This window comes from Camellia sinensis, chromosome 5, assembly GCF_055761805.1.
Source record: "Camellia sinensis isolate YWXY chromosome 5, ASM5576180v1, whole genome shotgun sequence".
Classification (NCBI taxonomy): Eukaryota; Viridiplantae; Streptophyta; class Magnoliopsida; order Ericales; family Theaceae; genus Camellia; species Camellia sinensis.
Window position 1 is genome coordinate 12898680 of NC_138965.1, and position 72089 is coordinate 12970768.

General features: G+C 31.7%; 1 protein-coding gene, 1 long non-coding RNA gene, 1 other non-coding gene and 1 pseudogene across 5 annotated transcripts; 1 reads left to right on the plus strand and 3 right to left on the minus strand.

The window, feature by feature from the left end:
• Positions 1–1417: 1417 nt before the first annotated feature.
• On the plus strand, positions 1418–36822 carry LOC145790433 (uncharacterized). 2 transcript variants are annotated; one of them, XR_014329123.1, is made up of 4 exons: positions 1418–1552; positions 13153–13200; positions 35753–36024; positions 36273–36822. It is a non-coding gene; the product is annotated as an uncharacterized LOC145790433 (long non-coding RNA). The 2 variants fall into 2 exon arrangements; XR_014329122.1 differs by having other exon boundaries at positions 36248–36821.
• On the minus strand, positions 9057–10188 carry LOC145790432 (cold shock domain-containing protein 4 pseudogene; annotated as a pseudogene). The gene has a single exon (XR_014329121.1). The product of XR_014329121.1 is annotated as a cold shock domain-containing protein 4 pseudogene (transcript).
• LOC114308795 (small nucleolar RNA U49) lies at positions 14421–14486 on the minus strand. The gene has a single exon (XR_003645599.2). It is a non-coding gene; the product is annotated as a small nucleolar RNA U49 (small nucleolar RNA).
• A 5532-nt stretch (positions 36823–42354) lies between the features above and the next one.
• Positions 42355–45063, minus strand: LOC114279559 (uncharacterized). Its single transcript, XM_028221809.2, has one exon. It carries the CDS (start codon positions 44520–44522, stop codon positions 42555–42557), a length of 1968 nt encoding a protein of 655 aa, XP_028077610.1. The 5' UTR covers positions 44523–45063; the 3' UTR covers positions 42355–42554.
• Positions 45064–72089: the final 27026 nt, after the last annotated feature.

A 72089-nucleotide genomic window follows, 5' to 3' on the forward strand; every position in this document is an offset into this window, starting at 1 on the left:
GAGAGCACAAAAATTTTGCTTAACAAGCTATTTTCAAAAATTATTTTGAAAAATGTTTGTAACAATAATTCATTTATAAACATTAAAAAAAAAAAAAAAAAAAGAAGAAGAAGAAGAAATTATACTACACAAACGTTGTTGTTTTCAGAATTTCATATAAATTTTTTTTTTTCAAATTTTCATATTTTTTTTTTCCAAAACACAAAAATGAAACCACAACAAAACAGGGGAAAAAATTTAATAACAAACATATTTATCATTTTTGAGAAAAAATAATTTTAAACAATATTTTGATTTTTTTATAAATAAATTATTTTTCAAAATTTTCAAAAATAATTCAGCAACAAGTTTGATTTTTCTAAAAGCAGCAATTATGATTTTAAGGGGCAGCCAAGAGCTTTAGAAGAGTGGAAATAATTCTTCTTCTAGACCGCTAATTAACGAAAACACTTCAAATTTATTTGTTTGAAACATAAATTTAGATAGATTTCTTTTTTGAAAAAAAATAAAAGAAATAAATAAAAATTCTAACTTATATTTCATCAACGGGTCTAGATGTTGGTCAGGCTCATAAGGTCTATTACTGGTTCCGTTTTGATAATTCAAACCGTTTATTTTGTAAGATCTCTTTTGTATATCGTTCACACAAAAAATTAAGTCAATTCAACTATCGTAATTTATTGAATTTATCTTGTTTGAGACCACACAAAAAAAAAAAAAAAAAGAAGAAGTGTGGATAGTCTATTTTTTAGAAACAAATATGATAAATTAAATAAGTTACGATTATCAGATCAACACAATTTTTTGTATGAATAATATATACAAAAGGCCCAATAAAATGAACGGTTTAAATAATCAAAACATGATCTGTGATGGGCTCCACAAGCCCGCACAACACCCTTCAGTCTAGATCTTGGTCTAGAGAGAAGTCTAACCCTTCATCAACATTGTTCTCACATTTTTTCTTTTATTTTTATATTTTTACATAAATTCATTATTCAAACATAATATTAAAGATTAAAACATCACTAGAATAATGAAGTTGTGTAGGAGACTACAAGATAATGATCAATTGCAAGACGCAGAGTATCAAATTATTTTTGACAATGCTCAACTTCTAGGCCTTTTGTTCCTTTGATAATTTATCTTACTTCCTCGTTCATGTTTTGTGAATGTGAATTTCAAAATAAAGAACATTCCTATTTAAGTTGTCCTGTATTGAATTTTTACCAATTTGAAATTAATTTTTTGAAACATTTTCCCTCGTAATGACCCTATAATGTTGACATCATGACACAAATGTTATCATAAATGACTCAAGAATGTTGACATAATGTTGACATTTTTTCCTCTAAAATCTCTATACGTTCACTATAAATACAAGCTTCTCCATACAATACTTTTCTCTTTGCTTGCTCTCTACATCTTGTTCATCAAAAGCTAATTTGCTTGATCTCTACATCGAGTTATTTTCTCTAAAGGACAGCACCAAGTTATTATCTCCAAAGAGCGCAAAACTACTCTTAAAGAGTTTATTCAACACGCACTTAAAGTGAGTAATATCTCTTTGTAATCCTTGTTATTGTTTTTTTAAGATAAGTGTCTTTATTTTCCATCATTCGATTTATTTAAAGTTCAATTTGTTTGGTTAATAAATAAGCAATAGTCAATATTGCGATTATTTACATTCTTTATGTTAAATACATATGATAGATAATAATAAATTACCTCTAGACATTATTAGTTTAAATTTTAAATAAACTTAAAAAGACAAGAATTATTTCAACAATCTTATAATATTAATATCTACTCTATTGCTCTATAAATGTGATTTATTGTGTATTCAATTTAGCTGTAGAAAATGATGCTATTAAAGTTGTGAAGAGTATGATTAAATTTAAAATTTTAAAACTAAATTTTTTTTTGAGGTGTGAAGTTAATATAAAACATTTGTTTCCATGTTTGCTCCCATAATTTGTGACACCAAAAATCTATTATTTGTGAGGACAAAATACGTAACAAAATAGAGTGATAGTTGACATCATCTTTAGCACTCAATATTATATCATAGAACAGATGTACATACACAGAAGAAAATTAATAAATTGACAAAACTACCCTTTCTCCATCATGAAACAAACAGTGATTTCAATTTAAACCCAATTCAGAGAATAATGCTAGGGACCCTAAATAATCTACTAAATATTTTACCAAACCTCTCACACATGGGTATGGGACCTACACACATGTGAATTATGTGGTCCTATAACCATGTAAGAGATTAGGTAAAACATTTGGTAAATTATTTGGGATTCATAGCATTTTTCCAATTCAAAAGATCAATGAATTAAAAACTCTAGTCAGATTTATTACAATGTATAAGCCATATGGTTATTTTTTAATTTTGGGTCATGCTAACAAAGGCCCAAGGCACTTGTTAAGAATTAATTATTGAGTCTATTTTCATTAAATGCATCTTCAAATTTGTTAAATTCTAGTTAATAATTAGTTTTATGCATAGAAAATGTGAATTATTAATTATAAAATATTATATATAAATTCAAAAGTTAATAAAATAGATAAATAATAAATGCATCCAACTAAATTCACAAGTTTAAAATGGAAAATTACTAAAATCAAAACAATTACTACAACATAAATACACTTTAACAAGTGCCCCAGGAAACTAATTAGTTTTAGCCATTAATTTTTATTAAAAAGCTAATGCTAACGAGGGTCCTGGATCGCTTGTTAATGTGTATTTATAATTATATTAATTGACCTTGATTTTAGTAACTTTCTGTTTTAATGTGTATATTAATTATGAATAAAGGTTGAGACCCCCTTTGGGGTCACCCCTTGACCCCCTTTAGTTTTGATTGGTCAACTTTTCCTCTTTTTTTTTTTTTTTTTTCTTCCTTCTCATCCAATCCCCAACCTCCATGTGTGTGAGGGGGTTGTGGGGGTGGATGTTTTAAGGGGGTCTAAATCAATGCCCATTAATTATATGCATTTATTATTTAACTATTTTAATAATTTTTAAGAAATAATGCTAGATACACCAATTGGTATACTAATTGGTGCACAGACAGATGATGTGATATAATTTTAGAAGTTTGGGTCTTTATAATTTGTAAAATGAGTAGGGTCATAATTTTGAAGTAGTAATATCATAGTATATATTGGTACACTAATTGGTATACTAGTTGTTCTTGTAGGACCATCAATTTCTAAATTTATATACCATGTTTTATAAGTCGGTGGTGTTACATGCACGAATTATTATACCAATTAGTGTACCAACATAACTTATGATATTATTAGAGCATCCACACCAAACTCTTCAATTTTTTAGTCAAATTAAAGCTATTTCATTATTTTAGCTAGTCACCTTTTAGCACCTATTGTATCAAACTCTTTATTCTAACTTATTCTTATTAAATATTATTTTCTTATTGTATTTTTTAATCTTTCTTTTTTTGTTAAATTGAAAAGTTACTAGCCAAACAATTCTTTAAAAAAGCAACAAAAAAAAAAAATGCAGTTGATCGGTTAACCGGCCGGACTTTCGAGCGGACATCCGATAACATACAAGTAGCAATGAATAGTGTCTCGCTTGTTGTAATGAGTTACTGTAACCATCATAAATTTTGACGAACTGTAAGCGAGTTTGATGGAGTTAATTTTTTGAAGTTTTTAGCTAAAAAAAATGATTTTGAAGAGCTTGATGCAGATGCTCTTACTGACCCTAATCATTATACAAATTATACATACCAAAAACTTTTAAAATTATACCACATCATCAGTTATTACACTAATTGATATTTTAATTGGTGCATATAACATTATTCTTTATAAGTAATACTTTACATTTTCTATCCATAAAACTAATTATCAATTATTAATTAATATTTAACAAATCCCAAAATGCAATTAATGAAAGCATAAAGCTCATAAAAACTACTCCTTATCAAGTGTTAGGGCACTTGTTAACATGGCCCTTATTATTTAAAAAATAAAATAAAAAATAAATAAAATAGCATCACAACTGTCAAGGAATTAACCTCTTCCTGTTATATTTAAAAATTAATATACTTTCATCAAATTCACAAGGCAACCAAACTCTCTTAGTTAATTATTAAACTAAAAAATAAATTAGCCCAAACCAATAAATGAATTCTCATAAAATTAGTAATACTACAAACTCAAAAACAAAAAACTTCAAAAATTATCAAAAAAATATCAATTTGCTGTAACTCTACAAACTTAAAAATTTACATAAAAAGTAATTAAAAATATCGGTATCCAGTCCAGATATATGCATTCCAAAAACTGACCCCATTATTTGTTATGAATCTGCAGTAACTACTACCTAACTATTGGATAAACTCCTCTTCCTACCTCATATCTCTATAAAAAAAAAAATTCATTTTTTTTTTTGGGTACATTTTAATATGGACCAATATTGATAATTTAAACCGTTTATCTTATAAGCTGCACAATAAAAGTCATCCATGTAAAAAATCAATTTCATCAAAAAATTATAAATACAAAAATAAGTTGCATTTTATTTTATAAAATGAATAATAAATATAATCAAGTTTAAACACTATATTTTATAAAACAAAATGCGATTTGTTCCCATGTTTATAATTGTCCAATAAAACTAATTTTTTGCATTGATAATGTTCATTCTTCAGTTTGGCAAGGTAAATTAAAAAATTAAAAAATATATATTTTAAACTCTCAAAACTTACAAATCTACCCACAATAATAGCAAAATATATGTTAATTTTTAATTTGTTACACACTTAATAATGTGGACTTAATTCCCATGTCACATCATTATCGATGAATTTGTAAGTATGAATGTGTGAATCTCTAATATTATTCAAAAATAAATTACTTTTAAAAGGAATTGTTTAGGATGATCTAAATAAATATATTTTTTAACTTTTTATAAAAAAATATATATAAAAAATGAAGAGATAATGTGATCCAAATAAATGTACTTATTTAAAAAATGCCAAACAAACGAACTGAGAAAATAAATCACCAACACTTTATTCAAAATAAATAAATAAATAAAGCACCAACACAATTTAAAAAATTGATTTGTAAAGGGTGGTATATTTATTAACCACATCCACATCAAATAAAAATGACCAAGTTCTACTCTTGAAACTTATTATTCATTAAATCATATTGATGATATTAATCAAGACGGGTAAATAAATAAATCTAATTACAACAACTGATTGGTAAGTGTCCAAATAACAAAATCCACTGATAAATATCAACTAGGTTTATGGGCTTTGGGCTTTTTGACACAAGAACGTACACACTAAACGGCCCCACATCAAAAAATATATATATATATATATATATATAAATATCAAATATCAGGTAACAAAATTTATGTGATACTTTCAACAATTAAAAACCGTAATACAAGTTTATCATCTTCTGTTTCTCGTCTACCAAACAAAAGAGTCACCTCAACATGATCCCCTCTTTACCCCTATTTCTCAATCTCAATCTGGGAAGAGACAAATACGAGCATCAAGACAAACAATAGCAATAGTCATTGACTACAAAAATATTCAATAATAAATAACACTACACAATAAAGCAGGGTTACCAAAATTTGAAATTATAGATATACTATAAATGCCATTTTGACAATTCAACATTAGAAATGCTCAAGCAACAAGCGAGAAAAATTGGACTAGCCCCAATCAGCCAACATGACCTAATTTTTTCGAGTCTTGCCATAATCAGGACTCTACTAAAGAACTAGACAAAAATAAAACAAAATCAAAAACATAAAAGAATTCAGGACTCATTTTTACAATGTTAGGGACTCGAGTCTTGCCATAATCAAGACTCTACCACCCCAGAACTAGACAAAAATCAAACAAAATCAAAGAATTCTACAAACATCCAAAACTCACTTGACATTGTTTTAGTAAGCCTTCTAAAAATAGAACTTGTGTAAAATAATGTAAATGAGGGAATTTAAACCATAAGCAAAAGAGAGAAGGATATTGTATTATTAGTGTATAGGAGAGAGAACGAACAAGATATCCAACACTGATATGACCAGTACCAACAGATAAAAACCAAGGTACATGAACATTTCAGTTGGCAAATATGTCTTCCATATTCATTTAGTCCACAAAACTTCCCAGAATATGAAAGTAATAAATCAGACCCATTCCAGGACACATCCACAGATCAGCCCAAATTAATCCTCACCCTTTATACAGAAGAAAATTAAACCTAGAAAACGACACCCTCCCAACATAAGAGTAAAATGGTAAGACACCATGTGACGAGTCAGAATCACCTATCAATAAAAATTTACACAAAACATTAGTGAGACTACAGCCACCTTTGTTGCAATTTCCCACAAGTTGAAATTGATAATTGGAAACCAAAAGTTTAGAACAAACCTTCCCTAACTTCAAAATAATCAGCTACACCAAACACTATATAGCAGAAACAAGGAGCTTGTGTGAATCAATTTAGAAGGTTTGGGGCAAATAATATCAACAAACCACCACCAACCCACATAACCTCAAAAACACCGGGTCAAATCGAGTATATTGACAATTTTGAACCAAATAAATAAAACCATACGAAATGTAAAATAATATACATGTATTCAGATGCATGGTTGCCCTGTTTGATATATATAAATAACAACTAGAGAGCTGGGTCTTTTATTTGAGCCAGTTGAAGACTTTAAACTGCACCCAACCCAACCCAACCCGCCAACAGTGATCGGGATCTATTTGTGTTGGGCAGGTAAGAAGGTTTTTGGAACAACCATAAAGCATAAACTCCCAAAAATTAAAAATAAATAAATAAACTTTTAAGCAGCCTCTATAAGATGGCACCAAACACCCTACATGGATAGATTAGTGACAGGAACAAGTTGTTCACCTACATCTCATTTATTGTACCAACTAAATCTCAAAAATTATATTCGAGAACAAAACAAATAAAACTTCAAAAAATGTTCAATTATATGCATGGGTCACATGCACGGTTGCACTGCTTGATTTATATAAATAAGAACTAGAAGACAGACATATTTGGGGAGTTGAAGAATTTAAACTGCACGCAACCCAACATGCCAACAACCTCAAACCAGGGGTGACGATGGGTCCGTTTGTGTTGGGCAGGTAAGAGGCTTTTTTGAACATCCGTTGAGCATAGACTCACAAAAGTTTGATGATACATAAATAAATTTTTAAGCAGCCTCTATAAGAGAGCACCGTAGGTTGATACCACCACATAAGATATCAATGATTGTTCCAAAATTACATATTATTTCCAGACAGAATCTCAAAAACCCAAGAATATTTAAGAAGGGGAAGGAATAAAAATAACAGAGTACTTAATGACAAAAACAAAAATCTTTACCAACAAATCAGGTTTCCATGGATTCTAATATCAAATGGAACAAATAAAAAAAGAATTAAGAAAACTACAAATAGACTTCATTTGTATGTGTGCTGATTTGAAATTAACGTTATGTTTGATTGGAGAGTTTAGAAAGAGAAAAAAATGTGTGAAATTAAATAAAATGTAAATATATTTTATTTACATCTCTTCTAATTTTTTTCTTTTCCTTTTTCTTTCTAAATCTCCCGACCAAATAGATTGGTAAGGATTTGAAGAGTTTGTTAAATTGTACTAGATATTGAATGTAGAGAGATGGTTTTAACAGAGAAGAATAAATAATGGTAGGGAAATGTAATTTGACTAGTCTATGTACAACTAAAATCAGCCCCATTTATTTTCAGAGATAAAATAGAAAGGATTCATAGTGAGGGAATTAATAGTGAGGGGATTGTTAGTGAAAAATTATTAAATTATTTTTATATAAAATAATAAAACAAATAAAAAAATAAAAAAAATTAAACATTATATTTAAAATTTTTTTTCCAATATATAAAAAATAAAAAAATTTCTAATTCACTCATTATTTTTTTAATACCATCTCTACTTTGTCCTTACCAATCCCCCTTCCTCCTTCTTACTACTAATCCCCTCCCTATCTCTCAAAACAAATATTACATTCTCAATCCACACCTCACTACCAAACTCAATCCCCTCCCTATAACCCCAAACAAACGGGGAGATAACCCTTTTTTGACCAGTTCAAATCGAAGAATAAAAAGCAGCCAGTTCAAATCCAAGAACAAAAAACTTAAGGCTGTGTTTGATTAAGAAATTTAGAAAAGGATTTTAAAAAAAAAAAAAAAATACATTTCACCTACATTTTTTCTTTCTTTTCCCTTTTCAAATCTCTCTCCAAATTTTCCACCCAAACACACCCAAACACAGCTTAAACATCCATTCAAACTACTCCCACCGTTTCAAAATATTAGTCTCTTATTTTATTTTTTATTGTCCCAAAATATTAATCCCTTCTCAAAAATCAAGTACAAAAATAATATAAATTTCTTATTTTGCTCTTCTTGACATTGATATTTCTAAAAAATATACTATCAAAATGTAATTTTAAAAATTTATTTTTTTAAAATGCAATAATTGTACTATAAAAAAAAAAATCAAATTCTCCAAAAAGACCATTAATTTGAAACGGAGAGCGTACAATCTTTGTAGTCAGTGGTGTCAATACCGATCATTTCAAATCCATAAATTAAAATACAACCTATAGACTGCATTTGTTGCAATCGGATTGTGGGTTTTTTAAACGAATTGATTTGACAGAATTCATTCAAAAAGAATCCTTCAAACCAAATATAGTATTTTGAATTTGCATTTCAACAATGGATTAAAATCTTTAGATTGATAGATTAAAAAATAACAAAATCATTGCATTGATAGGTTTGAAATAAATACATACTATCTCTGTTCAAACTTCCATGCACTATCAACCTACCTCAATCTAATGGTTCATACATTTTACGAAGTTTCATCACAAACCCATGTTAAATAAATACAACAATCCAATTGAAGCCCTGTGCTTTTATAGGAAACCTATAAAACCCATCAACAACAAAACTAAAAACCCATCATGCCATCAATATAAAGATCAAATTTAACAAACCACAGATTGGAAAAAGAGTTTACAAACCGCCAATTCCAAAACAAGTCTATCAAAACCAAGCACTTAAATATCACCATAACAGATAACCCAAAGAGGTGACCATATAACAAGAGCTATAAACCTCGCAAAACAACTATAAAATTTTATGGTTCACCGATTCACAAAATTAACTTGAAATATTAAAAATTAAAAACTAAGAAAAGAGCATTAAATCGTGAAAGATTCACTCTTTAACCCCCCTTTTTTTTTTTTTTTTTTTTCATTTACCCATTTCAACGAGCAGCGTTAGGGCATTCTCGGGCAAAATGCCCAGACTCACCACAGTTGTAGCAACCACCACCTCCGCCGCCGCCGCTTCCGCCGCCGCCGCTGTACCTCCCACCGCCGCCACCTCCTCCGCCGCCCTGAAAGCAGTCCCTAGCCATGTGTCCCGACTCACCACACTTAAAGCAAGCATTACCCCCACCACCTCCACCACCATAACCGCCGCCGCCATATCCGCCACCACCATAACCACCTCCGCCTCCTCCATAGCCACCTCCTCCGTAACCACCTCCGCCGCCACTGCGTCCACTCCTACCGCTCCCCCTTCCACCGCCGTTAAAACCATACCCACCACCACCTCCGCCTCTTCCTCCGCCGCCGCCACCGCCGCCTCCGCCGCGAGTGCTTCCCTGAACCGGCCCCTCATCGGGTCCAGTCACATCAGCGGCTTTGGTTCGTCCATCGCCGCCTGATTCGATTACGAACTCGACAGTTTCACCATCTCCTAGGCTTCGAAAACCCTCAGATCGAATCGAAGATTGATGAACGAAGAGATCTTCGCCACCATCGTCAGGAGTGATGAACCCAAATCCCTTCTGATCGTTGAACCACTTCACCACACCGGTCCTCCTGCTGCTGTCACCGTCTGCCATTGGATCAAAATCCAACGGTTCTCAGAAACCCCAAAAAGAGAGAAGATCCAACCCCAACCCTCCTCAGTGATGAGAGAGCAAACCCTAATCTCTCTCCAGAAATTTTTTATTTTCTCTCTCTCTAAGCTTTTGGCCTTTTGCTTTGTGAGCTGTGCGCTTTGGCTTCTAAATATATCGAAAACTTGGAGTGGTGTGAGCCTGCCACGTTAGCATTATATTAAATGAATGGAATGGATCGGATCAGCCACTTTTTGGGGAATCAAACGGACGGTTGGCGTTTGTTTAATGAAATCATACGGCTGGGGAATCACTGATGTGCTTATCCTCTACCGTCTGATTTGATTGCCTAGAAGAGAATTCTATTTGTGAGGTGGGGATGCCAAAAATAGATATGGAAAAAAAAAATTTATGCAGTGTGTTTAATTTTAGTTTTTCGAATTAATTTTTTTAAAAATTAAATTTTTAGTTTTTGGTATTTTTTATTTTTAATGAATACTTTTTAAATTTTAAGTATTTTTTTCTTTTTTAAATGCACATTATTTAGATGTATTTAAAAAGTAAAATATTTGTGAAAAAATATTTTAAAAAATTAATAAATATATAAAAATATACTGAATTTTTGTATTTTTTTATATTTTTGGTATTTAGCGGATTTTTTAAAAGATTTTTCACAAAAATTATGCTTTTTAAGTGTATTTATGTTAGGTGTGTCTAAAAATTAAAAAAAATGCTTAAGATATTAAAACAATTCAGTAAAAACAAAAAAATATAAAAAATAAGAAAATTATATTTTCTGAAAAATGTTTTCAAAAAACTAAAACCAAACAAAGTGCGAAGTCTTCCATTCGCATCAATTCGCACAAATTTGAATATGATCAGTTATAAATAAATATAGAAAAAAAATTATGGCTCCGTTTGGGAAGAAAAAAGTCAGGCTTTTTTGACTAAAATAGCCACAAAAAACAAAATAGGCTATTTTAGCCACAAAAAATAAAACATCAAATCCAACCCATAATCATTATAATCCTCTCTCACAAAAAAAGTCAAAAAGCCCTTCCCAAACCAGGCTAAAATAGCCAAAAAACCAAAAAGTCAGAAAGCCAACCCACTTCCCAAACGGAGGCTATGAAGCCTTAAATTCGCACCAATCTGTACAAATCTAACTAGATTGTATTTGATCTAACTTGATTTGGAAAAAATAAATAAATTAAGAGAGTATTGATAGGATAAGATCGAGTATTGTTGTGTACAAGTCAAAATTATTAAAATTAGAGTAAAACATAAAATTGTATAACTAAGATAATTAAATTTAAAATCAAGAATTCACCAACAAAATTCGAAAAAACCAAACTCGATTAGGGATCAAGTTTTTTTCCCAGGGCAGTATTAGCTCCGAAACAATCATCTTTGATAACTGATTTATTGTCACTGTCAACTTGGACATTAGATATTGTTAGAAAAAATAGTACCAAACTATAAGGAAAATATAAATTAAAAATATATAAATGCTTTTTAGGCAAAATCAAAAACTGAAATATATCAACATAATAACGTGATAAAACTTACAGCACATAAACAGATAAAACCTGATCGAGTCGAGTGTGTGACACTCTTTCCTTAAGACAGATTCGTCCTCCCGTCGGTGCTTAAGATTCAATGGACGTCTATCTCCCAGGATACAACGATCAATGTCTTACACTAGCAGCACTACTATTGTAAGCCTAGCGAATTTCGCTGTGCATGTACTCTCTAATAGGAAAATTAGACTCAGGAAATATGAAGAGTAATACAAAGTGAAGAAGAAAATGACAATTCACCATTCAAAATGAAGTGGGGGACATGGAATATAAAGACTTCTAAGTGACTCTTCAGAAAGGTTGTGATCCTTCAAAAGGACACACCCTTTCATCTCAAGAGACACAACCATTGAAGTAAATTAAATTCAAATTTTCCAACAATCCCCCACATGAATGAAATTTATGGAAAGGACATGCAACAATATGCAGACAAAGAGAGAGTACATTATGGAAATATCCTGCATCGAGATAGGTAGCTTTCGGCTTTGAACCTTCCCTAGTGAAAGCCTATCGGACTTACTAGCTAATCAGTGGACGTGATGCCTTGAACTGTTCAGCCGTTTGTGTAAGCCAAGACAATAGAATTCACACAGAATATCTTCAAACACAACTTAGTTCTCACGGTTGTGCCCGTTTTGGCCTTGGGCAAGTCCTGGTGTTTCTTGAGTGCTTTAGAGAATTTAGCCTTATCAATTCTCATAGAAGCGGCCCCTTCACACTCATATAGGTGATCCTTATTTCGAGTCTCTTAAATACTCCTCTTGAAAGATACCCCTCTAGGAATTCCAAGATATAAGTAATCATTAAAAGCATAGCTTACCCTAAGTTCCCTGCATTCAACACATGTTGCAGATATCACTCTCATCATAGGAATGGATAGGAGTTAGACTTCCTTTAGTGATTTCTAGCGAGCCACACATAACTTAGTTGTCCCTTTGAACTTAGTTCTTGGGATCTCCAGTCATCTAAGTAGGGTTACCATTATGATGACTCTGATATAATAGGCTTTAATCACATTCCCCTCGATAAACTTTCCCTCATTTGCTCTTTGGTCAAACTTTTTGTTTAGCGGCCGTTATTTTTCCGTTTGACCTTCTCAATTAGATATCATTGAGTAGTTAGTGAATCCATTATATTATCATTAGACAATATTCACAACTAAAAGCAAATGTCATACGGTGTCAAGTCTTTGATTACATTAAGACTTATCGTTACTCTATGTCACTCCCATTTAAATAATAAACATAGAGTTGTTCCTTAGGAGTTAATGAAACCATTATTGTTTCAACTCCAACTTTGTCCCATACAAAGAATTGAGATTCTTTGTAGACTTATTATTGGAACCGTTACTTTGGTAAAACCTTCCAAGCACCCCCACATTTTAAGCATTCCAAGGAAACTTAATTTCTCTTGCTCGTGTATAATTATACAAAATATTAATACACCCCTACAATTCTGAGATAAATCAGAGTATATCATTAATTGGCATGCTTGAACTAAATAACAAGATGTAAATTGCTTTGTGAATATAATCACAATACTAATTAGACTTCATAACTTGATTTTGCAGTACAAAGAAGAAATGACTAATACCGTTGTGGCCACAACACTTTGTCAAGTAACATTTCTTTAGCCATAATTAATTTCTTTTTGTTTACTGCAACCCTTTAAATCCAATCTCAACATGGAATATAAATATCACTGTATAAATGCATTTACATCTTATTTGTCTTATCCAGTGTTGGTGACTACGTCGACAATTACCAAAGTATCTTTTACCCATAAAATATGTTAACTCATATAATATTTCATTACGGAGTTATCGGTCACCACACTAATTTCACAGTCATTATTCCAAAGAATAATTAGAATTCCTCTTATGTCAAAACACATAAGTTCACATTTTTTATCAATACTTTGATAAATAATTGACATCCATTTATAATACACCACATACCAAATTGATATTAATGGCATCATAATTTGATTGTCAACTCTACAACATATGTAGACACAGACAAGATTAACAAGTCAATCATACTGCATAATCATACTACATAATTTTCCCATTGATCTCTCTCCCCCACATTTGTGATAATGCATAAATTAGCACAAACAACATGATTCATTTCCAGACAAGTGACACAGTCACAAATAATAACTCATAAAATATATATATATATATAGGACAAGAATGGAATTCTCTCTTTTAATCAGAAATTAATTAAAATTTCACAAACTTGTAAACAAAATATTATTTAAATCCCAGACTTGTCACTGAAAGTAAATCAGTCAAAAAATTAACACATATATCACACAATTTTCCATAATAATTTCATGACTACATGATGTCCATAAGTTGTCAAAATTAAATAATAATTCGACATCAAAGTACTATATATGTTTGATAAACCAATCATAATAGTTTAACTGCCTTATGATACAAAACAATTCAATCATATTTGCAAATGAGTAGCACTGAATAAGAATTCATATCACAAAGGAAAAAAAAAAAAAAAAACTAATTCTATTTTCCATACATTAACAAATAGATGGAAACAGAAAATACGGCCTGACTGAAACGATGCACAGAAAAAATAAAAATAAAATTTGTATTTAGGTTGAAAATCATATTAGCAACAACCGTGTTCTCAAAAATCAGTATTTTGAAAAATTAATACTAGAATCAGAATTTAGTAGAACAGAATTTATGAAACTTCCACAAATATTGTATACTAAATGGTGTGGGTCTTTTCTTAAATCCAAAACAAGGATTTTAAAATAAATAAACATAACAGTGGGGCCAACCCATTAAACTACAATCTGGAGAAACCATTGTATACTGCTGCTGTTTGGAGTGTCATATGGCACTTCCTATTATATGGATCTTCTTCCTCATAGGGGAAGATTTCTGAAGGAAACCGAATCTCAAAACATAACCTTCAAACATTTTACAAATAAAATTGCAGCATCAATTCTCAACACTTCCAAACCCCAAAAGACCGCCCATCCTAAACAGACCCTTGGAAACATGGTATTTTTTTTTTTTTTTTAGATTAAGAAGTATGCAGTTACCATACATTTTGGGAATGGGGGTGTAAAGGTGTTGGGACCAAACAGAAACAGTATTTTAAAATAACTTACAAGGAATTGTAGAAATATAACTATACCAGAATATTTGAAAAAATTATCACCAATCATGATTTTGAAAAAGAGGTATGTGTCCTTATTCTTTCCATGAATCAATAAGCAATTCAACGTGCACTTTGCAATTGTGTTCTCCACTTTTCCCTGATTAAAGCAGTGATGGGAACTGCAGGCACACCCTCAACGTTTTATTTTTTTTTTTTAAAAAAAATTTGAAACCGTTTTTCAAAATTCATAGGTGCATGGAAGTAAATTTCAAACAATTATCTACACAAAAACACCATTTGTTTTCCAAAAAAACAATGCACAAAACATAAGTGATTTGAACAAATCATTTTTTTTTTTAATATCATATATGCGAATGATGACTAACATCACATAAACAAATATTTATCATGGTAAGATCTATTCATGTTGCAAGTTTCCAGTTCTACAATAATAAATAATTATATTTTCCTAAAACCATAAACATGATAGAATCTGTCTTAAGATTGTTATAACAATCTTCTGTGTAAATAAAATAACTAGAAATAAAATCAAATAGTGAATAGATTATATAAAATCTAAAGAGAATATTGCGGATCCGTTAACAAAAGGTTTGACAAAAGAGCTAGTGTACAGTTCATCGAAGGGGATGGGATTAAAGCCTATTACATAAGAGTCGTCATAATGGTAACCCTACTTATATGACTGGAGATCCCAAGAACTAAGTTCAAAGGGACAACTAAGTTATGTATGGCTCGCCAGAAATCACCAAGGGATTAAAATTCCTACCCATTCCTATGGTGAGAGTGATATCTGCAACATATGTTGTATGCAGAGGTATAAGGATAAGCTTTGCTTTTAATGATTACTTATATCTTGATTAAGACATAAAATCAAGACGAGTATAAGGAGATACTCACAAAAAGAATCACCTATATGAGTGTTGAACTGGGGCCGGTTCTATGAGAATGAAAAGGCTAAATTCTCTAGAAACACTTATGAAAACCAGGTGCGTTCAAGGCCAAAATGAACACAACAGTGAGAACCACGATGTGTTAGAAGATATTTTGTGTGAAATCTGTTGTCTTGGCTTACACAAACGGCTGAACAATTCAAGGCATCGCGTCCATTGGTTAGCCAGTAAGTCCGATAGGTTATCACTAGGGAAGGTTCAAAGCCGAAAACTACCTATCCTGATGCAAGATATTTTCGACTTATACTCTTTCGTTAAAGTCTGCATTTTGTTGCATTTCCGTTGTCATCAAATTCCATTCATGTGGGGGATTGTTGGAATGGTTATAAAATTCTGGATAAAACCAGAATTTTTTCCTAAGTTCGGTCTATTTTTTAGGTGGGCCCCGAGTGTCGATTTACTCGGGTCAAAGTGGTAACGCGTTCTATGCCGCGTTGTGATTCACGTGGTATATTTGGTTGCTCAAAACCATTACCGAGTGAATGGGAAATTGAAGCCAAAGTGTGCTCCATGGAAATGGAGTTTTGGTGGAAATTCCTTAAGGTTGTAAATTGGCTTGTCCCACATTGATTTGGTGGGAGGTTTTGAAAGGGTTTATAAGGCATAGGGTGAGATACTTGGGGTGTGCCCCAAGGGGTACCCAAGTGTTTTAGAGGGAGAGGTTATGGGCAAAATGGGCTAGACCCATTGGACCCAAAAATCACCACACACGCGCGCGCCGCCGCCGCCGTCCGTCCGGTCGGGCGGGCTGGGCGCGGGTGCGTGGTGTGTGGTTGGGCTTCTAATCTTTTTGGGCCAAAAACATTTGAATTTAATTTAATTTTTTATTAAAATAAAATCCAGAATTCAGAATTAAATTAGTTTGGATTTTTTGTTCATCCAAACAGGGCCCTTCCCGGTTTCAAACAGAAATAAACTGTTTTGGAATTAATGCACACCCAAACAGGGCCCTTCCCGTTTTACTATCTGTTTGAATTAATTCAAATCTGTTTGAATTAATTCAAATCTGTTTGAATTCAAAACCCAACAGGTATGATACCTGTTCAATTCAAAACCAAGAGCTACATACCTGTTTATTTCAAATCCAAGAGCCACCTTCACATCTATAAATAGGACCACCCTCATTTGATGTTTTGCATTCAGAAATTTCGTATTTCACTTCTGTTTTCTATTCTTCATCTTGCTGCATTTTATTTTCAAAAGAAAGAGTGTAAACACTTAGTGTGTTCGTAAGGCAAACAATTAGTAGTGCTGCTATTGTTTGTGGAAGATCATTTCATCCTGGGAGATAGACGTCCGAATTCTGAAAGCACCGTGGAGAGGACGAATCTGTCTTAAGGACACAGTGTTAAACACTGGACTTGATCAGAAAAAATAATTCGAAGAAATTAAATCAAGTAAGTTATTTAATTACTTTCAGTGTTGTTTTTATTTATTTATTTATTCAGATTTTAATTTTGTTTTTGTAACAAAATAAAATCTGTTATTTATTTATTTATTTTTATTTCGAGTTTGATTTTTGTAATCAAACATATTCTCTCCTTTTCTCTATTTCTTTTATTCTTGTTGTTGTTTTGTACACAACAGAATTAAATCCTTTTAAATACGGTGAAGATTGTCCGACAATAATCTGTCTTAAGGAAAGAGTGTCACACACTCGACTCGATCAGGTTTTATCTGTTTATGTGCTGTAAGTTTTATCACGTTATTATGTTGATATATTTCAGTTTTTGGTTTTGCCTAAAAAGCATTTATATATTTTTAATTTATATTTTCCTTATAGTTTGGTACTATTTTTTCTAACAATCTTAAGACAGATTCGCCCCGCTATGGTACTTACGGATGTGTGGCGTCTATCTCCCAGGATACAACGATCAATGTCTTACACTAGCAGCACTACTATTGTAAGCCTAGCGAATTTCGCTGTGCATGTACTCTCTAATAGGAAAATTAGACTCAGGAAATATGAAGAGTAATACAAAGTGAAGAAGAAAATGACAATTCACCATTCAAAATGAAGTGGGGGACATGGAATATAAAGACTTCTAAGTGACTCTTCAGAAAGGTTGTGATCCTTCAAAAGGACACACCCTTTCATCTCAAGAGACACAACCATTGAAGTAAATTAAATTCAAATTTTCCAACAGATATAGCAAGAGAACCAACAAAGGCACAAGCTAAATGTGGGAGGAGAAATGATTGAGACTCTTATAAAAATTTTATCCCCACAACTCACTCTCCCGTCATTCTATGTGAGAGAGAAGAAAAAAAAAATAAACAAAAAAGTAAACAAAACATATATAGATCAATCACACATGTTTAGGTACTATAACCTCTTCTGGGTAGAAAGTTAAAAGTCACTTTTTGACTTTTAATTTATTTTGAGTCATATCACTTCTTTACGTTTTTATACATTTTTTATAAATAAAAAAAAAATCAAAAAATTAACTTTTAATCAGCTTCTCAAAACAACATATATCTAATAACTCCACATTTTCAGGGAAAATATTTTTTGAAACACACAACTGAATAATTTTCTTATTGTCCCCTTCTATGTCAACTTGGGAGAGGTTAAGGGAAGCAACCATCAAATAGGCAAATCTCACAGCCAGGGCCTCCCTTGAGTGACTAAAGCAATATTGATTTTCCTCACCGCCCCATCGATCAAATGTCCATGCACATCCCGTAGAAGGATAGCAATCGCACTCTTCGTTGACAGCCAATTTGCATACCAACAATCAAGTGACACATAACCCCTTTTTCATCACTTTTTTCATTTTTTTTTTTCAATTTGATTGTTTTGTTTATTAATATATGAAATATGATTTTAAACAATCATACATTCAATTAATTTATAAGTTTTGATTTCAAATTTGGAATAAATAATCAATTTTGTTTAGAATTATAAAAAAAAATTAAGGTTTTATTGTCATTGATCTTCTTTCTTATTTTATATTTATAACCTTCTCAAACCGTTAGTTTGAATCTGTTAAAATATTCAATCAACACTTCAATTATGAGGATAGAGAGTTACCAACGATTTGAAAAATCCTCAATATGCTAACAATGAATTGGTTGATAATTTTCTTTCAAAACTAACCCAAACTGGCCCATGTATAGCCTAATGACGGGTGAGGGGCATGAGGGAAGGGGAGAGGATTGGTGAATTTTTACCCAATGTTCCCCTCTACTTTTTTACAGTTGCAACTAAAATAGTGGGCATTTTGGTCATATGAAAATATATTTGAATCATCTAAAAATACATTGGACCAACGGATTTTTATTTTTTAATAAAAAAAATTCAATTTTCTAATCAAATGGCATTGTTACATAAATTTATCATTTCTCCTTGATACCTTCATTGTTGCTCTTTACTTTTTAAATTTTGTACTGAATTATTTGTTGTATTTTATATGTATGAAAATAAAAAATAAAAAATAAAAAAATCAATCCACAATGATTGTTGATGATGTGGAGAGGATGAGCACAAAATTTGGCTAAGATTTATAATAATATAGATACACAAAAGTGCTAACAAGCTTAGTTGAACTTCAATGGCCAAGTCAATAAATAGTAAGAAATAGTGTGAGCAAAGTGACAAGTTGTGAACTTTGTATTACATGCCTCAACTCTTGGTTGCTCTCTGCCAATGGGATTAGAATTCTACTTAATAGATGACTTTTTTGACAAACAATCTCTTTTCTAGTAGGTCTTAATCAACTTCCTTATTCGATAACCTTTGATATTAGTTAGATTTTTATCTAGATAAGAAGTTAATATCTTCTCGATTTATTCCATCCTTTGAATGTGTTTCAACTATCCAAGCACTAGATTGCTTGACCATTATACCACGTGTCTTATTTGATTGAAAATTCCTCTTACAATTGCCTCAACACCCCTAGCTTTGAGCAGTCTAAGAAAGAAAAGTTCGGGACCTTTGCCCATCTAGTTTATATGCCTAGCATGTAGAGATGGCAATTTGAACCCAGTCTGATGGGGATCCAGTCTCCCGGCCTCGATTGGAGCAGTTTTTCTCCAAAAAATACCCTTGACGGGTCAATGATGGTATTCGAAAATGAATCCCCAATAATTTTTGGGCTAGGGACGATGACACGTTTCCCAGCCCCGGCCTGTCCCCGTCCTCATTTCCCATTGAACTCAAATTACTGTTATACCCCTCTATATATATGTAATATAAACCAAACCCTAACACAACACAACCTCTCTCAGATTGGGCCGTCTCTCATCTCCCTCTCTCTTTGTAGCTCCTCCCCCCTTCCTCTTTCACTGTTGCTCCACCACCGCCTCTGTTACTCCACATTCTCTCTCCTTTCTTCGTTTCTTTCTCTTCACCGCAGTCACTCGTCATTCCACGCTGTCATAGCCGTTGTTCGCATTGTCGCGATTGTTGTTCGCTACGATAGCTCCGCCGCATACCTCGCCATCGTCGCCAACGAAAAGGTATGGGGTTTGGTAAGACGACTCTCTCTCTCTCTCTCTCTCTCTCCCCCTCTTTCCCTCTATATTCTCTCTCTTTATTTCAGTTCTAAATCTAAGGTGTTTGTTTTCTCCATTTCTTATATCAATTTAGTTGTTGTACAGAGACGACAAATTTGAGACGTACTCTCTCTCTCTCTCTGTGTTTGTGTGTTCTATTTTCAGATCTGAACCAGACGGTGAAGAACTTGTATATTTTTTTGTGTTTGGTTGCTAAGAAACATAGAGAGAAAGACTAATTCGTTTTAGAAATTTCAGTAATATTAATGATTGTTGTTGATGATTTCAGATTTTTTTTTCAGATCTTTCTATGTTTCTCTTCAATTTTAGATCTTTTTTTTTTTTTTTAAGTTGTTGATGATTGTTGATGAAACATACTGAAAAAAGATTTTTTTTGTTGTTCTTGTGTTGAACAAAAGTCAAAAAAAAAAAAAGGGTTGCAGATATTTTGGGTTTGGAGAAACCTGATCCCCATTAGGGGACGGGGGGTGATGGGTTCTCCGTCGGAGATCGGGGGTGGGGACGAGAATTTTTTATCCTTGGAGATTGGGAACGGGGAGTGTAATCCCTGACCCCGTCCCTGTCCGTTGCCATTCCTACTAGCATGATGAATCAAAAATGAAATTTTATGATTACAACATGTATTGCTACTCTCAAATTTTAATTACAAATTATTAACTTTCAATAAACAGATCCATCGTCTTGTCAATTATAGATTTTTTTAGAATTTTTATTTTATTTTTTTTAAACATACGAATGAAAATATCTTCTTGAATATTCTGTGAGAATAGTTTTGTAAATTCACCCCAAAAAACAGGAAAAAAAAAAAAGCAAAAAAAAAGTCAAAATTCTTTGCACACATGCATAATTATCGGGTTTTAAATTTAAAATAATATATTAATGATACTCATAAAAAAAGGAAATCAATCTAAAAGAGCTGCACTTTATGAAATACGAATTAAGACTTTGTTTGGGATGATTTATTTTAGATTATATTTTTATCTTTTTATTTTATTTAAATTATATCACTTTTTATTTGAGTCACGTTATTTCTTTATCACATTATATAATTTTTCTTAAAAATTAAAATATATACTTATTTAGATCATCCCTAGGGGTGTAATTTTGGCCGGTGGCCCGCGGGCGGCCCGATATGGGCCCGACCCGTTAAGGTCTATTTAGGCCCGAGCCCAAGCCCAGCCTGAGGCCTTGGGCCAGGCTCGCCCAAAGCCAGAGCCTAGGCCTGAGCCTAGGGGCCCGACCTGAGGTCCGGTCCATTAGCCCGCCCAAAGCTCGAATACCCCTCGGCTTAAGCCTGGGCTTAGTTTTCCGGCCCCGTGAGTCGGACCGGCCCGACTCGATTTTTTGACAAGAGCCCGCAAGACCCGACATGGATCAGGCCTGGCCCGAGTCCGAATGGGCCGGGTCGGACCAAAATTACACCCCTCTCATCCCAAATAATCGTATAACACTAGCAATGTAAAATTGTGTACCCATCACATTTTATATACATTTCCACAAATAAAAAGGCAAGTTCTTAAAAGGATTTTTTTTTTCTTTCTCTTTTCATGAATACAAAAATAAACTTTCCAAACAAACTTCTTGAAAAAAAATATTATATTATATTTAGATAATGAATTAAAATAAAAATTTAGTAAGAACACGGGATATGGTGAACGAAAATATAAGTTTTTTTTTTTCATTTTTTCATTTTTTTTAAATTTTAATTTTAATTTATGATCCAAATACAGTATAAATGTCTCGCGATAATATCGATTTTGAACTGTTTGATATAATTTATGAAACTTCTCATAATTTTTTATTTGATAAATTTAAATCACAATGTTTGATGTATCTTTTATTTATAGTGTATGAAATATAAATAAATTTAAAAAAATTAATTATTAAAAAAAATTAAAAAGTACGCTTTGTTTGTATTTTTTTAAATTACGAATTTTAAGAATCAAACAAGCCCTTATCTAGCTACCCAACAAAACTTTAATAAGTCCAAATTTCTAATACTTCCTCCCTCTTAAAATATTTGTTTCTTATTTTTTTTTTATTATCTCAAAATATTAATATATTTTCAAAAATGAAGGACAAAAATATTATGAATTTTCTATTTTATCATTTTTTTAAGATTTATTAACAACATAAAAAGTATAATTATGACAATTAATATTCCCTCTAATTTTGAAAAAATAAAAATTTTAAAATATAATAACTGTAGTACTAAAAAAAATTAAGGCCTTGTTTGGTTTGATTTTGGGAGAGTAATTTTGGATAAAATTTTTCAAAATTTTGTTTGATTTAGTAATTTTGGAAAAAAAATTTCTAAAATTACTTTGTCTCTCTTACACATCAATCAATCACTTTTTCTCTCTCCTCTCTCCTTCTCAATCACTTTTTTTTCTCACACACACTACTTAACTACAACAAAATATCAAAGCATCCCAAACTCCTATACTCCTAAACTAATTCCAAAATATATAATCAAACAAACCAAAAAAATTTCTAAACTTTCTCTCCAAAATATTTTTTGAAAATTTATCTCTCAAAACCAAACCAAACTAAACACACCCTAAATTCCTCAAAATAAACTATTATTTTAGGACGGGCAAATACAATTTTATTTCACAAAACATATAACCGTTTGGGAAGAGCTAAACCAAGTTTTTTTGGATTATTTTAGTCACAAAAAATAAAATAGGCTATTTTAGTCACAAAAAATAAAATATCACATCTAATCTATAATTATTACACTATTCTCTTATAAAAAAAGTTCAAAAAGTCAAAAAATTAAAAACCCTTCACAAATCAAATTTTTTAACTCAAGTTAAAATAATTAAAAAAATCAAAAATTAGAAAGTGAATCCACTTGCGACGCCTAATTTCATTGCAAAATTAAGAAAATTGTAAAAAGTTGGGAAGACTGGTCAAAGGGGTCAACTGACAGTCAAGACACATATCTGAGAGATAGGACTCGTCAGTGTGTAGTCTTGTCTAGTCCTTCTAACCGTCTATCACCAAAACTTTTTTTAATATTTTACTTTATTTTATATTAATAGTATTTTTTTTTGAAAAAATTAAAAAAAAATCAAAATTTAATCTTCATAAAAAAATAATTTTTTAATTTTTAATAACTTTTTGATTTGTTTTTAATTTGAATTATTTGTGTATTTTTGTTAAGTAAAATAGATAAAAAAATAAATATTTTAGACATTTTATGTGTACTTTATATTGAGGCCTAGTTTGGGAAGACTAAATAAGTGCACTTTTTGACTTTTTATGAAATATGGGTTAGGTTTGAAGTGATGTGTGAGAGAGGTGATGTGACTTAAATAGGATGATGTGACTTAGGCCAAGTTTGGCGTGAGGCAAAAAAGACAAAAAGTAAAAAAGTCACTATCTTATTTAAGTCGCATCATCTTATTTAAGTCACATCACCTCTCTAACACATCACTTCAAACCCAACCCAAACCCAACCCATATTTCATAAAAAGTCAAAAAGTGCACTTATTTAGTCTTCCCAAACTAGGCCTTAAATAGAATAGTGACTTTTTAACTTTTTGTCTTTTTTTAATCATGCCAAACTTAGCCTGAGTTTAATAAATAAAATATTCAATTTGTTTGTTTGATTTAGGTTTTCAAGATTTTCTTTTTAAAAATTTAATTTTTTTTATTTCCTTTGTTTTTTTGTTTTCACTAAATTTTTTTACTCCATCCTTCCCAAAATAATAATTCCTTTTGAGGAATCTAATTTTTTTTTTATAGTATAATTATTACACATTAAAATTTTGACTTTTTCAAAATTACCTTTTGATGGTACTTTTTTTTAGAAATATTAAATTTTATAATTGTACTTTTTATATTGTTAATAGGAAATTCATATTATTTTACAGTAATCATTGATTTTTGAAAATAGACTAATATTTTGAGACAATGAAAAATGAAATAAAGATTAATATTTTGGGATGGAGAGAGTAATATTTTAAACAATTTTTTTTTTAATTTCAGATACACCTAACGTAAATATACTTAAAAATTATAATATTTTTGAAAAAATATCTTTAAAAATTCACTAAATATAAAAAATACAAAGAAATTATGAAAATTCAATACATTTTCGTATTCTTGGGTATTTATTAATTTTTTGAAATATTTTTTCACAATATTTTTCTTTTTAAATATATCTAAGGTACATCTAAAAAGTAAAAAAAAAATTGAGTGAAATTTAAAAAATATTCACTAAAAATAAAAAATAAAAAATGAAAAACAAAAAACTTAATTTCTAAAAAATTGAATTCAGAAATTAAAATCAAACACAGTAATTATTTTTTTGGTTGCTTTAGTTGAACAAATGGTTTAGATTGAAACTAAAAATATTAGGATTAAATTGATAAAATTAAAAACTTAAAATTTAGTATTTTATAGCAAGGGTTAAATTCTAAGATTTTTTTTTATTATAATTATTCCTATTTTTTTACACACACGTATATCTTAAAAAATAGAAAATGACGAAAAATTATCAGGAATTGTCACCAACAATTTCTTTTATGGGGGATGCACCAATAAATCCTAAATTAATAACTTATGCACTGTTTAGTCCTAAAAGTTTTTTTATAGACTGAAAGGTCCCATTACAATGTTAATAACATCAGATACAATGTTAATAACATCAGAGTCATGTTACAAACATTGGATTTCAAACATCTAATGTTCATCAAATTTCAATAATGTTTGAAAATATAGGATGAAAAACATCTAATGTTCATCAGATTTCAATAAATTTTGAAATTATAGAATGAAACATCAGATCATTTACATCATTCACATCATGTTGATGTAAAAATGGGACTAAATAGAGCATAAAAAACTTTTAGGACTAAATGGTTCAACGTTTCAAAAACTAGGACTTATGAGTAAATTTTCCTTCTTTTTTTTTCCCTTTCTTAAAGTGAGATGCGCCCCACTTAAGCTTCCTTTGGCTATCATTTTTGGGCTTTTTTTTTTTTAAAAAAAAAAGTATAAAATAATAAAGCCTCCGTTTAAGAAGTGGGTTGATTTTTTGATTTTTTAATTTTTTTAATTTGAGGCTAAAAAGCTTGATTTGGGAAAGATTTTTTAACTTTTTTTGTGAGAGAAGAGTGTAATGAATATAGGTTGGATTTAATGTTTTGTTTTTTGTAGCTAAAATAGTCTATTTTATTTTTTGTAGCTATTTTAGCCCCTAACCCACTAAAATCAACTTCCCAAACTATGCCTAAGCTATATAAATTAATAAGATAAAATATCGCATTCAATTGATAATTATTGTACTTTTTCTCTCATAAAAGTCAAAAAACCTAAAAAATCCAAACTAAACAAGGCTAAAAAAGTTCAAACACAAAATAGCCAATTAAAAAAACCAATGTCAAACAAAGACTTAATTACTTTTACATATATTAGTGACAATTTTTGTGGTCTTATTCAGCTTGTTTGGTTCTGATTTTCAGAAAATATCTTTTAGAAAATTCTACTTTTTTTATTTTTCATATTTTAATGTTGTCAATGAATTTTTTTTAATATTTTAAGAAATTTTTTTAAAAACATTTTTAGACACACCTAACATAAATACACTTAAAAAATATAATATTTGTGAATTGTTTTTTTTTAAATACACTAATACCAAAAAAATACAAAAAAAAAAATTCAGTTCATTTTTTTTGGTATTTTTTAGTATTTATTAATTTTTTAAAAATATTTTTTCACAAATATTTTTTTATTTAGATACATCTAAGTAAGTTGCATCTAAAAAAGTAAAAAAATTGCTTAAAATTTAAAAAATATTCACTAAAAATAAAAAAATACGAAAAATAAAAAATCTAATTTTCAGAAAACTAAAACTAAACACACTGATTATTATTATTTTTTTGGTAAACAAGAAATATAGACTAAGGCCAAGTTTGGCAACCCCAATATAATTCATCTTTTTATCTTTTTTTCATCACATCACCTCTCTACTTTTCTGCATAACTTTTCATAAAAAGATAAAAAAATACACTTATTATTTAGATCAACCCAAATAACTCCTAAATTTTTTAAAAAGAGTACAAGAGCTTGGTGTATGGGAGAAGTTATTGGTTGTTCTTCGATATTGCCGCATGGGGCCTTAATGTTATTATGATTAGTGAAGGGCATGAAAAATGTTTGGGAACTCTAAATTGGGAGCACTAAAGGAACTTTAGAGAGTGGGTTCCACTGACTGATGTGATGTTTTGGCTTTAATTTTTTTTTTTTTTTTTTTTGAATTTCCACCTCATTAGTGGTCCATTAGTGCTCATAAATTAGTGGAATGTATCATTGTTGTCAAGGGCATAGGGCTTAGAAATTTGTGTTGGGTAATTAGAAAATATGAGAGGATATGATGAATTGTAATTGATATGGTTTATAATCACTTAGCATCCTAAAACCAATCAATAATTTTTTGATATTTGGACTATTTATTTGGCATCATTGCACAATTGATTTAGGCTTTGTTTGCTAAATGGTGATTTTAGTCAAAAAAAAAAAGTCAATAACTTATATAAAAAAGTTAAAGATTCTATTTTTTTCTTTTTTTTGCATTTTTTTTTTTTGTAAAAAACTAAAAACTCATTCCCAACATACTAATTTTTTTTACATTATATTTTAGTTAAAAAGTTAAAAATTACTAAAAAAATATGTTCCCAAATGAGGCCTTACAAATAGATGAAAGTATTTTATTTATTATGATTGTATTAGTTTAATAGTAATCTTATCACTTGTAGTAGCGAGAAATTATTTTATAAACCAAGTGTGATAAAAAAATAAAAATAAATAATTATAATAATAATAATAATAATTGAATATAAACAAATAAAAAGGACCGTACTAATTAGGATGGTCAATAACAAGTACGAATGAATTATTTTAAGAAGATAGTTAAAAGTTAATTTTTTTTCTTTTTTATTATTTCATATAATGTGACTTAAAATAAGTTAAAAGTTAACTTTTACCTTTTTATGTATGTTGCCAAAACAGTCCACTGCCAAAAGATTTATAATCTCAATTAAATATTTTTACATATTTCATATAATTTTATACAAATTTTTTTATTTATTTATTATCATTAACAATAGCCCTAATGGCTATTTCTAACATTTCTTAATAAAAAAGTATTATATCATTAGCACATTAGATTGAATTGGAGTGGATTAGATTGGACAAATAAGAGTGCACTAATCTAAATTCATTTAAGAGTTTATTAATTTGTGTTGAGTTTAATAATTTTCTAATTCTAACTTGTTAATGTGTATTTAATAGCTTGAGTTTAATAACTTAAATTGTCTAGAGTTTAATACTTTTTATTTTTAGTCTATTAATTAAATTAAATGCATTTAATAGCTTTTTATTTTTAACCTATTATTTAAAAGAAAATGTTTTTGATCTCTAATTTTGGACTACTCAACCCCTAATGATGTGTTATAAGTCACATCACTTGAAAATCTTATTGAAATATAAAAATTATCTAATTAGTGTTTGCTCTATCGTTAAGAGTTGGTATTGAGAATTCAAAATTAATGATATATAGCATTACTCTTGTTTAAATTTAAAATTTGAACAAGTTACCAGATTTATGAAATGAAATAAAATAAAATAAAACATTAACAAAATATCTATAAAAAATTATTTAAAAAAAATTAAATAAATAAAAATCAATAAAAAGTTAAATAAAATTATTTTATTTTCAAATTGAGACATTTAAATTTTATTGAATTTTACTAAATATAATACATAATTAAATAGTAGAGGGTCAAAATGGTCATTTTATCACCTAATCCCAACAGTGGATTATCCTCCCAAAATTGTCCCACACCCCCCCTAGGACACAATAGTCCCCCATATGGGGGATAAGGAGTCCAGACTCCATGTCTGGAGGACTAAAAAAAAAACAAACGGCAGATTGGATGCTTCCTCCGGATTACAATCCGTATAGTAAATAGTCCTCCCTTATCCCCCAATCAAACACACCCTATATGAGATCTAATCTCGATATCTCATCATTAGGAGTCATTTAAGGATGATAAATTAGGGAATGTATCATTGTTGTGAATTTTTATTTTTATTTTTTACTAAAATAGTTAAAAAGTCAAAAAAAAAGAGTCAAAATGACGTATCTTACATATCAATTAATCACTTTTCTCCTCACAATCATCTTTCAAATAAAAAACTATATTCCAAAATTTTTGATCTTACAAAAAAAGAGAAAAAAATCATTAAAAAAGTCAATTTTTAATTTAAACGAATTTAAATGAAAAATTTTCACATTAATAAATCATATCATAAGCAGCTTGGTCTTTCCTTTTGTCAATTGATAAGTGAGTAATTACGATGGTAAGAAATATTATATTATTAAATAGACCACTAGCACATAATAACAATAGTTATAAAATTAACAGAGCCTAATAACAATTATCAAGTTCAATCATTACTAGTTAATATGGTACAATCTTTTACTAATCACAAATATATATGCTTTTTATTATCTCCAAACATCCAATATAAATGTAATAGATTCTATTATCAAATTCAACCATAATAATAAAAGGTATTACATGACATACATTCTATTTACATACAAAAATTACTTCCCATAATGACAATAAATAAATCATCACAAAATATATTAAACCCCTCCCCGTAAGAATTCCCCGCAAATTCACACTACAAAAAGTGTTATATAATCATTAGGCTTAAATGCCATAATTAGACTTGATTTAGGAAATGAGTTAACTTTTTAATTTTTTGACTTTTTTAGATATTTTAGCTTGAGTTAAAAAGTTTGATTTGAGAATGAATTTTTGACTTTTTTGATTTTTTAATTTTTTTTTTTTATAAGAGAAGAGTATAATGATTATGGATTGAATGTGATGTTTTATTTGTTGTGATTAAAATAATTTATTTTATTTTTTGTAACTAAAATAATCAAAAAAATTTCAAACCTTGCTTCCCAAACGATACCTTAGTTAAACAAAAATATTTTAGAACTCTAAAATAGGAGTTCTAACAGAGCCGTAGAGAGGTGGTGGATCCAAGTGATGTGATGTGATGTTTTAATTTTTAATTTTTATTTTTTATTACCAAGTTTTATAAAGCTTTGTTTGAAACTCTGTTGTTAGGAGATGTATCACTGCCGTTATGGTGAAGAATTGTTGCAACTACAAATTTCAGATGATATCAAATTATTAGATAGAGTTTGGGGATTTTTTTTTACAATAAAATTTTAAGAAATAATTTTTCCTTTTAGATTGTACTTGACCCAAAAACCTAAAAGGTCAAAAAAAAATATTAGTTTAAAATCTTTCTAGGCTAGAAGAATCTGAAAAATAAATTTATTTGACACAAATTTTAAAAAAAAATTCAATAAAAAGAAATAAAAAATAAAAACTAGACCTTTTAAACTGTAATAGAGAATATTTGTTTGGGGTGTCTTAAATAAGTGTACTTTTTTGTCTTTTTAGACTAAAAAGTTGAGGTTAAAAATATGAATGTTTGGGTTAACTTTTGGATTTTTTATGAAAAAATGTGTATTAAAAAATTGTATAAATTAATGTGTAGGAAAAAATTAGTATTAAGAGTTGTGCAGCCGTAATTGTTGACTTTTAGTGAATAGTGATAACTTTTTAACTTTTTGACTTTTTTAAGACTATCCAAACTTGACCTAAAACTATTTTTTTTTGCTGATATGCTTTCTCCAATAAAGTGAACAGTATATTCTGTGAATTTCTTTTCCAATAATAATAATAAAATAAACAAAAAGAATGTAAGTAAGTGAAAGCATTGGCGTAAGAATATAAACCTATGGAATGGATGGTTCAGGTTTGTCGACTAAAGTCAAAAGCTAGGGTTTTGTTCTGATATTGGAACCCTAAGAATAGAGAAGGTATTGTGTGGTGTTGGAGTATTACTTCATACCATTTAAAATTAGACACTTGTTTATCTATTTTCTCAAAGGAAACACAAAAGTGGTGAAATTTACTGTTTTAACCAAACAAACTCTATTTGGAGCACCATAGCACTTTACTCCTGAGACAACATATAACCTCTCCGAAGAATAAAAGACCTTTCACCTATTTTGCGTTGTTCCTCATATCTCCAATAAATGTGGGATATTCAAAAATAATAATAATATGAGATATTTTTTTTTATAAATTCTTCATCTATACCTAATTCAAGTTATTTTTTTATTTATTTTATATTTTAATAAATCTCATAAATAACATAATTACCAAAACAACCACACAAACAAGCAAACCCAGTCCCACGATGCTGCTGAACCAGCTGACCTCTTGGTTTCACTACTAGTGACAATACAGTAATCACACCCATTTGGCTTCAAGTCATTTTCCCGTCACTATAAAATTATTAAAGTTAATTCTTTGATGATGATGATGAAAATTTATAAATTATATATATGAAAGAGTGTTACAAAATGAACGCTTTAGATTATCGAAATAAGATTTATAATAGGCCCAACAAGCCCTTCACATTAAAAAAAAAAAAAAAACTTTTAAAATAATATGATTTTGACTTTCAAAGAGTTTCACAACCGTTTCAATAGGACATTTTGACTATCCCCATAGATTTGTTTGACAAAATGGAGTCATGTGAATGTTCACACCATGTACATATAATTTTTATTTTGAAAATCCTTACTTTCATTTTTGAATGACAAATTATAATGTGAACTATTATATTGTTCATATACATTTGTTTTTATTTTGGAAATCCCCACTTTCATTTCTGCATGATGTGAATTATCATATTGTTCATAAACATTTAGTTTTTATTTGGGCAAATTACAAACACCTCCCTCGAAGTTTGGTGAAAATACAAATTCCCTCCTGAGGTTTGAGAAATTACAAATTGTCTCCTGAGGGTCAAATTTTCATAACAAATTAGAGGAAATTAGGAGGGAATCTGTATGAAAATAAAAACCTCAGGGGGCAATTTGTTATAAAAATATAAACCTCAGGGGGTGGGATGTAATTTCTCAAATCTCAAGGGAGAATCTGTATTTTCACCAAACCTCGAAGGAGGTTTTTGTAATTTGCCCTTTTTATTTTATGGGTTGCTTAATTATCTAGCGATGTGAAATAGACATCAAGTTTGTTTTATGAAAGTAGTTTTGTTTTTTAATAATCACATCGTATGGATTTTGATTGTGGATTTTGTTCCCATTTCCAAAGCCTTTTTGATTTTGCGTATTATGTTCCCTTGTATATGTTCACATTATGTCATTTTGTTCTCAACATGGTATATGTGAATATTCACACCATGAAAATTTTACTATTCACTTCAATTGTATAATGTGAACGTCCACATTTTGGCTATCCCTATAGATTTGTTTGATAAAATAGAGTCATGTGAATGTTCACACCATATATTTGACTGGTTGTGATAATATTTTGTGACTGTTTATGTCATGTGAATGTTTACACTATGTTATTCTCATTATTGACAATTTATTTCATATTTACATTTAGGGGGAATTATTTGTCAGTGGTATAAGGAAAAAAAATTGCTAAAACATGGAAGGTGCAAGTTGTTTTGTGGTGGGGTTCAAATGAAAACATATGGGATTGCAAGTCTCATTTGCACTCCTCTATGTTTATGTATATATATATATATATATTCTATTTCACTGTAAAGTAATTTTTTCTTACATTTATGTGAACTGTGAATAACGTGACCTTAGTGTTTCTCATTGTGTGACTCTAATTATGTCTTAGTTTGAATAATCACATTAATGTGAAAATTCACATCATGCTAATTATCATGGCAAGCAAGATTTTACATGTTACATTCAAATTGTTTCATTTTATCATCAACATAACTTATGTAAATGTTCACATCAAGAAAATTTAATCATTCACTTGTATTGCTTAAAAAATGTTGACATAAGCTTGGTCAAATATGATATGCAAATGTTCGTGTTGATATTTTGTGTGAATGTTTCTTGTGTCAATGTCCTATACTTTAAAATCATAGGGTAATGGTGTGATCATGGCCTATATGAATGGTCACATTTTGGCTTTCTTATATTAGTTTGAATATTTACAGTCATATGATTGTTTACACCATTTTCTTATGCTCAAACTATTATTCCCCACCTTCCCTTCATTTCTTTAAATTCACAACATCACACTACACATTTTATAGTTTTGTAAATATTCACATTATGAAATTTACGAGGTTTTTGTAAAAAGCAACTATAACTTTAAGAAACCTTTCCTATATCTTGGTAAAAACTCGCTGGATAATATACTACAAGTTATTTCCTTTCTTGGCTAAGGCCTCGTTTGGGAACATGTTATTTTAGTAACTTTTTGACTTTTTGACTAAAATATGAGTTAAAAAACTAGTATATTTGGAGTGATTTTATGACTTTTACGAAAATATGTGCAAAAAGTAGAGAAAAAAGAGAATCTTTGACTTTTTAATATAGGTTATAGATTTTTTGACTTTTTTAACTAAAATGTTAACTTGCCAAACAAGACATTAGTTTCTGTGCTTATTGTTTTTAGTTCTTCACTCTGTATTTGCATTTCTGGAGTATGACTGAAATGATTATTTACCTTACAAGAATCCTGATCTTCACTTTATTGAATCTCTTGCGCTTGCTCCTCCAGAAGTTGAAATTGATATCGTTACACAACAACTATAAGTATTCATATCTCCAAAAAAAAAAAAATATATATATATATATATATTAATTTGTCCTAAAAAATGGGTTGTTTCCAACTTTGATCATGAATTCACCATAACAGAACATTTAAAAATGAAATATTATATAATATAAGCAAAAACGTTGTCGTCTCTTTAGGGCTTAAATTCCCAACCTATTTTCCTAAAGTTTTTGAATTTAATATATATAAAAATACACATGTCATTGTACAATTGGTTGACAATCTAATTTAGCTAAATTAAATTATTGGTATCAACAACAGTTATGGAATGACAATGACTTAATTCCATAATAATATCAACAGTTATGGAATGATATTTGCTTCAATCAAAATATTTTCATAATATAATAATATAGATATAAATTTTATAATATCTATACTATTATATAAATAAAAACACTATCACCTCTTTGAAGCTAGAAATGCCAATATGTTTTTCTCATATTTTGTAAATTATATTACATTCAAAATGCACGTCATTTTTTAATTGGTTCAAAATCTAATTTACATAAATTAAATTAATTTTTAAATTCTCTTAATCATTGTAAATAATATATTAATCGATTTTCTTAAATTTTGTGATTTGACATTGTAGTATCAATAGTTATGGAATGATATTTCCTTCCACCAAATATTTCTATAATATATAACACTTATGCACACATGTCATTTTATGGAATGATTTTCTAATATATTTTTCTCATGTGTTTTTGAATTTTATAACACTTCAAATACTCATTTTATAATTAGATCAAAACCTAATTTATATAGATTAAGCTTCTTTTTTTTTTTAAAATTCTTAATTGCCAAAAATTTATTAGAATTATTTTCTTAAAATTTGGGATTGTTATGGCAATGTAAAATCACACCCTAACATAAAGTTGTTGCTAATTTTAATTTAAGTAATTATAGTATAAAATTTCAAAATATATTTAATACAAAAAAAAAAAAAAAACTTTCACAATGTATTAGTATTATTTTTTGTTGGATGGGTCCCTCCTTAATTGGGTGGGCCACACAAAGACTCTTTAGAGTCAATATTATTTATTATATATTTTGCTTGCAAAACTTTAGCTTTGGTTTGTATCTGGAAGTCCAAAAATGAAAAAGAAGTAAAAGAGATTTTTGTCTATAATGTTTTGTACACAACAACAAAAAGAAACAGGGGAGCCGAGAAAGAGAAGTGAAAAAGAGGAGAAAAACTTTAGGTTTCTTCCGTAGTTTAAACTGAGATGATCATTTCTTGTCTAATCTTAATGAAATTTTAGCATGTTGATCATGAAAACAAGCTCTACATTTTGATTGGAGATGATCTTGTCAAAGCTTTCTTGAATTGGTAGTTTGGGATATCCACTTTAGTGAGACCTAAACTTTATCTCTTGTGGTGATGATATAATTGTTGATTAGTGATAAAAAAATATTCTCTTGACGATTATATGTCTCTAATTGTGACTAGAGATGATATCTTGTAATCCCATAATTTTTAATGGAAGTTGATTCAGAATTAGACCCGTAAATGTAAGTATTTTTGCCGAATCACGTAAATTTAATATTTTGTAATTATTTTTATATTTTTAATTTCAGTCATATTAATGCTTGTGTTTTATCATTTGTTGACCAATTTCTAATTACATAAGTAGGGAAAGAATTTTCCAAACATTTTCTTTACAGTTGGGATTTGTTATTGCAATACAAAAATCTTATCCTTCACGTAATTGAGATGCCGCAGAGGGAGACCAATTTCTAATTACATAAGTAGGGAAAGAATTTTCCAAACATTTTCTTTACAGTTGAGATTTGTTATTGCAATACAAAAATCTTATCCTTTACGTAATTGAGATGCCACATAGGGGTTTCCAAAGTTCGGTTGCTGTTTTTTTTTCTTTTTCTTTTTTCATAGTTTGGTTGTTATTCTTTATTCTTCTTTCAAAGTTTTATTTTTACTTTTTTTTTGTCTTACTTAGACTTTTATGTTCTAAGGGTTGTTTCGCCTATTAAAGTGGCACGTAAGTTAGATTCAGAACGTTATGAGACAATTCGGTCTCAAGTTCTATTGCTCTTTATAGACATTGTAAGAGAAATCACAAGAAATCTTTATTAATGGTGTGAATGTGTGAAAATCAAAGTGTATGTATATATATATTTTCTTGATTTACACCTATATTTTTTTGTATACCATTACACTGAACTTTAAATGAGCTACAGAGATCAATCGATTAGATATATTAGACTATAAATGGGGTTTGGCTTTTGTTGATTTCAATACTAGTGATTGAGTTTTTATGCGTATATTTTTTATTTAAATATTTAAAAAATTAAAGTAAACATACATATTTTTCATATATCATAACACAACTCCAAATGAGTCCTAGACCATCTAACTAGGTACATTAAATTGTAGACGAGTTTGATTTTGTTGGTTTCAATCTCAGTGATTGTGAAAATTCAGATTTAATTATTCTTAAAATAAAATAAATAAATAAATAAATTAATTAATTTTATTCAGAGTTTATCTAAATTATATATATATATATATATATATATTAGCGTAAAAGTTAGTTTTAAATTAACCCAATTCAGTCACTAATAAAGACATTATTAAGAATAATAATTTCGTGGATGTTTAATATTTGTTGTTTATAAATTATATTAATTAGAATTCAACATGATAATTATTTTTACTAAATACCTTAGTTAAAAACCTTAGTGTATCAATTTTGAGAAACCCATACAAATACAAAAAAAAAAAAAAAAAAAAATTCAAATCAAATTTCTTGCTGGCAGAATAATGCCACTTATTTGTTTGCATGTAAGTGTAGGAACCCTCACCTTATCATGCTTCTTGGAGTTAGAATATATGAAGTGACCAGAGAATGATGAAAAGAGAGAGAGAGTGAAGGGAAAAGCCTCAGCCCTCAGCCACAACATGTTTGTATATATATGCATTCTACTCTATGATTAGAGAAGGCAAAGGAGACTTGAGGGGGAAAAAAAAAATCTCTGCGAAGTGGAGTAAGTTAACAAGAAGAGGAGTTAAGAAGGTTGTATATTTTCCTACCATTCCATTAGCCCATTTCAACTCTACTACTAAGTAAGAAAACTCTCTTAACACTCTCATTCTTTTTAATTGTTAGTTTTTCATATTTGTGTTCATATGTTATAAATAGCTGAAAATTTAGATAAAAATATTGTTTATAGTTGTATGTAAATATGTGATTTGTATGTTAAATATTTAAAGGTTATTTTTATTAGTAGCCTTAAAATCATGGTTTAATTTTGGAATTGGACTTTGTTGGCTATATATTTTGTACAAGTCAATTGTAATTCGATGCGTGGCAGAATAAGGGTGATACAGGAAGACTAGTCAAGTCTTCGATCTTGATCGTACACGTGGCGATTAGTATTGGTTATTACAAAATCTAAGTAGCAGTGGATCAATAAAGATAGGCAAGGTGATGTGGCTTCAACGGTTACTTACATTTAAATTCAAATTTAGGAGGGAAGTCTAACTGCAAGTGATGGCATAGTGGGCTGATTACAAGGCAACATGATTAGCGATCATGGAGGAATAGTTCGACGGTTGGAAACGCAGTTCGATGGTCATCCTGGAGAAATATAAATAGTAGAGAAGGCCCCAGAAAAAGCCCCCAGACTCAGATCCAAAAAATCAATCTTATTCTACTTATTTTACATTTCCAGTTTTACATTTCTAGTCTTACATTTCCTGTACTTTAAATTCCTGCACTGCACTTCGTTAATAGGAGTAGTTTCAAGTAGATTGTTGTTGTAAACCTCTGCGAGGCTGAGTTTGGATCATTGTAAGTTTTTCATTTTTATGAAATACTTCAACTGTTCTTCATTTAAATTGTTATTTTCCTTAATTCTCCTAAATCAAGCCACCAGTAAAAGTCTTCTTCATTGAGGCTGAAAGAACTAAAATACAATCGTCTGATAATTGGTTAGCAATTAATTTTCTGTAAGGACTGATTGATCCTTGCTGGCACGCTCGCAATTACAATAATAACTTTCAAAAGCCAAAAAGCCAACAGACTTGCATATGTAGTATGTATTATTAAAAAGATGATTGAAGATTTTATTTGGTTTGATTATATGACTTTTAAATCAGTCAGAAACTTGTACAAATTTTTAGACAATTTTATGCTCAAAATTTTGAGATGATTTTTTCTACAAAGTTGTTAAGAATAATGTTTAGTTCATCCAGGAATTTTTGTAACAATTATTCTAGCTTTGTAAGAACTTATACGAAATTTTAATTAGATCTGAAAATGTAGATAGATTTTACGGCATATTGAAAAAAATCATTAAAAATCCTATATTAAACCAAATCTGGCATTTTTTAAATAAAAAATGAAATTTGGGAAGTCTAATTTCATAATAAAATTTTAAATTATGGAATTGATTTATAAATTTAAGTGTGGAATTATTTTAAGAAAATGTAACAAATCTGTGACTTGAAATTTTACCGAATTATTTATAACTTATTTTTGGGAAATTCTTTCTGAAAAATGAGCATAACATGTTTGTTGAATACCCCATATAGTTACATTAATTTTAGAGTTATATAAATAATTTATTTATAATTTTAACTATGAAAATTATGTTCTGAAAATTCTAGGCAGAATGATAAAGAATCAAGATTACTACTTCAACCATTTATTAGAACCAAAAATCAATATTGTGCTAGTCTATTTAATTGAATCTTGTAAATTAGTAGTCCATGCACGTGTGTTGTGATTTATTTTAGTATTTAAAATTATTATTTCACACCATGTCTTGATTAAACTATTCATAATGATTTATACACATTGATGGATTGTTGTAGAATGTATGTGTTGATATTTTCTGTGAAAAATTATATTGAAATGGTATAATATCGATTGTGATCTAATTTGTAATTACTAGTGATTAGTATGAAAATTAATTAAAATGATCAACGAAGTGTACGAAATTAACAGTTGATGGTTAATACCGGTTGTTCAGGGTGAGTCCTGATTTTAAAGAGTGTATGAAATTAAGGGTTGACGGTTAATAACGGTTCTTCAGGGTGAGCCCTGGTTTTGAGAATTCTCACGTAAATTGTGTCTCAAATCCCTAAGATGGCACGAGATTTATTTGAACTCTTTTCGGTATTTGATTTTGGAAGAAGGGTGGATGTGCAACTGGCACACAGGGAGGTTACATACCCCTGGTAGACCGTTTCCTTGGGCAGACCACGGATGCCACTACTTGGGTATATAACTCCGGACGTGGGCATCTTTGGTAGTTACGGTTGGTATTACTTGAATATTTGACCAAGGGAGGGTTTCAAATTAACCATTGCCATGCTTAGTGGTTAGTAAGTTAAATTTCTTCGGTGAGATTTCGAGTGATACCTAATTTATTAAAAATTATTGAAATGATTTTAATGGTTGTAATTTATGTTTACAATTATATTGTTATCTCATGTTTATAATCTCATTATTTTTTTCTTAAAAAGAATGGTAGGTTGGTTATGTTTTCTTACTATGTTGCAAAACTCATGGGATATATTTTTGTTGCCCTGGCGTTTTATGCCAGGTTTTGGCGAGGAAATAATTGAAGTTGAATTTGGAGTTGCTGCTAATATTGAACCTTGGCTAACTTAAAGTCAAGACTTTATCGAAATAAAATTTATTATTCTTGGTATTAGTAATCACGAATGTTATAAAGTTGTTGTAATATTGTATGTGGATTCGTAATTTAGTTGTTAAGCTTTAACTATGCGAAAATCTAAATTTCCCTAATTAGTTGTTAAAATTTTTATTTTGCAAGTTATTTGTTATTTAAATTTTATGATGTTCCAAAAGAAAATTTGGGACGTCACAATTTGGTATCAGAGCCCTAGGTTAGAATACCTAGGAACGGTGGGAAGAGGTTTACCCTCAATTGAGGAGTAGTGTCATGTGTTAGAAGGAATAGAATTATGTGACTCATAGTTTATGCGAGTTTTATGCTAATCATAGTAACTATCCTTTTTTGATTCTAACTAGCTTGACACCAAATTTGTTGAATGTAAAATCATCAATTCTGTATCTTGATTGAACCTTTCCAATTCAGAAAAGTATTACATTAAGATAATCAATTGGTAAATTTTGAGCCTTGATTATTGTATCTTGTATGTTGTTCTCTTGAAAACCAGTTGCACTCTTTTAATCCTTATAGGGTGAAGAATCTTAGGTATTTGGTTTGAAATGTATATGGCCAAACACAATTTCAATTCAAATATCTAGTTTGGTCAATAGCTCTATAATCTTAACCTTATTAAAAGTTCAAAACCATCATGTCATCCAACTGTACCATCTGTTCAAATTCCATTTGAATTCTTATGCTAATTATGTTATTGTCGTAGCCACGTCATACTCTTTCTTCTTTACTATAATTGTGTGAATCTTGGGATTAGAGCTTGAACGATTAGAAACACCTATGAGTGTAGCTTCACCGCTAAGAGGTCAAACTCGAGTAGATCTCGTATGCAAATCATTTGAACTAAGAGTCTTCAGTTTGCGTTTAACTTGCGACTTACGAGTCATAGAAATGTCAGACTTTGACGTTATCCTAGGAATGGACTGGTTATCAGTGCATAGAGCCACTATTAATTACTATCGAAAGATGATGACTGCTTACTCTCATGACGGAACACGATTTCAATTTAAGGGGAATAGGCGAGATTCCCTATCATTAACACTTGGAAAGTCAAAGTGGTCCAATCACCTAGCTGGGTGGCTAGCCAGCTTAGTTCTGGAAGACGAGGATCGTATGAAACTAGGGCTACCTCATGTGGTAATGGACTGGTTATCAGCCCATAGAGCCACCATTAATTACTATCGAAAGACGATGAGTGCTTACTCTCATGACAGAACATGATCCCAATTTAAGGGGGATAGACGAGATTCCTTATTGTTTCAAATTGAGTAGTTCGGTCCCTACACATTAAGGGTTGGTTTGGCATGTTCGAAAAAGGTTAAAAAGTCAAAAAGTCACTATCTTATTTAAGTCACATCATCTTATTTAAATCACATCACTTCTCTAACACATCACTTCAAACCCAACCCAAACCCAACTCATATTTCATAAAAAGTCAAAAAGTGCACTTATTTAGATCATCCCAAACAAACCCTTTAGTTTCAATTTAATTTTTCCATTTAAGTTAGAAGTTAAAATTAACAATTTTGAGACACTTGTCAGTCTTCTAAAGTGCACATGTAAAAAAATAACAAAAATTTGAACAAAAAGACCAATTTGAAACTATACATATTAAAGTGTAGTTATCTACTTTGAACTTTGACATTATCTATTTCCTAGTTTTGTTTTTGCAATCAATAAGAGAGGAACAGAAGGAAGAAAACTGCATTTACAATAGTAAAATTCAAATTCAGACATCACTTCCTATTTCATCCGCTAATCTACTAGGCTAATCTTTTGATCTTTTATTATTTTCATGGTTGTTTGCTGGGTTGGGTGCCAATTTTTGGGCCAACGGAGAAAGAAATTTAGGCTTTTTATGACCAAGAAATGTGACTGGGCCAAGATTTGGACCCACTCGTAGTTTTGTAAGCTGTAAAAAAACTTAGATTACAATTAGAGGCAGTTTTGTTTAGAAATATGCTATTTTAATAATTTTTTTTTTATTTTTTACGAAGAGATATGCAAAAAAATAAAGAGAGTGATGCGATAATTTATAATAATTTTTTGACTTTTTAATTAAAATATATAGTTGACAAACGAGGCAGCATCCAATGGGGCTATAGTGGGGCTAGTGTAAAAAGTTATAGAAATAATTATCAGCTGGTGTTATTGATTCGACTTATTTACTCATAAGTTTTAAGCAAATTTTTTTAAATATATTTACTACTCATTTTAATAATGAAATTTTTAAAAAACTTTTTAGATGTATTTTGTGTTTGTGGAATAATCATTTGGTACTCTTAATGATATTGAGAAATTTATCAAATAGACAAATAATTGAGACATATCGACTTTTGTTTGTGAGTTTTGATTATTTTTAGACAAATAATTGAGACAAAAACAATCTCCTTCCTTTTTCCTTTTTTTTTGTTTTTGTTTTTGTTTTTGTTTTTGTTTTTTTTTTTTTGTGTGTGTGTGTGTGTGTGTTTTTTACTTATGGGTGCGTGGCACATCCAATGCACCTGTTCTACATTTGGATCTTGAAATTTGGAGCAATTTGTGAGTGAATATTCTATAAAAGAAATAAATAAATTCTACTTTGTTTTTTTATCATTTTATTTTTATTTACGAATTCAAAATTCAAATATAATTTTGAGCAATATGCAATTTGCGTTTTTTGTCTCCTGTATTTTCTTGTCAACCATTACAAAATTAACTTACAAAATTGTGTAATATTTGGCCAGTTAGTAGTCCCATGGGCTGACCCAAATAACCAACTAGCCATACCCGTTATTGCACCTTGGGATAAGGGTGAAATTGGTTCGATTCGAATAACAAAAAATTTAACTTCAAATTGAGATTTAATTTTGCCAATTTTTTTAATTAGTATAAATGAGAGATTCACAAAAAAAAAAAAAAAAAAAAAAACCGCTTTTATAAAAATGTGTAGAATCACACGTCGGGTATAAATGAAAAGAGATGGTATGGATTGCTTTATAAATGTCTCTCATCCTAAACTTCATTGCAAAAGGTGTAACATTGTTCATTTTTTTTTTTTTAATATAATACAACATTCAACGAATTAGAATATTAAATATATCTAAATATAATACTTCATTCAGTTCAATTGATATTAGTGTAAAAAATTTTAAACTAAAAGAAACAAGCTCCAATTGTATCTAGCAAAATTGCATAAAAATTTTACAATGAATATAGAAATTGAAAGAGAGATTTCGTTCTTCATTTTCTACTACGAATAAAAGAAACAAGCTTCAATTGCACTAGCAAAAATGCATAACAATTTTACTATGAATATAGAATCCCAAAGAGAGACTTTCGTTTTTCTTCCTCAGAACTTTTAGCTGCACAGACTATTATTAGAGGAAGACAGGCTATTATATCAGTCATATTATATCAAAAACTCAACAAATCTTTTTAAGAGATTTGTTCACATGCTCCAATTGTAACTAGCAAAAATACATAACAATTCTATTATGAACATAGAAATTGATAACAAAATCAGATACAGAATACATACAAATAGATAAGATTTTATATAATTTATTAGTGGGATTCACGTTTAAAAATTCTTATCCATCTATAAACATATGTGTTTGATTCTGTGACTGATTTATGTGTTGCTAGACTTATTCAAGCCTAATGTAGCTTTTGGGGGCAAAACAAACTAAGACCAACAAATGCTGGCAGGCAAGATCATTGAAAGAAAATGAAAACCAAGAGAGAACAACATGAACTATAAGAAGAAGAAGATTGAACTACCTGAAATTGAGAATTATTCTAAACAATTACAACAAGATTCAAGGCTAACCAACCGATTACATTCAAATCTAACTATATATACACTTGATCATAATTAAAAAAAAAAGAACAGAAGGAAAACAAATTTCTCTTTATAAACTTATTAGACTCGGCAATATGGTACAAAAATCGATTGAGCTAATAGAATCCTCTTGAACCTCTGGATTGATACAATTCCAATCTATTTTTAGCATCCATTAGCAGTGTTTCAATCAAAGGGTCTTGCTTCAAGTGTTCCTGCTTCGATGCCCACTCAATCACTATAAGAACATCCGCCTGAGCAAGTGCCTCATTATCCGGCACGTGCAACGCAATGTAGCCTAGTAGGATCAATGACGGTGTCTGAACAATTTGTTCACCAAAATACACAAGTTGAATTAAATGCCTAGCACCTCCTCCATCTATAATTGCTTTCGAGTGATTAACGTGCAGATAATTATCAGTTTCTGCAAATTTAGTTAGCGCAAGCACCGCCTCTAGTGTTAAGTCCGCTTCTCTATCCTCGAGCAGGCGAACTAACGGGGCAATGATTCTTGTCTCCGTGGCCCGAAAAGTCCTAGCCAAGTTCCCAACCGCTCTAATGCATGGCACAAGTAGGTCTGAATTTGCTTCTTCTATAATTCTCACAAACTGGTCCACAACTGCCTTGCAGGCTGGTGAGGTGGGCTTGAAAGCTGAGCGCCTCAATTCTGCGCTTTTCTCAGCTACCGCGGTGATTTCCATTAAAGCCATGGCAGAGTTGTATTGGACTTCATCGGGGCCTTTCTCTAACAAAACCGCGAAGCACAAAAGTGCTCGCGATTCTGTAATGCTTTTGCATATAGTAACATTCCCCGCGCATAGCAGCCATAAAGCTCGGGCTGCCATTGCCTTCATTTGGGCTTTGGTAGTCGGATCTTCATATTCCCTCCCCCTAATACTATTCCCGGCTAGCGAAACATGATGTCGTGGATTATGATTATTCACGTTGTCATGATGGTGTTGGTGGTGGTTTGGCTTGGTTTGGTTTTGTTGTTGGTTTGTCTTAGTTTGGCTTTGTTGTTGGTTTCCTTTGGATTGGCTTTTCATGGTGTTTTCAACCACATTATGCATTTGGCTAGAACTAGAACTTTCATGACTCGTTGGTCTAGCAATTTGAACTTTATCATCGTCGTGCTTATTCGTATTGTCGGTGCTGGAATTAGCCATGACAACGGTGTGTATCGACATGGATTGATGTTTGTGAGCGATCGCGTACTTGCTATGTTCTTGAATCGTTTCGAAAGCGAGGTGTCCAACGAGCAATCGAATGGTGTTGTTTTGAGCAAAATGGTCTTGACATTTCGGATGATTCGCAGCCAATTCCGAGACAGCCCAAGCCACCACAACTTGAACTTTCATGTGACTTTCTTTGAGGATTTTCGCAAACACTTGGCAGACACCAGCATTTACGATGTGTTCGACGCTTTCCGGGTCTCGGCCCAGAAGCCCAATAGCTCTCGCAGCGCTCTCTTGACCTTCCAATCGACCCTCCTTCGCGAGTTTCAAAAGCGGTACGACCCCACCTTCCTCAATTATCAACTTTCCGTACCTGTCATTGTCTCGAGCAAGCGAGACAAGAGAAGCCGCTGCATCGGCGCGTTCTTCGATCGCGCCGGTGCAGAGAACGGCTATTTGTTCCCAAATTAAGCAAAGTATCGGCTCGTTAGCCGCGATTGGCGGGAGGCCGCCGAGGTAGTCGTCGTCGCGATCATCGGCTGGGGTGGAGACTCGGAGGAGCCAAGAAATATCGCCAATTGAGTTTTCGAGTTGTTGGGAGATTTTTCGGAAAGCGGCTTGGGGGATGATGGTGAAGACTCGGCGTAAGCCGTTGGCTCGGCATTTGAAAATTAGGCCGAGAGCTTTGTCGAGGACTTGTTCGGTGTCGTCGATGATGCGTCGCGTGGGGCGTTCGTAGAGGTCGTTACTTGCACGCGCCGCCTGACGGAGGAGGCCGGCGAGTTTCTCGGTCTTGGCTTTGACCTCGAGGCATTCGGATCGGTTGGAATTCACATCGTCGGCGGCTTTGGTCACCTGGTCGGCTAATTGAATCGGCTTCGCTAGTATTTGTTTCACTATATCCGCCATCGCCACAGCCGACCCCTAATTTCAAATGGTTTTTGATTTTGGTGTTTCCCAAAAAAGAAAGGAAGTAGAGTTATTTTCAGGACATTTTTTTTTTTTGAAAATGGTTTTCAAAAACAAAAATGAGTTGTTTTGGAACAATTCCTTTCAAAAGACTAATTTGCCAAACGATTTTTGTTAGGAAAACAAAAAACGAAATGCAGAACCAAATACAAGTTTTCTGATTTTTATGTTTATGTAATCAAAATTGAGCCAATTTTGAACGAAAGAGAAAAAATTTCATGGTTTTGGGTGGCAATTAAATTTGGATGAATTTTTTTTCTCTTTTTTGTCAAGCGGTTTGGGGAGTTGGTGTTGTGTTTCTATTGCCATCCAATGAAGATGGTGGTGGCAGTGGCAGCGGCGGCAGAGAGGTGGTGGTGGTGGGTGGCAGCTGGTGGATCTAGGAATGAATGGGTGGGGTTTGGGAAATGGTGAAACGCAATTGTCTCCTATATTTTCATTCAAAACTCCTTATTTATAGGAAATGAATTTGTTGTTGTAATTAGCGGGCAAGAGGCAAGGGGAATGCTCCCCTGAGTATACGTACGAACGTCCGGTGTAGTTGCCAATCACATTTAAAAAATAAAATAAAATGGTTTTGCATTTTTTTTTTTTTTGGGGAGGAATATAGTATGTATTAAAATAAAAAATAATAATTACAAAACAATGGAGTTGTTACATATGCTCTATTAATTTACAATTATTTTTTGCAGAATTTAAAAAGAAATCATTTTTTTAAGTACTTGTGTCCCAATTAATCCATAATATATTATTATATTTTAATAAATTTTATTATTTGGATATTTGATCTATCAAATTCTAATTCTTATATTTAAGATATTTTATAGACAATTTTATCTTTACAAATATATTTTTTTAACCCTTAGCAATTCGGTGTGCATTATTTTGGATTATTTTATACTTTTTATATATTAAACTTTATATATTCATAATTTTTGTTGTACATAATTTTTTTTTTATGAAATTTATATTTTTGAAATCTAATTAACGAGATTTATTAAATAAGATCTCACTTGAATATGCAATTTTATAAAATAAAAATAAGTAAATAAATTTGATAGTGTGAATGTTCACATCATGAAATATTTATACTGTTAATGTGAACATTAATGTGCGCTTCCCTCTATTATTGTTAAGAGTATTTTGGTAACTATATCATCCATAAGACTTATTGAAATATAAGAAAATAATTTAGACTAAGTGAAATATAAATAAGTGAATAGGGATTTATGAATAAATGGCCCTTGTTTTTTCTATTTTTTTTTTATCATCTCAATATGTTTCTTGAAAATTTTATAAAATTAACATCACTGTCATATATTTCATTTTTTTATGATTATAAAAATTGAAGTGAGTTACGGTTCTTCCTCAAAGCATTAGATATCATTTATGAAGTAATTATGGTAAATTATATTGATTTTCCTTTATATTTAAAGAAAATATAATAAATTTTATAATTTTAATACAATTATACTCACATTTTTTAAGTAATGTTCACTACAAGAAAAAAACACTTTTGGCGACTAAATTTTTAGTCGCCAAAAATCCTTTTTTAGTCGCCAAATGTCGAATTTTCACTTTCCCCGACTAAATATTTTAGCCGCCGGCTTTGTTGCGAATACACGGTCGCGAATACCTTTGGCGACTAAAAAACTGTTGGTTGGCAATATACAGGTCTTCAGCGACCAAAGAATTTGTCGCCAATAGTCAATTCCATTTTTGGAAATTATATATTTAGCGACTAAACTTCTAGTCGCCAATAGTGAATTTTTTTTTATTTATACATTTACCGACTAAACTTTTAGTCGCCAATAGTGAATTTTTTTATTTATTTATACATTTACCGACTAAACTTTTCGTCACCAATAGCCAATCTTTCGGCGACCACAGACTTTAGTCGCCAAAAGCATTTTTCAGGAAAAAAAAAAATTGCTTCTGCTGTTCCCAAGTTTTGAACCGCCAACCACCCAACATTCTCAATCTTTACCAACACTCTCTCCCCACTACACCACTACAACATCACATGAATATTAATGCAACATATATTATTTATATACTATATTGACCGGTATTAATACAAAACTATATATATAAATAATTATTTTTATTTAATATATTTTATGTAAAAAATAAATTATTTACTAAAAAAAATAGGATAGCACTTTTGGCGACTAAATCTAAATTTTAGTTGCCAATTCTATATTTTTTGGCTACTAATTTCTTTTTGTCGCTAAAAGAATTAAATCCCGCCTAAGGATAGCACTTTTGGAGACTAAACCGAATTTTAGTCGCCAAAACCTCTACTTTGGGCGACTAAACTGCATTTTAGTCGGCAATTCTTGACTTTTAGCTATTAAATTTTTTTTAGTAGCCAAAAAGCTTCACTTTTGGCTACGAAATTGATTTTTGTTGGTAAAACACGTATAATCGGCGACCGAACAATTTTTTAGTTGCCATAACCTATACTTTTGGCTACTAAATGTTTTTAGTCACCAAAACCCTTCACTTTTGGCTACTAAATGTTTTTAGTCGCTAAAACCCCTATATTCGGCGATTAAACTGACTTTTAGTCGCCAAAACCCCTACATTTGGCTACTAAACTGTTTTAGTCGCCAAAAGTGTTCACTTTACTTTTGGCGACTAATTGAATTTTAGTCGCCAATTCTGATACTTTCAGCGACAAAAAATCCATTTTTAGTCGCGAAATCTGTTTTTTCTTGTAATGGTTAGACGGTCCGAAACAAACGTAAATGATATGAAATATAAAGATAAATAAAATAAAATATATTTTTGGTGTCAAAAGATGTAACAATATATATATATATATATATATATTTATCTATATGACTAACAAATTATTAATATAAAAGAGGCTAAATGTTATGTGAATTAAGATCTGAATGTTGTGTATGGTTGAAGGATTTGTGGAGGGATTTGGAAATGAAAAGGGAAAAGGTGTGTGAAACTAGGTGAAATGTAAGTATATTTTATTCACATTTCACCTAACTTTTTTCTTTTTCTTTCCAAATCTCTCCTCAAATCCCCCAACCAAACATAGCGTAAAACTATATCTAAACCATAGAAAGTACTGTACAATTTTCAAACCCCAAAAGAAATTAGTGTAATTTACTCAAGTAATTAAGTTCGTGTATGAATTTTTCATCTAAGTGATGTGGTCCATATTATATTAGTGAAGTGTATCCTATTTTCATCTAAAGATTTTTCTTTCCGATTCTGTTAGTGATCATCTCTATCTTTCACCAACTAAACGGAAAGTGGTTGATCAAAATTAATATAAAAGGTGGGTAGATATGCAATAACAAAGGTAAATATAAATTTTAATAAAAATATATGATACCATTCTTTTGATTTATACGATTTTAGAATTATTAATGAAAAAAGGCTTTACTATTATGTGAATTAAATTTTGAAGAAGATTGGTGTAGTTTTATCAAAAAATATGAAATTACCAATATTTTCTTTAAACATCAGGAAGGTGAGTATAAGTTACTCTAATTAAATTTTAAAATTAAAAGAGTAAAGTTCTGTGGGTATATATGAAAATGAGGGGGGGGGGGGGGGGGGAATAAGGATGAATCTTGCGGAATTTGAATGACTGAGATATGTGGAGTAAATAGAGATCTCATATGCATATAGAGCTGCAACGAATCAAATCGAGTTGAGTTTTGTTGGGTTCTAACTCGGCTCGTTTGTTTATCAAGTTTTATTTTCCAGCTCGAGCTCTGTTCGATAACTAATCAAATTCAAGCTCGGCTTGTTAATATTAGTTTCGCTCGAGTTTCACTCGAAGCTCAACAATGAATTTTTTCTAAATATTATTTGCATTATTTAATAAAAAATTAAATAAAAATATTGTTTTAACATATAAAAAATATATTTATGTTATTATATATATATTTATTTATTTATTTATTTTATAATTTAAATAAAGATAAATGAGTCAAGTTTGACGAATTAAGTTTATTATAACTCGAGTTCGGGTTGTTTATTAAATAAGTCTAAAAATTAGACTTGAACTCGTTTATTTACTTAACGAACTAAGCTGGACATTTAACAAGTCAAGCCGAATCGAGCTCAAGAATAGCTCAATTCGTTTGCAATCTATACATGCAAGGAGAAAGAGGTTTTTATTTATTTATTTATTTATTTTTCCTATATATGGGCGCGTGTTAAAAGCAACAATACTAAAAATTTAGGAAAATATATCAATGAACTACAATCATTCTTTAAATTTACATCACAAAACTTATTTCAGGATAAAATTTGAAATAAATTCTCATGATTCATATTTTTATTTTTCATTTTTTTTATGTACAAAAAAAAACTTTCATTGATGAAGAAACGATATTACATTTCAAGATTCATATATTTCAATCAAAAGACAGAAAGTTACAGAAATTTACAGAAAGAGTGAGACGTGAGTGGGTATAGCTTGTCAATATACATGGTGCTGCAATGGAGAAAAGAGAAAGGGAAAGAAAAGTGGCAGGGGTAAAGGTAGGATGCACACTCCTTATCCACTATTGCTTTTTATTTTTATATATTATGCCCTTGTTTGGTATGGGGTTATTAGGTTAAAATAGTCACAGAAAAATAAAATAAGTCAAAAGGTCAATAATACAAAATGTCATATTCAAACTATAATCATTTCATACTCCAATTCAAATGAGACTTTTTAGTCCTAAACTAAAATAGCTAAAAAGTCAAAAAATCAATCCACTTTTCAAATGAAACCTGTGTATTTTTTTAATAGAGTTGTGTAATTTATGATTTAGAATTGAAATTATGCATTTTGTGATAATATTACACATTAATGATTAATTTCATTTTTAAATTATAAATGATCCTAACTCTATAAGAAAAAAAATACATAACATATATTATAAAAATATATAATAAAGTACGTATAGAATTTCCTATTTGTAATATGCGTCTAATGAGTAAAATATTAGATATAACAATTGTAACCAAAAAATAAAAAATGGAAAAACAACGGCTTTGAGGCACGATGAATCGTTTTTTTTAAGGCGAAATTTGCACCCACTCATTAGAGTTTGCTAAAAGGTTCCTAGAAAATCGCCTTCAGGATACAATAAAGCCAAAACCTACATATAGCAATTCTGGAGGTTTTCTGCAGAACTTATACAATAAACTGTAACTAACTGAAGCAAAGAAAAAGGGAAGAAAAAGAAGAGGTACCAAAACGCCATGGATCTTGGGTATTTTATAGAGGAGATGCAACTTGAAAAAACATGTATGTTCAATCTGAATGAACATACCTGTTCAATTCAAAATAAAACTGAAAATGATAATTATTATTCAGTGCATCTCGGCACATGCTGTCATTAGTAGATTGATTGCATTGCACGCGCCACGTGTCCAAGTGCCAAGCGCGCCTCTAAAGTGCCATTGGCCACGCCACCAAGCGTGCGCTCCAGTGCTCCACACTTGGAGCACATGGGATCCTCTCTCTTTATCTTGTACCAAGACAATAGTCCAAATGTGTCTCTTATTAATATACCTATAAAATTATCTCTCCATATTCGATGTGGAACTCCTCTTATTAACTATTACAACCTATCTACTTTGAACTCTCAAAGTATAACAATCCCCCATTAGGTTGTAATACTAAAAATTAAGCAATATTCAATTTTGACAAGTTCATGAATACAAGAAGATGTCTTTCGAACTAATTAATGTAAGCTTTCCAAAGTTTTGACGAAGACAATAGTGGCTATTGCTTAAACCATATTTTCTTTGTGTCAGAACCGAGAAAACCACATACATGAATTTGTTCAATTTAAATGAAAAGTTCTGATATCTTGCAGCACGTTTTATGGCCATGTGCTACGTCCTGGTTTCATGAACATTTACAAGAATTAAACCAAAACCTTGTTAGGAGCAGCACCACTCCCCATGCTTATATAGGTGAAGTTAACATATGTGTCCTTGTTATCCAGACACCATTAAAACTTCATTAAGAGTATTTAACTCATCCTCCTCTTCACTTGTAACACTCTGCATTGAACATTCTTCGGGGCATAAAATTTCAGTGCATATTAAATCATTAGTAACTTGTTGTTACCCATTAAACCTTATCAGTAGTTTTGCTGAAGTAAGGTTGGGTTTCTATTACTAGTGACTTTCTTCAAAAGGTTTAAGCCCCATAGCTAAAATGGTTACCCTTACCATTTCTATTGTCAAGCCTTTGGTAAAGGGATCTGCTAAATTGTTGCTTGTCCTTACATACATAATGGTAATAATGACATCTTTAATTAGTTATTTGACATATTCATGTCTCATACTAATATGTCTAGACTTACCATTATAAATATTGTTATAAGCTCTAGCCATCGTAGTTTGACTGTCGCAATGCAAAGAAATGGCTGACATTGGTTGTGGCCACAACTCTATATCTAACAACATATTTCGTAGCTATTTTGCTTCCTTTCATGTGGCTGCCAATGTTATGAATTCCGACTCCATAGTAGAATGTGAAATACAAGTTTGTTTATTTGAAGCCCATGAAACAGCACTTCCACCTAAAGTAAAAATCTATCCACCAGTGGACTTGTTATCACCTGCACTTGTGATCCAACTAGCATTAGTATAACCTTCTAGTACAGCTGGAAATTTTGAATAAAATGGTCCAAGTTTAGAAGTCCGCTTAAGATATCCAAGTGCTCATCCGATTGTTTTTCAATGATCTATACTTGGATTAGAAGTATACCTTGAAAGTTTGCTTACTGCAAATGCTATATCTGGTCTAGTACAATGCATGACATACATAAGACTTCCAATAGCACTTGCATAGTCAAGTTGAGCAATTGCTCTTCCTGAATTTATTGTTAATTTCATACTAGAATCAAAAAGAGTATTTGCTTCTTTAATCTTAAGATGCTTAAACTTTTCAAGCACTTTTCCAATGTAACGTGATTGACTTGGAGCCAAAACCCCCACTATGTCTCTTTACTTTGATTCCTTAGATAGTATCTACTTCATTAAGATCTTTCATCTTAAACTTTGAAGTAAGATACTTCTTAGTTTCTGTTATACCTTTTATATTGGTGCCAAACATTAGCATATCATCAACATAAAGGCATATATGCACCCCATATTCCTTAGTGAATTTTGAGTAAATACACTTGTCAGCAAAATTATGTTTGAAACCATTCGATAGTATTATGGAATCAAACTTTTCACGCCATAGTTTAGGTGCTTTCTTTAGACCATAAATAGACTTAATCAATTTACACACTTTCTTTTCATTACCAGGTAGAACAAATCCTTCAAATTGTTCCATTTATACTTCTTCACTAAGATCACCATTTAAGAATGCAGTCTTAATATCCGTTTGGTGAACATGTAAATTATAAATATAAGCGAGAGCTATCAAACACGAATAGAAGTAATTCTAGCAACAGATGCATATGTGTCAAAATAATCGATGCCCTCTTTCTGTGCAAATCCTTTAGGTACTAATCTAGCTTTAAGGGTTTGTGAGGATCCATCTATATTGAACTTCCTTCTAAATACCCATTTGTAACCAATTGCCTTTAATCTTGGAGGGAAATCCACTAAGACCCAAGTACTGTTAGACATAATTGAGTTCATTTCATCATTGATTGCTTCTTTCCAAAAAAACACATCTTTTGATGTCATGACTTCTTTGAAAGTCTTAGGATTATCTTCTAAATGTACCAGAATAGGTATTTTAGAGAAAACTCTATCTCTCTTACCTTTAACTAGGAAAACAATAGCCTGAGATGAAATAAAATTAGGATCCAAATATTTCTCTTTTATGATTCTTTGACCTTTCCTAGGCTCGATTTGAGCATCATTTGATTTCCTCTTATTTGAAAGAGTTGTTTGTGATGGAGTAGGCTCTTCAGTCACTGGAGTTTGTGTAAGCTCTTCAATTATTTTTGAATCTTGAATGAATTTATCTTCAATAAATTCAACATCACTAGATTCAACTATAAATTTAGACTCTAAGTCCAATAAACGATATGCTTTTGACCTTTCTGCATATCCTACAAATACACTCCTTATGGCCCTTGGTCCCAATTTCGTTCTTATTGAATCAGGAACTCGATAGAATACTAAACACCCCCACACTTTGAGGTGTTCCAAATTTGCTTTTCTACTCTTCCATAATTCATATAGAGAAGAAACCAATTTCTTAGATGGTATTCTGTTATGAATATAACAAGTCTTGAGCAATGCTTCACCTCAAAGATCAAAAGGTAACTTTGCATTTATAAGCATAGCTGCAACATCCGCCTCCGTAATTAATTGTTAAATCATGTGATTTCCATAATTATGTGTTTATTATGTCCAATCATATGCCATGTGTTATATGTGTCATGTGTTATGTGTGCTATGTGTTTATTGTATTGAATTAGTGGGAAATAAACCTATCTGAATCAGTAAACCGTAAGATTAAATGAAAGATTTGACATAGGCAACTAGAGCTTGACTCACAGTAATACATTTCAATTTAGTATTAATTTAAGAGGCTTGTAATAAGATTTGAGTTAGGACGAGAAGTAGACCCAAACAAGGCCTAACACTACTTATCAAATAAGAGGTAGATAGAGATATAAATTTTGGAAGAATTCTAGAGACAAAAAGAGAAAGAAAGAAAGCTAGGGTTCAAGGAGAAGAAATGGGGAATTAACCAATCTTCATCAAATCATCAACTTGAGGTAAGAACTTTTCCCTTAATCTCATGAATTTGGGTCGTCTTTATCATGAAATTAGAGAATCTAAGTTGAATCAAGAAGTGGACTGGTGTAATCTTGTTAGTATGAATGCTAAGGAGGGAAAATAGAGGAACAAGTGCAAGATATGAATCTCCATGGCATTCTTCATGTTTTACCACTTAATTTTTGCATGATTTATGAGCTATATGAAGGAAACTCCATGAATTAGAACTTACCCTCCATGTTTTATGATTTCCATGTTTTTCATTTGTGATAACTTAAGCGTGAATTGGTTATGATCCATATTGAGATTAGATATGGTGAATTCAAGTTGTTTTGATACATTTTGGACCTTGATTTTCATAAAATTGAGTTTGGGTTTGAAAGGGGAAAAATTCCATTTTCAGTAGAATTTTCGCATTGATTTTCACCCAGACTGCTTAAGCGGCCTGGGCCACTGCATGAGCGGCCAACCTTGATTTGGCCAAAATTGCATTTTGAAGTTTGCCCGCTCGTGCGACCAGCCACCGCACGTACGACCAATAGGGCCAGCTCAGTTTGATTTTTCTTCTGTTTTCTTTTACTTATAAGCCTCCAATTGCATGATATTCACCTGTATCCATGTACATGTGCATTGTATAACCACAAGAGGAAATGAAAGAATGAATAAGATCGGATTAAACAATAAGTAACGGATCAGTAACCGATAAGTTAGTGACTAATTAAACGGAAGGACTGTATATTGAATCATTGTGCTTACATGTGTCTATGTAGGTCAAACACCGCATCCTAGCCATGTGCTACATGGAACTAATTGTGAGTGACATTGTAGTAAAGCTATGTTTGAGTCATACTTCTTTCTAGTTATTATTGTTCTTGTTAAAGTTATTCTACAGTGATATGATTTACTGAATGAATGAGTCCATTCCATGCAATATGCGCATGTGGCCCATGCTTGGGGGTAACAATACCGCGATTTTATTCATGTGGCCCTTACCCGGGGGCAATAATACTGTGGTCTATATTCACATGGCCTTTACCCGAGGGTAATAGTACCGTGGTCCATGTTCATTGGCACGACCCAAACCCGCCTCTATGGGTTTAACATCGTAACCGGCCAGTAATCTTTGGATTACCAAAGGCCTCTTAGCAGAATATCATATAGTTAGGGGCTATAGAAGCAAATATACAAAATATACGTGGTCCAATGAGCTGTGATGACATACATGGGACAGATAAACAAATAATTTAAAACTTTAAAAAAAACTTGCGAGCGAAGTCAAAAGATATAGTATTTATACATCACTCCATGAACATATAAACATAAATCTTGCCCGCACTTAAAAGGAGCAAAGTCTAGTACATCACAAAAACAGCCACTAAACTTGTTTCCATCCGGAACCTTCTCGGGAGGCACAAAAGTTGGCAGACAAAAACTGAAACATAGGCCGTCAACTTTGGGCCTAGTTACGTGCCTGCTCACCTACATACATAATATAAATAGTGAGCTGGAGCCCAGTGAATAATAATGGAGTACAGGGTTTTAATGAATGATGTCCAGATAGATTCAGAAATCATAATTCAGATTCATAACAGATTTATATTCATATTCTTGTTCAGATTATATGCACAAATCATAGTTTATGCTTAATCATATGTGGTACATCCATTAGCACTAACAGAACAGATACAGAACAAATGCAGAACATATGGTGGTTATGAATAACCAGTTCCATAAAGGAACCTCCGGATTCGGGTAACAGATGACAGATATGCTGAGCTCCATGATGGAGTCTCCGGTATGGGTAACAGAGTGCAGACATAATAAGTTCCATAATGGAACCTCTGATACCGGGTAACAGCTAACAGATATCACATGATGCTAAGGATGCCACGAATACATTGTTAGAAATTGGACATTTATTGATTGTACAGAACATATCATTTCAGAAAATAGATCTTAATTCATCATACAGAAAATAAATAAAGTTGAAGATAGCTTTACTAAGCTATTACTCACAGTTGGCTTCGAGTGCAGACAGACAGAGCAGGCTAATCAAACGGTCTACGGCATGTGACCTACATTAACACATAACAAATACTCATCTGAAACACACGTTGGAAAACATCTAACCCATTACGTTCTTGTTCTTAGTGGGTCTCTTCATTAATCCTCCTTATTATGCCTTAATCTTGGCCCATGAATGCCTAGGATGGAATGAGGATGCAAAAATGTATTTGAAACACTTTTTTCAAAACTTGCTGAAAACAGGGTCCATGCTCGAGCGTGGCTTTCCTCGCTCGAGCGGACATGCAAAAAGTGAGGGTTCGCTTGAGCGCGACTTCCTTAGCTCGAGCGGACTGTAAACTCTAAAAAAGTACTGGTTATTTATTTTTCACTCTCGACGGACGCTCGATCTCCGCTCGAGCGTGAGACTCAAGCCCTCGCTCGAGTATGACTTCTGTCGCTCGAGCATGCTGTAAAACACATAAACTTTTGGATACATGCATTTCACGCTCAAGTGGGTATCATGTCACTCGAGCAGAAGTGCACGCATTCAGAGTGCTTCGTTCGAGCGTGAACTCCCACGCTCGAGCGTAGATTCAAATTCTAGAATTTTCAGATTTGGTCTCCAAGCTTCAAACTCAAACTAAACACTTCAAAACTCATCATCTTGGGCCAATATTCTGAAAAACATTTAGATATTCACAAAACATCATGATTTAAAGATCATTTCATGAAATCAAGGCCCAAAAGTATGCCAATTGTTCGCAAATTCAACTTAAATTTCATGAACTCTCCAAAAAATGACATGCATGAAATGATTGAGCTTCAAGTTTCTAAATGATGATCAAATGAAATGAGAGGATGTAAAACATGATGAATTCTCAAAACATAAGTGAGATGAACATATACATGAAAGAATTCTTTGAAATCATGCTCAATTTGTGAAGAAATGGATATGCATCCATGGTATAGCTCAATTCTTTTCACCTTTAACTCAATTCCCACATGAAAACATCTAATTTACTTGAGGTCTTGAAAAATCTAACTCAATTACACAACTAAGAATTTGATCCCTTACCTAGAGACTTGAATTCACAAGGGTTGAAGTTGAAACTCTCAAATCTTCTTCAAATGTCAACAATTCCTAACAAATCCTTGGTTTGATATCAATTTCCAAGCCTAGGACCAAATCTTCCTACTCTTTCTCTCTCTCACGTTTAGAGTATCAATTTGAGGTAGTGAGTGAGCAAAATAGACTAGTGAAGTCAAGTGGGCCTTAAATCGGCTTCATGGAATTGATTTAATTAGTTTTGGCTTAATCTACTTTAATCCTTCCAAATCAAATTTCAATTGACCTTACCAGAAAATTCTTAAAATTTCAAATAACATATAAATCAAATCAATTTCAGAATCAGATGCCGATAAAGCCTTCAATTCACAGACCGAAACTAAAACATGAACAGATCTTTCTACGTTAAACAGATATAACCACAAAATGATGCAATGCACATGTAATTAACTCAGGATTTCTTCTTAATTACTTATTAGGCATACATAAACATGAATTAGCGCTAATCATTTGTCGGGATTGTTATATTCACGTGGCCCTCACCCAAGGATAATAATACCGTGGCCTATATTCACGTGGCCCTCGCTTGAGGGTAATAGCACCATGGCCAGATGCGTATGAGATATTGAGTTATATAATTATAAGTGAATGACTCACACACGTGCCCGTAGATCCATGTGATTGCTATGTTTTAACGAACACACTACTGCTATGTGACTTAACTTTAATGTTCAAATGGACATTATTTCTAACCTCTTTAAACATTGTTGTTCACTGGGCTTTAGCTGACAAGTTTATGTCTGTCATGTAGGTGATCAAGCACAAGAGAGGACTTGAGGGCGTCAATCTATCTTGTAGCTGTCAAGCCAACCATTTTGGGTCTAACTCCAAGCTCTTTGGGTGGTAATGAATTCACCCTTTTGGTAAGTGATCATGTGTCTTATATAAAAGATCTTTTGTTTTATGTATACTATGTAAGGGAGTAATTCCCTAAGTATTGTATATGCTTTTGGTATATGTATAGGATAAGGTAGTGGATGATTGTACAGTGATGCTTCTGAGTTGTTTGTTCATTTTACTTTCACAACTCATTGGGCAATTGTAACACCCTGAAATAATCCGACATAAATTAAATACATCAACCCACGTCCACTAAATAATAATAACGATACTCCAACCTTTACACCATTAATCAACGAGGTTTATATAAAAGTTCCACATACGAATTATACATTCAATGATATTGAAATACATGACTCTATAGCATGTAGAGCATCATATCCCAAAATAATAAATTGCCCTCATGAGCTTACAATTTCCAAGGCTCAAGCCCAGTTACACAAAAATGGCCTCTCGGACCCATACATGAATAGCCCTTGGCTAACAAAGTAAATCACAACAAAATAGAGTCATTTACTCTTCACAAAATATATCCATGCCCTCAACTCGGCGAGGATCACCACATCTTTTCCTGCACCAAATCCCATAGAGGTGAGCATAAAGCCCTGTAAAAAATCCTTACAAAGTATATACAGTTATGCAAGATTTCGAATGTTAAATGCAAATGCCATACAATGCTATTTTAAAGAGAATTTCATTACATGCTCTTCTTGAAAGTCACCATGTTTCAACCACAGTTTGAAATCTCAATAATTTCGAAACTTCCAATTTTAATCAATAGGGGCGGTAAATACGACTCAGGTAATCCGTAGGTTGGTGTCTGCAAGTAGGCTCAATTAGCACTACCAAAAACCCCACTTTACCAGTTGCTAACCTGAAGGGAAGTGGTACCTCCTCTGCGCGTGTTTTCGGTCTTTCACCCCGGACACTCAAGCCAACTTAATCAATCTCATCTATACCTCCTATTCAGACTTACCAACGTATTTATCCCATAACATTTCAATAGTTCTCATTCAAAATATCCTCTCCTCTTTTTTTTTTTTTTTCCCTTCAATGTAAGCGTTTCCAAATTCAATTCAAGATGCATAATAACAACAATAAATTGAATGAGTATGTAATGCAATAATTAATGTCTCATAACATTTCTCCATTTTCAACATAATCTCAACAAGTATTATATGATGATCAAAACTTCCTTTTTCTCCTTTCAATGCCATTCCACAAATAGCCACAGCTTGCTACCATTTATTAATAACATAATAACATGTCCCCAATTCATGCACTTCCATCATTTTCGTCATTTCAAAGTTATAGCAAGATTTGGACAACAATCTCCAATCTCAAAATTTCTCATGTGTAGAGAAACTTATCATCAATATATATATATACATACACATTTGTAATAAAACAAGGAAACTCTCCACTTTCTTTACTTAACATGACCCACAACTATGGATTTATGTATATATATATATATATAGTATCACCCATAAACCCTCATCTTCCTTTATTCAAGAAAATCCCCAAAATTTCTAGGTTTTCTTCTTTACCAAAACACACACACACCCTAAGCATGTCACGACTCAAACCCGGCCCTATAGGTTTAGTACCGTAACCGGCCAGTAATCCGAGATTACCGAAGGCCTGCAGAACAGTAATACAGTAAAACAGAGTACAGGGCCTGGCGGAAGCCAATACAGTAAAGAAACAATGCCCAATGAGCTGCGACAGTCTATATGAAAAGATTTTTCATACATTTATACGTAAACAGTACAGAACGGTATGCACAATATTTACAATCATTCAGACTAGGGACTCAACCCTAGATAACAGTACGGTAAACATTCAGTCTATACAGAACAGTGAAACAGTACAAAAGGGGGAATTGTAAAACACCCCTAAGCCCTAACACGTTAGGCTCGGAACCTCGCAGTGAGGCACAAAGGCTGGCTTGACAAAACTGGAGTCTAACCCACGCTCCTAGCTCCGATCTGGTGGCTGAGCACCTACATATATATATAAACAGTGAGCTAAAGCCCAGTGAATAACATAATGCGTAAAGGGGTTATGAATGAAATGTCCTTACAGTAATGAAAACAGTCCATTAAATCAGTATTTCAGTCAGAACAGTTATTCAATCATATGTGGTACATCCATTAGCATAGCAGTAAACAGTAGGTCTTAAAGACCGAACAGTAATGATGGCCATCAGTCAGTAAACAGTAGTGGTTCCATGAGGGAACCGACAGAGATCTCTGTAACAGTAACAGTAACAGTAACAGTAACAGTAACAGTAGATGCCAAGGATGCCACAGTACAGTTTAGAATATAGGACATACATTCATTCAGTAAACAATAGCAGTTCAGTAAACAGTTCAGTTCAGTATTCAGAAGATAATCATTTGAACATATCTTTACACAATTGTTACTCACAGAGTTCGGGCTACAGTAAGCTAGAGCGTGTCTCCCCAGTCGCCAACCCTACACAGTTAACAGATTGAACACACTAAGCTACGCAGTTGGGAAATATAACAACTTAATCCCTAATGCCACGGTGTGTTCTACCTCTATATCCTCAATAAGATGTCTTAAACTAGGCCTAAGAATGCCTAGAATGGGATGAGGATGCAAAGATGCACATTTAAAAGCATTTTCAGAAAAACAGAGTTCTGCTCGAGCGCAGGTTTCCCCGCTCGAGCGGTCATGCAATAAAGGTACACGCTCGAGCGTAAACTTTCCCGCTCGAGCGTACTGTAAAAGTACTGGATGGGTGAAATCTCCGCTCGACGCCCGCTCGAGCTTGAGACATGACTCCGCTCGAGCGCCCGATCCTCCGCTCGAGCGGACTGTAAAACAGTGCAGAGAGATGCTGGATGCTCGGATTCCACGCTCGAGCGTAACTTCTCCGCTCGAGCGGAAGTATGAAATCTGGAAAACCCAGATTGCACCTCCAAGCTCATACTCAAGTTTAAATACATCAAAACCGATCCTCTTGGGCTGAATTTCCAGAAAACATTTATCAACACATAGAATAACATGGTTCAAAGCTCAATTTGAGAAATCAAAGCCCAAGGGTGTTTAATTCAAATCCAATTTCAAACCATTTTCCAAGAACATGGAGAACATGCAAACATGCATGATCTTAAATCATTTTCAAAGCTTTAATGCTGTTTCAAAAGAGCTCAAACCTTCAAAAACAAGATGAACCCATGGAGTATGACCAAAAGATGGACATGCATGTGAGGTAACATGGACTACAACCTCAAAACTTCAATATATGTACATGCATGCAACAATTAAGCCTCAATTCAACATCTAAACCATGTTTTGGCTCTACACTCCATCAATATGACATGAACCATGCAAGAATCAACTTAAAACATGAACAAGAAGACAATGGAGCTACCTTTAGTCTTGTAGTTCAAGAACGGAGCTCAAATATGCAATCTACCCTTCAACAATTCTTCAATTTCCAAGCAATATTGAGATGAACTCAACTCCTCAGGTCTCTCTCTCTCTATGGTTGGCTAAGGGTCTCACAAATAGGCCAAAGAAATGTTTGATTCAATGTATAAGGCTCAAGTGTGTGTGCGAGATAGTGGTCCACTAGGGGTAGTTCGGTAAATAAGGCCAACTCTGCAATTGATCAATATTTAATCTAATTTAATCGTACCTAATCAGTTTTCAGATAATTATACCATAAAATCATATTAAATATGACGATCATAATACACTAACCTATTTCCGGTTCGGTCGCCGATAAGGCCTTCAATTAATAGTTTAAACATAAAACACGAACAGATCAAACAAACAGTCAACAGATAAAATGCAATTCAAACAGATGTATTCACTCAATTCAGTTTCAATTTCGGTCAGTCAGTTCAGTACTTTAATCAGTTCAATTCTCAGTCAGTTATCAGTCATTATCAGTTCCGTTTAACAGTAATCGGTGATTATCGGTAATCAATCAGTCATTAATCAGTAAACAGTATGAGGGTTGTTACAAAGCATTTGAAAGAGATACTAATGAAGACACCATTTCCTTGCCCAAGATGGTTTCAACCTTCAAGATATTATTTCAGAAAGATTTGAGATTTTAAAATCCCCTTTTTGAAAGAAACTTACATTCATGAGCCAAAAATTAAACCCTCACATTATACCCAAAACAAACCCCAAAACCCTCATCAATCCTTGCAAAACATATATATATATATATATATAACTCAAGAAGTTCCTACCTCGAGTTTGATGAAGAGGTTAATGAAACCCTAGAGCCAAAGATGAGGGATTTTCGATTTCCACCACACAATGTGAAGTTCTAGCTTTGATCTTCAAGAATTGTGAGAGATGATGGATTTAGACCCAATGGATGACAAGAAATCAAAGATTTTTAGTGTTTGGCGAGGGTTTTTAGAGAGAATGAGGAGCAAAAGTGTTTTTAGAGTGAGAAAGAAGTGTTAAAAATGATATACATTTAGCCCAAAAGAAGAAAGAAAAAGCAGAGTTTTTGGACTGTCCAGAATCCCGCACGTGCGGAGCCTACCTCCCGCACGTGTGGCCCTTAACCCCGCATGTGCGGCCTGCCCATGCCGCACCACTTCCAGCACCTGCATATATTGCAGCGTGCTGCCCTAAACCTCCCATGAATTCCACACGTGCAGCCCTTCTCCCGTATGTGCACCCTAAGGCCCCGCACATGCGGCCCTGTTTCCCTTAGCCCATAATTTTTCTCAGCTATATTCTAGGCACTCGGACTTGACCTTGCATTCACCGGAACAAGTGGAAATTAACACTGAATAAACAAAAATAAGGATTTATTTTGAGAACAACTCCTGGACATTTCAAACCCAATGAAAACAAAAAAGAGAACGAAGCGAATAATACACCCGGTTGTCACAGCAATGTTTTATGATATTATTGGCTTCCGCCGGCCCCTTATACTATTGACTGTTAAGTAGGCCTTTGGTAATGGATTACTGGCCGGTCACGTTTCTAATCCCGTGGGGCAGGGGTCGGGTCGTGACAGAGTGGTATCAGAGCACGAGTTCTACCGCACACACGCATCCTAATGAGTTGTAGGGTGTCCTAGAAAAATAATTAGGGCATTGTATTACATGTGTGAGGACTTAATATTGACATAACTGATATGACTGTGAGAACTGCCTAGCCTGTGTTTATTATTTTCCGTTTTTATATAGCCAAATGGACGCAAGAAATGTAGATGATTTAGAATCATCGAGTGCTAGAATAGACAGACTGGAAAGGATGGTAGAAATGTTGACTGAATTCTTGAGGCAAAGAGAGCAAGTTCTACTCCTCCTCCACTTTGGTAAGCATTCCAATTTCCATGGCCGAAACCATGGCTACAAGACCTTTCATATCTTCTTCCAGTACATTTGCAGCATGAAAACCAGTGCCCTTTTTCTTTATCATTACGTTTCTTTTGGATCTTAAACTCACGGATATAATGTCTTGGCTTTCCACAATGAAAACATGCTCTTTTTACCTTATTGAAATTCTTCTTGTTAACGCTTAAACCCTTTCTCTTATTCTTGTTTGCTCCAACCCTATCAACATGATTTACAGACGACTTTGGATAAACACGATCACAAGTCCGATTTTCTTCTTCAATTTGTAAGTGTTTTCCTAATTTCTCGAGAGTAAGTTCTTCTATTAGATGCTGTAATTTCTTCTTATAATCATTCTAACTAGGAGGGAGTTTTGCTACAATAGCCCCAACTTGGATAGATTCAGGAACTTGAACATTAAGATCACGAAGTTTACTCACCAGCATTTGCAAACCATGTATTTGGTCCATAACAAGACTAGTATCAATCATCTTAAATTCAAAAATTTCAGAATTAAAAACTTATCTATGCCAATTTTCTCAGGCTTGTATTTGAATTCAAGAGCATACCATATCTCTCTCGGTGACTTGATTGGCATGAATAGATCATAGAGACGGTTTGACAATGTGTCCAAGATATGCCCCTTGCAGACCACTTCATCTTCTTCGCATTTCTTGTATTGTGCATTGATCTCATTTGTATCTTTGTCATTAGACAATGGCAACGATTGCAAATCCGAACTCAATAAATAGGCAATCTTTTGTTGTGTGAGGAAAAACAACATTTTGTCTTGCCAGCGAGTGTAGTTTGTTCCATTGAACCTATCCAAACGAACAAAATCTTGATTTATGATTTTAAAAGCCGCAACATCTGAAGTTCCTTCCATTGCCAAATTTTGGCTTAAAATTGTTGACCAAAAAATAAAGAATAAAAAACGACGACTTTGAGGCACGATGAATTGTTTTCTTTAAGGTGAAATTTGCACCCACTCGTTAGAGTTTGCTAAAAGGTTCCCAGTAAATCGTCTCCATGATACAACAAAGCCAAACCCTACAGATAGGAATTCTGGAGGTTTTCTGTAGAACTTATACAATAAACTATAACTGACTGAAGCAAAGAAAAAGTGAAGAAAGAGAAGAGATACCAAAACGCCATGGATCTTGGGCATTTTATAGAAATAGAGGAGATACAGCGTGAAAAAAATATGTCTGATCAATCTGAATGAACATACCTGTTCAATTCAAAATAAAACTGAAAAATTGAAAATGATAATTATTATTCAGTGCATCTTGTTGGAATATGTTCCACATTGCTTAGAGTTGTCACATCTGTGCTAGTTATAAGGCTCATGTTTCCCTCTCACGCCTAACCCAAACTTTTCCTTAAAACCCAAGTATTAAGGAGATGAAAACTGAAGCCTTATAACTAGCACAGATGGGGCAACTCTAAGCAATGTGGGACATATTCCAACATACCCTCCTAGACCACAACATACACTAGCTGGATAAATGGTACACTAGTCATAGGCCCAACCAAGCTCTGATACCAAATTGAAAAGTTCAATCTATACTTCTCCTTAAAACCCAAGTACTAAGGACAGGGAAACAAGAGCCTTACACAGATGGGACAACTCCAAACAATGTGGGGCATATTTCAATACATCTCAGCACATGTTGATCGCATCGCACGCGCCACGTGTGCCAAGTGCCAAGTGTGCCTCTAAAGCACCACATTACGCTCTAGTGCTCCACACTTGGAGCACATGGGATCCTCTCTCTTTATCTTGTACCAAGACAATAGTCCAAATGGGTCTCTTATTAATGTACCTACAAAATTATCTCTTCATATTTGATGCGACTCCCCTTGTTAACTATTACAACTTATCTACTTTGAACTCTCAATATATAACAAATAATAATATCACCTGATAGTATTATTATTCAATGAGTAATCTTGATTTACGATAGTGACCAGAATAATATTAGATTAATGAGTAATAAAATTTATTGACTTAGGTCTCGTTTGACAAGTTAACATTTTAGTTAAAAAATTAAAAAGTTATTAAAAAATTCAAAAAGTCAATAACCTATTCTAAAAAGTCAAAGATTTCATTTTTTTTTTACTTTTTGCACATCTTTTTGTAAAAATTCAAAAAAGTCTATAACCTAAACTAAAAAGTCAAAGATTTAATTTTCTTTTTACTTTTTATACATCTTTTCGTAAAAAGTCAAAAAATCACTCCAAACATATTAATTTTTTTACCTCATATTTTAACAAAAAAACTTAAAAAATTATTAAAATAATGGGTCATGCTACATCCCCCTAATTTTTGGCCCCCTAATCCCCCTAAATTTCAAACCAAGGCAAAAAAAAAAAAAAAAAAAAGTCCAGAACGATGTCGTTTTGGACATTAAAGAGATTAGGAAGAGCTTTTTTAGGGGGACAAAAAATAATTTGCTTGCAAATGAAACCTTAATCTTTTCATAATTTTTTATTGATGGATTTTTTTTTTTTTGGTCTCCCAGGGTATCCTTCGCCGACCGTGGAGACTAATCTCTTCGCTGATTGTAGGCACCTCAAAAGGTGGAACAGCTGACCCAAAGATTTAAAGCTGCTCCATGCCCAAGACGGGAATCGAACTCCCGACACTTGGTTAAGGGAGGAGGAGTCCTTACCACTACACCACACCCCTGGGTTATTTTTTATTGATGGATGACACTACATTCAATGGTGTCAACTTTACCCTTTATATTTTTTCATGTCTGACCACCACTTTCAATAGCTATTACATACGGGTACTATTTATTAGAAGACAATAAGTACTACGGGTAGTATTCATTAGCAGACAATAAGTACTATTTGTACTATTTTGTTAGAAGACAACAAACAAGGACTATTTTAGTAGATGGAATAGTTATTATCTACAGATTCAGATGAGATTTCCTTTTCGGATGTACGTAAAGGTGAAAACAAGTATGAAGTTTTAACTTAAGGAGTGGGATTGTGATTAAGGCTGGAGGTTTATATTTCAAGATCACATGTTCAATTTTCTTTTTTTTGGGTTAATTTTTTTGGGTGAAACATAGTTGGTTAGAAAGTTAGATCTCAAGTTGTCTAATCAACACTTGGTGAGTGGGTTGAATGCTTCTTCGCTGTACGAGTCTGTCGGGATAAATTTTCAGGTTATAGTCTCTTCGCTTGGAACGGCTAACAGGACATCTTGGTGATCTCTGGAGGATAGGAACGATTTTCCTGTAACAAAAAAAAAAAAAGAAAAAGTATGAAATAGAAAGAAAGAGTAGAGATCAAAAGAGAAATGGAGAAAAAATGAGAATTATATTATAGGAAGTAATTTCATTGGTTAGACACACCACATCAAACATGATGATGTGGTGTACCTGACCTATTAAATAATTTCTTGTAATGGTGGAGAGAGAAAAATAGGTCTTTAGACTGGGAAGAAAAATAAGATCCTTAAGGGTCTGTTTGGTAACGTTTACGTTTTCAGTTTATATTTACAAAAATTTTATAAACTGGTTTTTGTTTATTTTTTGTTTATTTTTAGAAAAACATAAACTACAAACGCGTTTGGTAATTGACAAAATATTTAAAAAAATTTAAAAATATAAAAAAGAGTAAGAAATGGCAAGTGGTGGCAAGTGGCAGCGGAAGACGGTAGTGGAAAGTGGTGACGGTGGGTGGTGGGTAGCGGGTGGTGGTGGGAGGGTGGTGGTGGTGGGTGAATGGGTGACGGTGACGGTGGCGAGTGGTGGGTGGTAGCGAGTGGGTGGTGGTGGTGGTGGGTGGTGGTGGTAGGTGGGTGGCGGATGGCGGGTGGTGGTGGTGGTGACAGGTGGGTGGCGGATGGCGGGTGGTGGTGGTGGGTGGTGGCGGGTGGGTGGCGGATGGCGGGTGGTGGTGGGTGGGTGGCGGGTGACGGTGGTGGGTAGTGGCGGGTGGGTGGGTGGGTGATGGTGGTGGGTGGTGGTGGGTGGGTGGTGGTGGATGGGTGGGTGACGGTGGTGGTGGCGGGTGGTGGGTGGCGGATGGCCGGTGGTGGTGGGTGGTGGCGGGTGGTGGTGGTGGTAGGTGGGTGGTGGTGGCAGGTGGGTGGCGGGTGGTGGTGGTGGTAGGTGGGTGGTAGTGGCAGGTGGGTGGCGGGTGGGTGGTGGTGGTGGTGGCAGTAGGTGGTGGTGGTAGTGGGTGGTGGGTGGTGGTAGGTGGCGGGTGGGTGGCGGGTGGTGGATGGTGGTGACAGGTGGGTGGTGAGTAGTGGTGGCAAGTAGGTGGCGGGTGGTGGTGGTGGGCGGTGGATGGTAGTGGAGGGTGGATGGCAGGTGGGCGGTGGTGGTGGTGGTGGCGGCGAAGGGTGGGTAGTGGTGGCGAGTGGGTGGCAGGTGGATGGTTGGTGGGTGCTGGTGGCGGGTGGTGGTGGCAGGTGGGTGGTGAGTAGTGGTGGCAGGCGGTGGTGGGTGATGGGTGATGGGTGGTGGTGGCGGAAAACGGTGGCGAGTGGTGGCTAGTGGTGGGTGGTAAAAAAAAAAAAAACTCAAAACTCAAGACGGAAACACATTTTTTGTGTTTTCATTTTTTTGGCTAAATTTATAAACTGAGACCATTGATTTATAAATCAAAAATTTTACCAAACAAGTTTTTATTTGAGTTTTTAAAATTTTTGTAAATATAAATAGAAAACTGAAAACGTAAGTGTTACCAAACGACACCTAAATGTTTACAGCATTTTATTTAATTTTTATTTTGTGTTGTGGGACTATCAGGTTTAGTTCGGAAATTTGAATCATTCCGTTTGGTTTTGATTTTTAAAATTTATTTTTTAAAAAATTTTACTTTTTTATTTTCTGTATTTTTTTGTTTTTACTGAATTTTTTTAATATTTTATGTATTTTTTTTTATTTTTAGACACACCTAATATAAATATATTTAAAAACTATAATATTTGTGACTAAATACCAAAAATACAAAAAAAAAAAAATAAAATGAAAACTCAGTATATATTTTTTTTTGTATTTTTTTGTGTATTTATTAATTTTTTTAAATATTTGTTTACAAATATTTTACTTTTTAGATACATCTAAATAAGGTGCATCTAAAAAATTTAAAAAAATTATTTAAAATTTTAAAAATATTTACTAAAAACAAAAAAACGAAAAACAAAAAATTTAATTTCCAAAAAATTAAATTTAGAAAATTGAAACCAAACACACTGAATAGGAATTTGAAAAATAAAATGAAAAAGATGTGTTAAATATATGTGAAATTAGTTATATTTTATTCGTATTTCACATTTTTTTTTCTCTAAATTTTCATCAAAATCTATGAATTAAACATAATACTAGTGCTTCATCATTTTGACATATATGTATTTAAATATTAATTTATTGGAATTTTGTTGATTCTGTAATATGAGTGAATTTTTAAAGCTGTCGTGTTTTAGAGGCTATGAATATGTGATTCACATGTGGTTATGCTTGATGATTTGAGATGTGACAACGAAAAAAAGACCTTCGAGGATTGGATTTCAAAATTAGGAGGGAATTAACTTGGAAAAAAAAAGAAGACTATTTTACACATATTGCGTGTTGTGTATTTGTGTATTTTTTTTGGATTGTCATAGAGAGCTCTAAGTATAAAGTTCTAAAAAAAAAAAAAAAAATTCTATGTGAGAAAAAAAACAAATTAGAACTCTAATATATATATATATATATATTTGATATTATGTCATTATATATAGTATTAAAATAATATAATACAAAAAAATATTTATAAAATATAATTTTTTAATATTAAAATATATCAAAAACATCAAAGAATATTTATGATATTTCATATAGTTTATTTTCTCACTAAAATATAGTATCACAAACAAATATCATTTTTCTCCTCATATAATTCCTACACTAATAATTTTTTGGACTTTGCTACAGACCCCACTGGGGGTCGACCCCCAATGAGGTGGTAGTGTGCCATTCGTCCAAATCACAAAAAAAAAAAAAAAAAAAAAATTTTTTTTTGAGTCATGATAGAGACTCTCTCTAATTATCACCTCCACAACCCCCACAGACACGTGGCGGGTGGTGATTGGAAGAGCAGGAAGAAAAGAAAAAAAAAATGTAATCAATGAGAAAGAGAGGGGGTCAAAGGGGGTGGGGAAAAAAGGGAACATGAAACATTTTTGTTTTTTTTTTACCAATGGGGAGTCTCGTACATGACCCCAGTGACCCCCGCTGGCGGTCTTAGGCATTTTTGTAATTTTTTTTTTACGAAGAATCACATTCAAGTTAACTCCAAAAGGTGACTGTACTCTTTTACCTAAAGGGACAATAATTATAGACATATTTTTTCATTATATTTAAATTATTAGGCAAAGTAGTCACTACAATTATTGGAAAAAAACGTGGAGGCCACTAAACCATTGTAATAATGAGACATATTTACTGTTGGGAAATAACGTGACGAGGATGCTTGAGACAAAAACATTAATTAATGATAAATTTTAAGATAAATTATAAATAGATTATTTGAAATTTGTTTAAAATATAAATTATTTTTTGTAATTTAAAAATTTTTTATTAAAATTTTTATTTAACAGAATTAACTAAAAAAATGAAATTCATAATTATTCTCTTATACAATACAGAATCACTTAAATTATTAATGATAATATATTTCTAATATCATTAAAAATTATTAATTGATTTCATATAAAATTTATTAATAAAATGGACTATTTGTTATGAAATTAAAAACCTCAGGGGATGAAATGTAATTTTTAGAATTATAAAGAATGATTCATATTTTAATTAAATCTCAAAAAATTTATTTATAATTTATCCTAAATTTTATAAATTTTAATAATTAAAATCATAAATTTTTCCTACCACAATTAATTTGTAGTTTCTCCTTTATTGTTTGGCTGACAATATTAATATTTAACTCATATGCAAGTTGGGCAAGAAGACAAATGGTGACTGATGAATTTTTTATTTTTAATAATTAGATATTCAGATCAATTTGTGCACATCTTAACTCTCTAATTTTTTATAATATTTTTAATATATATATATATATAGGAAAAATTTATAATGTGCACCATTTCAAATGAAACACATTGTAAAAAAGTTATAATTTTTTATGATGAACGTTATGATTGTTTATAGTGTGTTAAGATATTTTGTAAAACGTTATAAATAGCGAATTTATGATGTACACCATAAAGTTATGAATGATAATGTTAAGACATTTTTTAATTTTTGTTATAAGATTTTGAGATTTTGTTATGACATTTGTCAGTGAAAAAAAAAGATATGACTTTTGTAATGAAAAAGTTATGATATTTTGAGTTTAAGTTATGAAATTTTATAAAAAAATTATGAAAGGCATACCATATGCATATTTTTAAAAATGCACATTATAAAATTTCTCATATATATATATATATATACATATATACATATAGGATGGTCGTTTAAGTTGTTAAAAAAATATTATAATTTCTACTATTCCTACAATATGGCCTCTTTTGAAAAGATCGTAAAAAGTTATATTTTCACTTTTAATATATTTTGAGCCGTATTATCTCTTTCTATTTTTTTTACACATTTTTTTAAAAAAAAAAAAAAAAACAAAATGTGGACTTTTAACCAATTTTCCAAAGCAACCCTATATGTGGCATGACTTCAATCAGTTCACACAATACAGAAAAACGAATATCAATTTTATTGATTTGATATGTAATTTATTTTAAAAGTTTTAAAGGTAGAATATGAATAATGGCGGTATACTTGGGCCAAGTTTGGCATACCTCAAATAATTTATCTTTTTATCTTTTTATTTTTTTTCATCACATTACCTCTCTATTTTTTTGTACATCTTTTCATAAAAAGATAAAAAATATACTTATTTAAGTTATCCCAAACAACCTTTTGAAAATTGCAAGTCGAATGGCAAGTAAAGTAACAGTAACAGACAAGTGAGTAACATGTAAAAACTTGTCCTTAACAGGAAAAAGGCGGTTGAGTTTAGCCTCTGTCTGGGAAGAGATTTTTTGGATTTTTTTACTCCCTCCGTCCTAAAATAATGGTCCTTTTTGGGAAATTTAACTTTTTTTGATAGTACAATTATTGCATTTGAAAAAAGTTAATTTTCCAAAATTATCCTTTTGATAGTACATTTTTTGAGAATATCAATGCATAATTGTACTTTTTATGTTGTTTATTAATTTAAAAGAAGGGTAAAATAGGAAATTTATATTATTTTTGTACTTGATTTTTGAAGATGGACTAATATTTTGGGACAATAAAAAATAGAATAAGGGGCTAATATTTTGGGACGGATGGAGTAGTTAAAATAGTCACAAAAAATAAAATAGGTTATTTTAATCACAACAAACAAAACATCACATCCGACCAATAATCATTATACTCTTCTCTCACAAAAAAAAATCAAAAAATCCAAAAAGTCAAAAAATCCTTCTCAAACCAAGCTTTTTAGCCTAAGTTAAAATAACCAAAAAAAATCAAAAAACTAAAAAACCAACACACTTTCCAAACCAACCCTAAATTCTGTTGAAACGTCTCTAAAAAATTAAAATTTGCTTACCATAGTTGGAGTATGTGCAGCAAAAAAATATGATAAAAATCCTATACAAATATATACATATAATAAGATTTACAAGCAAACTAAAAATGTCCGTACTTTTGACATAAAATATTGTTTTGAACAATATTTTTGTTTAGTTATGGGTTTCAGAAAATATTTTTAAAAAAATTCTACTTTTATATTTTTCGGATTTTTTTTTTGTTTTCAATGATATTTTTAGCAATTTTTTTTTTTAATTTTTAGACACACCTAACATAAATACACTTAGGGTTAGTTTGGGAAGTGGATTAACTTTTTGGCTTTTTGGCTTTTTTGACTATTTTAGCTTGAGCTAAAAAGTTTGGTTTGGGAAGGGCTTTTTGACTTTTTGGCTTTTTTGACTTTTTTTGTGAGAGAAGAGTGTAATAATTATGGGTTGGATGTGATATTTTGTTTTTTGTGGATAAAATAGCCAAAAAAAGCCTAGTTTAGCTCTTCCCAAACGGTGCCTTAAAAAGTATAATATTTGTGAAAAAAAATCTTTAAAAAATTCACTAAATACCAAAAATACAAAAAAAATATAAAAATTCAGTGCATTTTTTCATATTTTGTATATTTATTAATTTTTTAAAATATTTTTTATAAATATTTTACTATTTAGATATATCTAATTAAGGTGTACCTAAAAAAATAAAAAAAAAATTACTTAAAATTTTTATAATATTCACTAAAAATAAAAAAATATCAAAAATAAAAAATTTATACCAAACACACTAAATTGTTTAATTGAGTCCTAGGCAAGTCCACGTTCATCGAAGAATCGTCGACCTTGATATGAGTGAACAATTATTTATTGTC

Coding starts and splice junctions, on each gene's coding strand:
- LOC114279559 (XM_028221809.2), bottom strand. CDS start 44,522: ATGGCGGATATAGTGAAACAAATACTAGCGAAGCCGATTCAATTAGCC.